We start from the raw sequence: 72089 nt of genomic DNA on the forward strand, positions 1-72089 counted from the left end.
AATTGCCCTTCCAAGCCTCGAGGAGAATCCCGAGTTATCCCTCGCAACTAGGCAGGAGTCCTGTCGTCGCTGAACAAACACGTGGCTGGAAGGGCCATCCCCGTCTTAACTCGAGAATATATCCCAGGTTCCCGCCGCAACTTGAGAAAAACCATGAGAATTCCCTCTCGCCGCGAGATGAGGCCCGATTCCCCTGCACTGCGTGCAAAGCAATTCCGTGTTGCACATCACACATGAAAGGAGCCTTGATTTCCTTGATGGCAGTCCAGAGAAACCCCAAGAACACTGTTTCAAGTCTAGAGGAATCCTGAGGTCACTGTAGCAACACGAAGAGCTCCGTGGACCAAGAATCAACTCGAGATGGGAGGTTAGTCCCTGGCTAAGACTCCAGAGGAATACCACCTTACCACAAGCACCTCAAGAGGAGGCTTCTCTCAGCTCTAGGTATGTGAGAGGGACCCTGAGTTTGCGGCCTCAATTGGAATAGACACCGCGAAGCCCTGACGCGAAATAAGGCCGGATATCCCTGCAGTGACTTGAATGCAGGCTCGTCTTGCATCTCCCAAGACAAAAGGATGTCTGAATCCCCTGTGGAGACCACAGAGAAAGATCTAGTTCCCCACCTCATCGCGACCTGAGGCCTCACATCCTTTGATAACTCCAGAGGTACGCGGAGATCAGTGCCTCCAAAGGAGACGATGCCTGACTCCTCGTGAAATTTGATAGGAGTTCCAGGATTCCTCTGGCACGTGGAAAGGGACCCTTGGTCTCCCGCCTCAGCTGGAGAGGCGTCCCAATTGCCCTGCCAAGCCTCGAGGAGAATCCCGAGTTGTCCCTCGCAACTAGGCAGGAGTCCTGACGTCGCTGAACAAACACGTGGGTAGAAGGGCCATACCGTCGTAACGCGAGAATATACCCCAGGTTCCCGCCGCAACTCGAGAAAAACCATGAGACTTCCCCCTCGCCGTGAGATAAGGCCCGATTCCCCTGCACTGTGTGCAGAGCAACTCCGTCTTGCACATCACACATGAAAGGAGCCTTGATTTCCTTGATGGCTCTCCAGAGAAACCCCAAGAACACTGTTTCAAGGCTAGAGGGATACTGAGGTCACTGTAGCCACACGAAAGAGCTCCGTGGACCAAAAATCAACTCGAGATGAGAGGTTCGTCCCTGGCTTCGACACCAGAGGAATACCACCTTACCACAAGCACCTCAAGAGGAGGCTTCTCTCAGCTCTAGGTATGTGAGAGGGACCCTGAGTTTGTGGCCTCAAGTGGAATGGACACCACGATGCCCTGACTCGAAATAAGGCCGCATATCCCTGCAGTGACTTGAATGCAGGCCAGTCTTGCATCTCCCAAGACGAAAGGATGTCTGAATCCCCTGTGGAGACCACAGAGAAAGACCTAGTTCCCCACCTCATCGCGACCGGAGGCCTCACATCCTTTGAAAACTCCAGAGGTACGCGGAGATCAGTGCCTCCAAAGGAGACGATGCCTGACTCCTCGTGAAACTTGATAGGAGTCCCAGGATTCCTGTGGCACGTGGAAAGGGACCCTTGGTCTCCCGCCTCAGCTGGAGAGGCGTCCCAATTGCCCTGCCAAGCCTCGAGGAGAATCCCGAGTTGTCCCTCGCAACTAGGCAGGAGTCCTGACGTCGCTGAAGAAACACGTGTGTGGAAGGGCCATCCCCGTCGTAACTCGAGAATATACCCCAGGTTCCCGCCGCAACTCGAGAAAAACTATGAGACTTCCCCCTCGCCGCGAGATGAGGCCTGATTCCCCTGCACTGCGTGCAGAGCAATTCCGTGTTGCACATCACACATGAAAGGAGCCTTGATTTCCTTGATGGCACTCCAGAGAAACCCCAAGAACACTGTTTCAAGGCTAGAGGGATCCTGAGGTCACTGTAGCAACACGAAAGAGCTCCGTGTACCAAAAATCAACTCGAGATGAGAGGTTAGTCCCTGGCTTCGACTCCAGAGGAATACCACCTTACCACAAGCACCTCAAGAGGAGGCTTCTCTCAGCTCTAGGTATGTGAGAGAGACCCTGAGTTTCCGTCCTCAAGTGGAATGGACACCACGATGCCCTGACTCGAAATAAGGCCGGATATCCCTGCAGTGACTTGAATGCAGGCTCGTCTTGCATCTCCCAAGACGAAAGGATGTTGAAACACCTGTGTAGACCACAGAGAAAGACCTAGTTCCCCATCTCATCGCGACCGGAGGCCTCATATCCTTTGAAACCTCCAGAGGTACGCGGAGATCAGTGCCTCCAAAGGAGACGATGCCTGACTCCTCGTGAAACTTGATAGGAGTCCCAGGATTCCTGTGGCACGTGGAAAGGGACCCTTGGTCTCCCGCCTCAGCTGGAGAGGCATCCCAATGGCCCTGTCAAGCCTCTAGGAGAATCCCGAGTTGTCCCTCGCAACTAGGCAGGAGTCCTGACGTCGCTGAACAAACACGTGTGTGGAAGGGCCATCCCCATCGTAACTCGAGAATATACCCCAGGTTCCCGACCCAACTCGAAAAAAACCATGAGACTTCCCCCTCGCCGCGAGATGAGGCCTGATTCCCCTGCACTGCGTGGAGACCAATTCCGTGTTGCACATCACACATGAAAGGAGCCTTGATTTCCTTGATGGCACTCCAGAGAAACCCCAAGAACACTGTTTCAAGGCTAGAGGGATCCTGAGGTCACTGGAGCAACACGAAAGAGCTCCGTCGACCACAAATCAACTAGAGATGAGAGGTTAGTCCCTGGCTTCGACTCCAGAGGAATACCACCTTACCACAAGCACCTCAAGAGGAGGCTTCTCTCAGCTCTAGTTATGTGAGAGGGACCCTGAGTATGCGGCCTCAAGTGGAATGGACACCGCGATGCCCTGACTCGAAATAAGGCCAGATATCCCTGCAGTGACTTGAATGCAGGCTCGTCTTGCATCTCCCAAGACGAAAGGATGTCTGAATCCCCTGTTTTGACCACAGAGAAAGACCTAGTTCCCCACCTCATGGCGACCGGAGGCCTCACATTCTTTCAAAACTCCAGAGGTACGCAGAGATCAGTGCCGCCAAAGGAGACGATGCCTGACTCCTCGTGAAACTTGCTAGGAGTCCCAGGATTCCTGTGGCACGTGGAAAGGGACCCTTGGTCTCCCTCCTCAGCTGGAGAGGCGTCCCAATTGCCCTGTTAAGCCTCGAGGAGAATCCCGAGTTGTCCCTCGCAACTAGGCAGGAGTCCTGACGTCGCTGAACAAACACGTGGGTGGAAGAGCCATCTCCGTCGTAACTCGAGAATATACCCCAGGTTCCCGCCGCAACTCGAGAAAAACCATGAGACTTCCCCCTCACCTCGAGATGAGGCCCGATTCCCCTGCACTGCGTGCAGAGCAATGCCGTGTTGTACATCACATATGAAAGGAGCCTTGATTTCCTTGATGGCACTCCAGAGAAACCCCAAGAACACTGTTTCAAGGCTAGAGGGAACCTGAGGTCACTGTAGCAACACGAAAGAGCTCCGTGGACCAAGAATCAACCTGAAATGAGAGGTTAGTCCCTAACTTCGACTCCAGAGGAATACCACCTTAAAACAAGCACCTCAAGAGGAGGCTTCTCTCAGCTCTAGGTATGTGAGAGGGACCCTGAGTTTGCGGCCTCAAGTGGAATGGACACTGCGATGCCCTGACGCGAAATAAGGCCGGATATCCCTGCAGTGACTTGAATGCAGGCTCGTCTTGCATCTCCCAAGATGAAAGGATGTCTGAATCCCCTGTGGAAACCACAGAGAAAGACCTAGTTCCCCACCTTATGGCGACCGGAGGCCTCACATCCTTTGAAAACTCCAGAGGTACGCGGAGATCAGTGCCTCCAAAGGAGACGATGCCTGACTCCTCGTGAAACTTGATACGAGTCCCAGGATTCCTGTGGCACGTGGAAAGGGACCCTTGGTCTCCCTCCTCGGCTGGAGTGGCGTCCCAATTTCCCTGCCAAGCCTCGAGGAGAATCCCGAGTTGTCCCTCGCAACTAGGCAGGAGTCCTGCCATCGCTGAACAAACACGTGTGTAGAAGGGCCATACCCGTCGTAACTCGAGAATATACCCCAGGTTCCCGCCGCAACTGGAGAAAAACCATGAGACTTCCCCCTCGCCGCGGGATGAGGCCTGATTCCCCTGCACTGCGTGCAGAGCAATTCCGTGTTGCACATCACACATGAAAGGAGCCTTGATTTCCTTGATGGCACTCCAGAGAAACCCCAAGAACACTGTTTCAAGGCTAGAGGAATCCTGAGGTCAGTGGAGCAACACGAAAGAGCTCCGTGGACCAACAATCAACTCGAGATGAGAGGTTAGTCCCTGGCTTCGACTCCAGAGGAATACCACCTTACCACAAGCACCTCAAGAGGACGCTTCTCTCAGCTCTAGCTAAGTGAGAGGGACCCTGAGTTTCCGGCCTCAAGTGGAATGAAAACCGCGATGCCCTGACTCGAAATAAGGCCGGATATCCCTGCAGTGACTTGAATGCCGGCTCGTCTTGCATCTCCCAAGACGAAAGGATGTCTGAATCCCCTGTGGAGACCACAGAGAAAGACCTAGTTCCCCACCTCATGGCGACCGGAGGCCTCACATCCTTTGAAAACTCCAGAGGTACGCGGAGATCAGTGCCTCCAAAGGAGACGATGCCTGACTCCTCGTGAAACTTGATAGGAGTCCCAGGATTCCTGTGGCACGTGGAAAGGGACCCTTGGTCTCCCGCCTCAGCTGGAGAGGCGTCCCAATTGCCCTGCCAAGCCTCGAAGAGAATCCCGAGTTGTCCCTCGCAACTAGGCAGGAGTCCTGACGTCGCTGAACAAACACGTGTGTGGAAGGGCCATCCCCGTCGTAACTCGAGAATATACCCCAGGTTCGCGCCGCAACTCGAGAAAAACCATGAGACTTCCCCCGCGCCGCTAGATGAGGCCCGATTCCCCTGCACTGCGTGCAGAGCAGTTCCGTGTTGCACATCACACATGAAAGGAGCCTTGATTTCCTTGATGGCACTCCAGAGAAACCCCAAGAACACTGTTTCAAGGCTAGAGGGATCCTGAGGTCACTGGAGCAACACGAAAGAGCTCCGTGGACCAAAAATCAACTCGAGATGAGAGGTTAGTCCCTGGCTTCGACTCCAGAGGAATATCACCTTACCACAAGCACCTCAAGAGGAGGCTTCTCTCAGCTCTAGGTATGTGAGAGGGACCCAGAGTATGCGGCCTCAAGTGGAATGGACACCGCGATGCCCTGACTTGAAATAAGGCCGGATATCCCTGCAGTGACTTGAATGCAGGCTCGTCTTGCATCTCCCAAGATGAAAGGATGTCTGAATCCCCTGTGGAGACCACAGAGAAAGACCTAGTTTCCCATCTCATCGCGATCGGAGGCCTCACAACCTTTGAAAACCCCAGAGGAACGCGGAGATCAGTGCCTCCAAAGAAACGATGCCTGACTCCTCATGAAACTTGATAGGATTCCCAGGATTCCAGTGGCACGTGGAAAGGGACCCTTGGTCTCCCGCCTCAGCTGGAGAGGCGTCCCAATTGCCCTGCCAAGCCTCGAGGAGAATCCCGAGTTGTCCCTCGCAACAAGGCAGGAGTCCTGACGTCGCTGAACAAACACGTGGTTGGAAGGGCCATCCCCGTTGTAACTCGAGATTATACCCCTGGTTCCCGCCGCAACTCGAGAAAAACCATGAGACTTCCCCCTCGCCGCGGGATGAGGCCCGATTCCCCTGCACTGCGTGCAGAGCAATTCCGTGTTTCACATCACACATGAAAGGAGCCTTGATTTCCTTGATCGCACTCCAGTGAAAACCCAAGAACACTGTTTCAAGGCTAGAGGGATCCTGAGGTCACTGTAGCAACACGAAAGAGCTCCGTGGACCAAAAATCAGCTCCAGATGAGAGGTTAGTCCCTGGCTTCGAATCCAGAGGAATACCACCTTACCACAAGCACCTCAAGTGGAGGCTTCTCTCAGCTCTTGGTATGTGAGAGGGACCCTGATTTTGCGGCCTCAAGTGGAATGGAAACCGCGATGCACTGACGTGAAATAAGGCCAGATATCTCTGCAGGGACTTGAATGCAGGCTCGTCGTGCATCTCCCAATATGAAAGGATGTCTGAATCCCCTGTGGAGACCACAGAGAAAGACCTAGTTCCCCACCTCATCGCGACCGGAGGCCTCACATCCTTTGAAAACTCCAGAGGTACGCGGAGATCAGTGCCTCCAAAGGAGACGATGCCTGACTCCTCGTGAAACTTGATTGGAGTCCCAGGATTCCTGTGGCACATGGAAAGGGACCCTTGGTCTCCCGCCTCAGCTGGAGAGGCGTCCCAATTGCCCTGCCAAGCCTCGAGGAGAATCCCAAGTTGTCCCTCGCAACTAGCCAGAAGTACTGACGTCGCTGAACAAACACGTGTGTGGAAGGGCCATCCCCGTCGTAACTCGAGAATATACCCCAGGTTCTCCCCGCAACTCGAGAAAAACCATGAGACTTCCCCCTCGCCGCGAGATGAGGCCCGATTCCCCTGCACTTCGTGCAGAGCAATTCCGTGTTGCACATCACACATGAAAGGAGCCTTGATTTCCATGGTGGCACTCCAGAGAAACCCCAAGAACACTGTTTCAAGGCTAGAGGGATCCTGAGGTCACTGTAGCAACACGAAAGAGCTCCGTGGACCAAAAATCAACTCGAGATGAGAGGTTAGTCCCTGGCTTCGACTCCAGAGGAATACCACCTAACCACAAGCACCTCAAGAGGAGGCTTCTCTCAGCTCTAGGTATGTGAGAGGGACCCTGAGTTTGCGGCCTTAAGTGGAATGGACACCGCGATGCCCTGACTCGAAATAAGGCCGGATATCCCTGCAGTGACTTCAATGCAGGCTCGTCTTGCATCTCCGAAGACGAAAGGATGTCTGAATCCCCTGTGGAGACCACAGAGAAAGACCTAGTTCCCCACCTCATCGCGACCGGAGGCCTCACATCCTTTGAAAACTCCAGAGGTACGCGGAGATCAGTGCCTCCAAAGGAGACGATGCCTGACTCCTCGTGAAACTTGATAGGAGTCCAAGGATTCCTGTGGCACGTGGAAAGGGACACTTGGTCTCCAGCCTCAGCTGGAGAGGCGTCCCAATTGCCCTTCCAAGCCTCGAGGAGAATCCCGTGTTGTCCCTCGCAACTAGGCAGGAGTCCTGTCGTCGCTGAAGAAACACGTGGCTGGAAGGGCCATCCCCGTCTTAACTCGAGAATATATCCCAGGTTCCCGCCGCAACTTGAGAAAAACCATGAGAATTCCCTCTCGCCGCGAGATGAGGCCCGATTCCCCTGCACTGCGTGCAGAGCAATTCCGTGTTGCACATCACACATGAAAGGAGCCTTGATTTCCTTGATGGCAGTCCAGAGAAACCCCAAGAACACTGTTTCAAGTCTAGAGGAATCCTGAGGTCACTGTAGCAACACGAAGAGCTCCGTGGACCAAGAATCAACTCGAGATGGGAGGTTAGTCCCTGGCTAAGACTCCAGAGGAATACCACCTTACCACAAGCACCTCAAGAGGACGCTTCTCTCAGCTCTAGGTATGTGAGAGGGACCCTGAGTTTGTGGCCTCAAGTGGAATGGACACCACGATGCCCTGACTCGAAATAAGGCCGGATATCCCTGCAGTGACTAGAATGCAGGCTCGTCTTGCATCTCCCAAGACGAAAGGATGTCTGAATCCCCTGTGGAGACCACAGAGAAAGACCTAGTTCCCCACCTCATCGCGACCGGTGGCCTCACATCCTTTGAAAACTCCAGAGGTACGCGGAGATCAGTGCCTCCAAAGGAGACGATGCCTGACTCCTCGTGAAACTTGCTAGGAGTCCCAGGATTCCTGTGGCACGTGGAAAGGGACCCTTGGTCTCCCTCCTCAGCTGGAGAGGCGTCCCAATTGCCCTGTTAAGCCTCGAGGAGAATCCCGAGTTGTCCCTCGCAACTAGGCAGGAGTCCTGACGTCGCTGAACAAACACGTGGGTGGAAGAGCCATCTCCGTCGTAACTCGAGAATATACCCCAGGTTCCCGCCGCAACTCGAGAAAAACCATGAGACTTCCCCCTCACCTCGAGATGAGGCCCGATTCCCCTGCACTGCGTGCAGAGCAATGCCGTGTTGTACATCACATATGAAAGGAGCCTTGATTTCCTTGATGGCACTCCAGAGAAACCCCAAGAACACTGTTTCAAGGCTAGAGGGAACCTGAGGTCACTGTAGCAACACGCAAGAGCTCCGTGGACCAAGAATCAACCTGAAATGAGAGGTTAGTCCCTAACTTCGACTCCAGAGGAATACCACCTTACCACAAGCACCTCAAGAGGAGGCTTCTCTCAGCTCTAGGTATGTGAGAGGGACCCTGAGTTTGCGGCCTCAAGTGGAATGGACACTGTGATGCCCTGACGCGAAATAAGGCCGGATATCCCTGCAGTGACTTGAATGCAGGCTCGTCTTGCATCTCCCAAGATGAAAGGATGTCTGAATCCCCTGTGGAAACCACAGAGAAAGACCTAGTTCCCCACCTTATGGCGACCGGAGTCCTCACATCCTTTGAAAACTCCAGAGGTACGCGGAGATCAGTGCCTCCAAAGGAGACGATGCCTGACTCCTCGTGAAACTTGATACGAGTCCCAGGATTCCTGTGGCACGTGGAAAGGGACCCTTGGTCTCCCTCCTCGGCTGGAGTGGCGTCCCAATTTCCCTGCCAAGCCTCGAGGAGAATCCCGAGTTGTCCCTCGCAACTAGGCAGGAGTCCTGCCATCGCTGAACAAACACGTGTGTAGAAGGGCCATACCCGTCGTAACTCGAGAATATACCCCAGGTTCCCGCCGCAACTGGAGAAAAACCATGAGACTTCCCCCTCGCCGCGGGATGAGGCCTGATTCTCCTGCACTGCGTGCAGAGCAATTCCGTGTTGCACATCACACATGAAAGGAGCCTTGATTTCCTTGATGGCACTCCAGAGAAACCCCAAGAACACTGTTTCAAGGCTAGAGGAATCCTGAGGTCAGTGGAGCAACACGAAAGAGCTCCGTGGACCAAAAATCAACTCGAGATGAGAGGTTAGTCCCTGGCTTCGACTCCAGAGGAATACCACCTTACCACAAGCACCTCAAGAGGACGCTTCTCTCAGCTCTAGGTATGTGAGAGGGACCCTGAGTTTGCGGCCTCAAGTGGAATGAAGACCGCGATGCCCTGACTCGAAATAAGGCCGGATATCCCTGCAGTGACTTGAATGCCAGCTCGTCTTGCATCTCCCAAGACGAAAGGATGTCTGAATCCCCTGTGGGGACCACAGAGAAAGACCTAGTTCCCCACCTCATGGCGACCGGAGGCCTCACATCCTTTGAAAACTCCAGAGGTACGCGGAGATCAGTGCCTCCAAAGGAGACGATGCCTGACTCCTCGTGAAACTTGATAGGAGTCCCAGGATTCCTGTGGCACGTGGAAAGGGACCCTTGGTCTCCCGCCTCAGCTGGAGAGGCGTCCCAATTGCCCTGCCAAGCCTCGAGGAGAATCCCGAGTTGTCCCTCGCAACTAGGCAGGAGTCCTGACGTCGCTGAACAAACACGTGTGTGGAAGGGCCATCCCCGTCGTAACTCGAGAATATACCCCAGGTTCGCGCCGCAACTCGAGAAAAACCATGAGACTTCCCCCGCGCCGCTAGATGAGGCCCGATTCCCCTGCACTGCGTGCAGAGCAATTCCGTGTTGCACATCACACATGAAAGGAGCCTTGATTTCCTTGATGGCACTCCAGAGAAACCCCAAGAACACTGTTTCAAGGCTAGAGGGATCCTGAGGTCACTGGAGCAACACGAAAGAGCTCCGTGGACCAAAAATCAACTCGAGATGAGAGGTTAGTCCCTGGCTTCGACTCCAGAGGAATATCACCTTACCACAAGCACCTCAAGAGGAGGCTTCTCTCAGCTCTAGGTATGTGAGAGGGACCCTGAGTATGCGGCCTCAAGTGGAATGGACACCGCGATGCCCTGACTTGAAATAAGGCCGGATATCCCTGCAGTGACTTGAATGCAGGCTCGTCTTGCATCTCCCAAGATGAAAGGATGTCTGAATCCCCTGTGGAGACCACAGAGAAAGACCTAGTTTCCCATCTCATCGCGATCGGAGGCCTCACATCCTTTGAAAACCCCAGAGGAACTCGGAGATCAGTGCCTCCAAAGAAACGATGCCTGACTCCTCATGAAACTTGATAGGAGTCCCAGGATTCCAGTGGCACGTGGAAAGGGACCGTTGGTCTCCCGCCTCAGCTGGAGAGGCGTCCCAATTGCCCTGCCAAGCCTCGAGGAGAATCCCGAGTTGTCCCTCGCAACAAGGCAGGAGTCCTGACGTCGCTGAACAAACACGTGTGTGGAAGGGCCATCCCCGTTGTAACTCGAGAATATACCCCTGGTTCCCGCCGCAACTCGAGAAAAACCATGAGACTTCCCCCTCGCCGCGGGATGAGGCCCGATTCCCCTGCACTGCGTGCAGAGCAATTCCGTGTTGCACATCACACATGAAAGGAGCCTTGATTTCCTTGATCGCACTCCAGTGAAAACCCAAGAACACTGTTTCAAGGCTAGAGGGATCATGAGGTCACTGTAGCAACACGAAAGAGCTCCGTGGACCAAAAATCAGCTCCAGATGAGAGGTTAGTCCCTGGCTTCGACTCCAGAGGAATACCACCTTACCACAAGCACCTCAAGTGGAGGCTTCTCTCAGCTCTAGGTATGTGAGAGGGATCCTGATTTTGCGGCCTCAAGTGGAATGGAAACCGCGATGCACTGACGTGAAATAAGGCCAGATATCTCTGCAGGGACTTGAATGCAGGCTCGTCTTGCATCTCCCAATATGAAAGGATGTCTGAATCCCCTGTGGAGACCACAGAGAAAGACCTAGTTCCCCACCTCATCGCGACCGGAGGCCTCACATCCTTTGAAAACTCCAGAGGTACGCGGAGATCAGTGCCTCCAAAGGAGACGATGCCTGACTCCTCGTGAAACTTGATAGGAGTCCCAGGATTCCTGTGGCACATGGAAAGGGACCCTTGGTCTCCCGCCTCAGCTGGAGAGGCGTCCCAATTGCCCTGCCAAGCCTCGAGGAGAATCCCAAGTTGTCCCTCACAACTAGCCAGAAGTACTGACGTCGCTGAAGAAACACGTGTGTGGAAGGGCCATCCCCGTCGTAACTCGAAAATATACCCCAGGTTCTCCCCGCAACTCGAGAAAAACCATGAGACTTCCCCCTCGCCGCGAGATGAGGCCCGATTCCCCTGCACTGCGTGCAGAGCAATTCCGTGTTGCACATCACACATGAAAGGAGCCTTGATTTCCTTGATGGCAGTCCAGAGAAACCCCAAGAACACTGTTTCAAGTCTAGAGGAATCCTGAGGTCACTGTAGCAACACGAAGAGCTCCGTGGACCAAGAATCAACTCGAGATGGGAGGTTAGTCCCTGGCTAAGACTCCAGAGGAATACCACCTTACCACAAGCACCTCAAGAGGAGGCTTCTCTCAGCTCTAGGTATGTGAGAGGGACCCTGAGTTTGCGGCCTCAATTGGAATAGACACCGCGATGCCCTGACGCGAAATAAGGCCGGATATCCCTGCAGTGACTTGAATGCAGGCTCGTCTTGCATCTCCCAAGACAAAAGGATGTCTGAATGCCCTGTGGAGACCACAGAGAAAGACCTAGTTCCCCACCTCATCGCGACCGGAGGCCTCACATCCTTTGATAACTCCAGAGGTACGGGGAGATCAGTGCCTCCAAAGGAGACGATGCCTGACTCCTCGTGAAATTTGATAGGAGTCCCAGGATTCCTCTGGTACGTGGAAAGGGACCCTTGGTCTCCCGTCTCAGCTGGAGAGGCGTCCCAATTGCCCTGCCAAGCCTCGAGGAGAATCCCGAGTTGTCCCTCGCAACTAGGCAGGAGTCCTGACGTCGCTGAACAAACACGTGGGTAGAAGGGCCATCCCCGTCGTAACTCGAGAATATACCCCAGGTTCCCGCCGCAACTCGAGAAAAACCATGAGACTTCCCCCTCGCCGTGAGATGAGGCCCGATTCCCCTGCACTGCGTGCAGAGCAACTCCGTCTTGCACATCACACATGAAAGGAGCCTTGATTTCCTTGATGGCACTCCAGAGAAACACCAAGAACACTGGTTCAAGGCTAGAGGGATCCTGAGGTCACTGTAGCGACACGAAAGAGCTCCGTGAACCAAAAATCAACTCGACATGAGAGGTTAGTCCCTGGCTTCGACTCCAGAGGAATACCACCTTACCACAAGCACCTCAAGAGGAGGCTTCTCTCAGCTCTAGGTATGTGAGAGGGACCCTGAGTTTGCGGCCTCAAGTGGAATGGACACTGCGATGCCCTGACGCGAAATAAGGCCAGATATCTCTGCAGTGACTTGAATGCAGGCTCGTCTTGCATCTCCCAAGATGAAAGGATGTCTGAATCCCCTGTGGAGACCACAGAGAAAGACCTAGTTCCCCACCTCATCGCGACCGGAGGCCTCACATCCTTTGAAAACTCCAGAGGTACGCGGAGATCAGTGCCTCCAAAGGAGACGATGCCTGACTCCTCGTGAAACTTGATAGGAGTCCCAGGATTCCTGTGGCACATGGAAAGGGAACCTTGGTCTCCCGCCTCAGCTGGAGAGGCGTCCCAATTGCCCTGCCAAGCCTCGAGGAGAATCCCAAGTTGTCCCTCGCAACTAGCCAGAAGTACTGACGTCGCTGAAGAAACACGTGTGTGGAAGGGCCATCCCCGTCGTAACTCGAGAATATACCCCAGGTTCTCCCCGCAACTCGAGAAAAACCATGAGACTTTCCCCTCGCCGCGAGATGAGGCCCGATTCCCCTGCACTGCGTGCAGAGCAATTCCGTGTTGCACATCACACATGAAAGGAGCCTTGATTTCCATGGTGGCACTCCAGAGAAACCCCAAGAACACTGTTTCAAGGCTAGAGGAATCCTGAGGTCACTGGAGCAACACGAAAGAGCTCCGTGGACCAAAAATCAACTCGAGATGAGAGGTTAGTCCCTGGCTTCGACTCCAGAGGAATATCACCTTACCACAAGCACCTCAAGAGGAGGCTTCTCTCAGCTCTAGGTATGTGAGAGGGACCCTGAGTTTGCGGCCTCAAGTGGAATGAAGACCGCGATGCCCTGACTCGAAATAAGGCCGGATATCCCTGCAGTGACTTGAATGCCAGCTCGTCTTGCATCTCCCAAGACGAAAGGATGTCTGAATCCCCTGTGGGGACCACAGAGAAAGACCTAGTTCCCCACCTCATGGCGACCGGAGGCCTCACATCCTTTGAAAACTCCAGAGGTACGCGGAGATCAGTGCCTCCAAAGGAGACGATGCCTGACTCCTCATGAAACTTGATAGGAGTCCCAGGATTCCTGTGGCACGTGGAAAGGGACCCTTGGTCTCCCGCCTCAGCTGGAGAGGCGTCCCAATTGCCCTGCCAAGCCTCGAGGAGAATCCCGAGTTGTCCCTCGCAACTAGGCAGGAGTCCTGACGTCGCTGAACAAACACGTGTGTGGAAGGGCCATCCCCGTCGTAACTCGAGAATATACCCCAGGTTCGCGCCGCAACTCGAGAAAAACCATGAGACTTCCCCCGCGCCGCTAGATGAGGCCCGATTCCCCTGCACTGCGTGCAGAGCAATTCCGTGTTGCACATCACACATGAAAGGAGCCTTGATTTCCTTGATGGCACTCCAGAGAAACCCCAAGAACACTGTTTCAAGGCTAGAGGGATCCTGAGGTCACTGGAGCAACACGAAAGAGCTCCGTGGACCAAAAATCAACTCGAGATGAGAGGTTAGTCCCTGGCTTCGACTCCAGAGGAATATCACCTTACCACAAGCACCTCAAGAGGAGGCTTCTCTCAGCTCTAGGTATGTGAGAGGGACCCTGAGTATGCGGCCTCAAGTGGAATGGACACCGCGATGCCCTGACTTGAAATAAGGCCGGATATCCCTGCAGTGACTTGAATGCAGGCTCGTCTTGCATCTCCCAAGATGAAAGGATGTCTGAATCCCCTGTGGAGACCACAGAGAAAGACCTAGTTTCCCATCTCATCGCGATCGGAGGCCTCACATCCTTTGAAAACCCCAGAGGAACTCGGAGATCAGTGCCTCCAAAGAAACGATGCCTGACTCCTCATGAAACTTGATAGGAGTCCCAGGATTCCAGTGGCACGTGGAAAGGGACCGTTGGTCTCCCGCCTCAGCTGGAGAGGCGTCCCAATTGCCCTGCCAAGCCTCGAGGAGAATCCCGAGTTGTCCCTCGCAACAAGGCAGGAGTCCTGACGTCGCTGAACAAACACGTGTGTGGAAGGGCCATCCCCGTTGTAACTCGAGAATATACCCCTGGTTCCCGCCGCAACTCGAGAAAAACCATGAGACTTCCCCCTCGCCGCGGGATGAGGCCCGATTCCCCTGCACTGCGTGCAGAGCAATTCCGTGTTGCACATCACACATGAAAGGAGCCTTGATTTCCTTGATCGCACTCCAGTGAAAACCCAAGAACACTGTTTCAAGGCTAGAGGGATCATGAGGTCACTGTAGCAACACGAAAGAGCTCCGTGGACCAAAAATCAGCTCCAGATGAGAGGTTAGTCCCTGGCTTCGACTCCAGAGGAATACCACCTTACCACAAGCACCTCAAGTGGAGGCTTCTCTCAGCTCTAGGTATGTGAGAGGGATCCTGATTTTGCGGCCTCAAGTGGAATGGAAACCGCGATGCACTGACGTGAAATAAGGCCAGATATCTCTGCAGGGACTTGAATGCAGGCTCGTCTTGCATCTCCCAATATGAAAGGATGTCTGAATCCCCTGTGGAGACCACAGAGAAAGACCTAGTTCCCCACCTCATCGCGACCGGAGGCCTCACATCCTTTGAAAACTCCAGAGGTACGCGGAGATCAGTGCCTCCAAAGGAGACGATGCCTGACTCCTCGTGAAACTTGATAGGAGTCCCAGGATTCCTGTGGCACATGGAAAGGGACCCTTGGTCTCCCGCCTCAGCTGGAGAGGCGTCCCAATTGCCCTGCCAAGCCTCGAGGAGAATCCCAAGTTGTCCCTCACAACTAGCCAGAAGTACTGACGTCGCTGAAGAAACACGTGTGTGGAAGGGCCATCCCCGTCGTAACTCGAAAATATACCCCAGGTTCTCCCCGCAACTCGAGAAAAACCATGAGACTTCCCCCTCGCCGCGAGATGAGGCCCGATTCCCCTGCACTGCGTGCAGAGCAATTCCGTGTTGCACATCACACATGAAAGGAGCCTTGATTTCCTTGATGGCAGTCCAGAGAAACCCCAAGAACACTGTTTCAAGTCTAGAGGAATCCTGAGGTCACTGTAGCAACACGAAGAGCTCCGTGGACCAAGAATCAACTCGAGATGGGAGGTTAGTCCCTGGCTAAGACTCCAGAGGAATACCACCTTACCACAAGCACCTCAAGAGGAGGCTTCTCTCAGCTCTAGGTATGTGAGAGGGACCCTGAGTTTGCGGCCTCAATTGGAATAGACACCGCGATGCCCTGACGCGAAATAAGGCCGGATATCCCTGCAGTGACTTGAATGCAGGCTCGTCTTGCATCTCCCAAGACAAAAGGATGTCTGAATGCCCTGTGGAGACCACAGAGAAAGACCTAGTTCCCCACCTCATCGCGACCGGAGGCCTCACATCCTTTGATAACTCCAGAGGTACGGGGAGATCAGTGCCTCCAAAGGAGACGATGCCTGACTCCTCGTGAAATTTGATAGGAGTCCCAGGATTCCTCTGGTACGTGGAAAGGGACCCTTGGTCTCCCGTCTCAGCTGGAGAGGCGTCCCAATTGCCCTGCCAAGCCTCGAGGAGAATCCCGAGTTGTCCCTCGCAACTAGGCAGGAGTCCTGACGTCGCTGAACAAACACGTGGGTAGAAGGGCCATCCCCGTCGTAACTCGAGAATATACCCCAGGTTCCCGCCGCAACTCGAGAAAAACCATGAGACTTCCCCCTCGCCGTGAGATGAGGCCCGATTCCCCTGCACTGCGTGCAGAGCAACTCCGTCTTGCACATCACACATGAAAGGAGCCTTGATTTCCTTGATGGCACTCCAGAGAAACACCAAGAACACTGGTTCAAGGCTAGAGGGATCCTGAGGTCACTGTAGCGACACGAAAGAGCTCCGTGAACCAAAAATCAACTCGACATGAGAGGTTAGTCCCTGGCTTCGACTCCAGAGGAATACCACCTTACCACAAGCACCTCAAGAGGAGGCTTCTCTCAGCTCTAGGTATGTGAGAGGGACCCTGAGTTTGCGGCCTCAAGTGGAATGGACACTGCGATGCCCTGACGCGAAATAAGGCCAGATATCTCTGCAGTGACTTGAATGCAGGCTCGTCTTGCATCTCCCAAGATGAAAGGATGTCTGAATCCCCTGTGGAGACCACAGAGAAAGACCTAGTTCCCCACCTCATCGCGACCGGAGGCCTCACATCCTTTGAAAACTCCAGAGGTACGCGGAGATCAGTGCCTCCAAAGGAGACGATGCCTGACTCCTCGTGAAACTTGATAGGAGTCCCAGGATTCCTGTGGCACATGGAAAGGGAACCTTGGTCTCCCGCCTCAGCTGGAGAGGCGTCCCAATTGCCCTGCCAAGCCTCGAGGAGAATCCCGAGTTGTCCCTCGCAACTAGGCAGGAGTCCTGCCATCGCTGAACAAACACGTGTGTAGAAGGGCCATACCCGTCGTAACTCGAGAATATACCCCAGGTTCCCGCCGCAACTGGAGAAAAACCATGAGACTTCCCCCTCGCCGCGGGATGAGGCCTGATTCTCCTGCACTGCGTGCAGAGCAATTCCGTGTTGCACATCACACATGAAAGGAGCCTTGATTTCCTTGATGGCACTCCAGAGAAACCCCAAGAACACTGTTTCAAGGCTAGAGGAATCCTGAGGTCAGTGGAGCAACACGAAAGAGCTCCGTGGACCAAAAATCAACTCGAGATGAGAGGTTAGTCCCTGGCTTCGACTCCAGAGGAATACCACCTTACCACAAGCACCTCAAGAGGACGCTTCTCTCAGCTCTAGGTATGTGAGAGGGACCCTGAGTTTGCGGCCTCAAGTGGAATGAAGACCGCGATGCCCTGACTCGAAATAAGGCCGGATATCCCTGCAGTGACTTGAATGCCAGCTCGTCTTGCATCTCCCAAGACGAAAGGATGTCTGAATCCCCTGTGGGGACCACAGAGAAAGACCTAGTTCCCCACCTCATGGCGACCGGAGGCCTCACATCCTTTGAAAACTCCAGAGGTACGCGGAGATCAGTGCCTCCAAAGGAGACGATGCCTGACTCCTCGTGAAACTTGATAGGAGTCCCAGGATTCCTGTGGCACGTGGAAAGGGACCCTTGGTCTCCCGCCTCAGCTGGAGAGGCGTCCCAATTGCCCTGCCAAGCCTCGAGGAGAATCCCGAGTTGTCCCTCGCAACTAGGCAGGAGTCCTGACGTCGCTGAACAAACACGTGTGTGGAAGGGCCATCCCCGTCGTAACTCGAGAATATACCCCAGGTTCGCGCCGCAACTCGAGAAAAACCATGAGACTTCCCCCGCGCCGCTAGATGAGGCCCGATTCCCCTGCACTGCGTGCAGAGCAATTCCGTGTTGCACATCACACATGAAAGGAGCCTTGATTTCCTTGATGGCACTCCAGAGAAACCCCAAGAACACTGTTTCAAGGCTAGAGGGATCCTGAGGTCACTGGAGCAACACGAAAGAGCTCCGTGGACCAAAAATCAACTCGAGATGAGAGGTTAGTCCCTGGCTTCGACTCCAGAGGAATATCACCTTACCACAAGCACCTCAAGAGGAGGCTTCTCTCAGCTCTAGGTATGTGAGAGGGACCCTGAGTATGCGGCCTCAAGTGGAATGGACACCGCGATGCCCTGACTTGAAATAAGGCCGGATATCCCTGCAGTGACTTGAATGCAGGCTCGTCTTGCATCTCCCAAGATGAAAGGATGTCTGAATCCCCTGTGGAGACCACAGAGAAAGACCTAGTTTCCCATCTCATCGCGATCGGAGGCCTCACATCCTTTGAAAACCCCAGAGGAACTCGGAGATCAGTGCCTCCAAAGAAACGATGCCTGACTCCTCATGAAACTTGATAGGAGTCCCAGGATTCCAGTGGCACGTGGAAAGGGACCGTTGGTCTCCCGCCTCAGCTGGAGAGGCGTCCCAATTGCCCTGCCAAGCCTCGAGGAGAATCCCGAGTTGTCCCTCGCAACAAGGCAGGAGTCCTGACGTCGCTGAACAAACACGTGTGTGGAAGGGCCATCCCCGTTGTAACTCGAGAATATACCCCTGGCTCCCGCCGCAACTCGAGAAAAACCATGAGACTTCCCCCTCGCCGCGGGATGAGGCCCGATTCCCCTGCACTGCGTGCAGAGCAATTCCGTGTTGCACATCACACATGAAAGGAGCCTTGATTTCCTTGATCGCACTCCAGTGAAAACCCAAGAACACTGTTTCAAGGCTAGAGGGATCATGAGGTCACTGTAGCAACACGAAAGAGCTCCGTGGACCAAAAATCAGCTCCAGATGAGAGGTTAGTCCCTGGCTTCGACTCCAGAGGAATACCACCTTACCACAAGCACCTCAAGTGGAGGCTTCTCTCAGCTCTAGGTATGTGAGAGGGATCCTGATTTTGCGGCCTCAAGTGGAATGGAAACCGCGATGCACTGACGTGAAATAAGGCCAGATATCTCTGCAGGGACTTGAATGCAGGCTCGTCTTGCATCTCCCAATATGAAAGGATGTCTGAATCCCCTGTGGAGACCACAGAGAAAGACCTAGTTCCCCACCTCATCGCGACCGGAGGCCTCACATCCTTTGAAAACTCCAGAGGTACGCGGAGATCAGTGCCTCCAAAGGAGACGATGCCTGACTCCTCGTGAAACTTGATAGGAGTCCCAGGATTCCTGTGGCACATGGAAAGGGACCCTTGGTCTCCCGCCTCAGCTGGAGAGGCGTCCCAATTGCCCTGCCAAGCCTCGAGGAGAATCCCAAGTTGTCCCTCACAACTAGCCAGAAGTACTGACGTCGCTGAAGAAACACGTGTGTGGAAGGGCCATCCCCGTCGTAACTCGAAAATATACCCCAGGTTCTCCCCGCAACTCGAGAAAAACCATGAGACTTCCCCCTCGCCGCGAGATGAGGCCCGATTCCCCTGCACTGCGTGCAGAGCAATTCCGTGTTGCACATCACACATGAAAGGAGCCTTGATTTCCTTGATGGCAGTCCAGAGAAACCCCAAGAACACTGTTTCAAGTCTAGAGGAATCCTGAGGTCACTGTAGCAACACGAAGAGCTCCGTGGACCAAGAATCAACTCGAGATGGGAGGTTAGTCCCTGGCTAAGACTCCAGAGGAATACCACCTTACCACAAGCACCTCAAGAGGAGGCTTCTCTCAGCTCTAGGTATGTGAGAGGGACCCTGAGTTTGCGGCCTCAATTGGAATAGACACCGCGATGCCCTGACGCGAAATAAGGCCGGATATCCCTGCAGTGACTTGAATGCAGGCTCGTCTTGCATCTCCCAAGACAAAAGGATGTCTGAATGCCCTGTGGAGACCACAGAGAAAGACCTAGTTCCCCACCTCATCGCGACCGGAGGCCTCACATCCTTTGATAACTCCAGAGGTACGGGGAGATCAGTGCCTCCAAAGGAGACGATGCCTGACTCCTCGTGAAATTTGATAGGAGTCCCAGGATTCCTCTGGTACGTGGAAAGGGACCCTTGGTCTCCCGTCTCAGCTGGAGAGGCGTCCCAATTGCCCTGCCAAGCCTCGAGGAGAATCCCGAGTTGTCCCTCGCAACTAGGCAGGAGTCCTGACGTCGCTGAACAAACACGTGGGTAGAAGGGCCATCCCCGTCGTAACTCGAGAATATACCCCAGGTTCCCGCCGCAACTCGAGAAAAACCATGAGACTTCCCCCTCGCCGTGAGATGAGGCCCGATTCCCCTGCACTGCGTGCAGAGCAACTCCGTCTTGCACATCACACATGAAAGGAGCCTTGATTTCCTTGATGGCACTCCAGAGAAACACCAAGAACACTGGTTCAAGGCTAGAGGGATCCTGAGGTCACTGTAGCGACACGAAAGAGCTCCGTGAACCAAAAATCAACTCGACATGAGAGGTTAGTCCCTGGCTTCGACTCCAGAGGAATACCACCTTACCACAAGCACCTCAAGAGGAGGCTTCTCTCAGCTCTAGGTATGTGAGAGGGACCCTGAGTTTGCGGCCTCAAGTGGAATGGACACTGCGATGCCCTGACGCGAAATAAGGCCAGATATCTCTGCAGTGACTTGAATGCAGGCTCGTCTTGCATCTCCCAAGATGAAAGGATGTCTGAATCCCCTGTGGAGACCACAGAGAAAGACCTAGTTCCCCACCTCATCGCGACCGGAGGCCTCACATCCTTTGAAAACTCCAGAGGTACGCGGAGATCAGTGCCTCCAAAGGAGACGATGCCTGACTCCTCGTGAAACTTGATAGGAGTCCCAGGATTCCTGTGGCACATGGAAAGGGAACCTTGGTCTCCCGCCTCAGCTGGAGAGGCGTCCCAATTGCCCTGCCAAGCCTCGAGGAGAATCCCAAGTTGTCCCTCGCAACTAGCCAGAAGTACTGACGTCGCTGAAGAAACACGTGTGTGGAAGGGCCATCCCCGTCGTAACTCGAGAATATACCCCAGGTTCTCCCCGCAACTCGAGAAAAACCATGAGACTTTCCCCTCGCCGCGAGATGAGGCCCGATTCCCCTGCACTGCGTGCAGAGCAATTCCGTGTTGCACATCACACATGAAAGGAGCCTTGATTTCCATGGTGGCACTCCAGAGAAACCCCAAGAACACTGTTTCAAGGCTACAGGGATCCTGAGGTCACTGTAGCAACACGAAAGAGCTCCGTGGACCAAAAGTCAACTCGAGATGAGAGGTTAGTCCCTGGCTTCGACTCCAGAGGAATACCACCTAACCACAAGCACCTCAAGAGGAGGCTTCTCTCAGCTCTAGGTATGTGAGAGGGACCCTGAGTTTGCGGCCTCAAGTGGAATGGACACCGCGATGCCCTGACTCGAAATAAGGCCGGATATCCCTGCAGTGACTTGAATGCAGGCTCGTCTTGCATCTCCCAAAACGAAAGGATGTCTGAATCCCCTGTGGAGACCACAGAGAAAGACCTAGTTTCCCATCTCATCGCGATCGGAGGCCTCACATCCTTTGAAAACCCCAGAGGAACGCGGAGATCAGTGCCTCCAAAGGAAACGATGCCTGACTCCTCATGAAACTTGATAGGAGTCCCAGGATTCCTGTGGCACGTGGAAAGGGACCCTTGGTCTCCCGCCTCAGCTGGAGAGGCGTCCCAATTGCCCTGCCAAGCCTCGAGGAGAATCCCGAGTTGTCCCTCGCAATTAGGCAGGAGTCCTGACGTCGCTGAACAAACACGTGTGTGGAAGGACCATCCCCGTCGTAACTCGAGAATATATCCCAGGTTCCCGCCGCAACTGGAGAAAAACCATGAGACTTCCCCCTCGCCGCGGGATGAGGCCTGATTCCCCTGCACTGCGTGCAGAGCAATTCCGTGTTGCACATCACACATGAAAGGAGCCTTGATTTCCTTGATGGCACTCCAGAGAAACCCCAAGAACACTGTTTCAAGGCTAGAGGGATCCTGAGGTCACTGTAGCAACACGAAAGAGCTCCGTGGACCAAAAATCAACTCGAGATGAGAGGTTAGTCCCTGGCTTCGACTCCAGAGGAATACCACCTAACCACAAGCACCTCAAGAGGAGGCTTCTCTCAGCTCTAGGTATGTGAGAGAGACCCTGAGTTTGCGGCCTCAAGTGGAATGGACACTGCGATGCCCTGATGCGAAATAAGGCCGGATATCCCTGCAGTGACTTCAATGCAGGCTCGTCTTGCATCTCCGAAGACGAAAGGATGTCTGAATCCCCTGTGGAGACCACAGAGAAAGACCTAGTTCCCCACCTCATCGCGACCGGAGGCCTCACATCCTTTGAAAACTCCAGAGGTACGCGGAGATCAGTGCCTCCAAAGGAGACGATGCCTGACTCCTCGTGAAACTTGATAGGAGTCCAAGGATTCCTGTGGCACGTGGAAAGGGACACTTGGTCTCCCGCCTCAGCTGGAGAGGCGTCCCAATTGCCCTGCCAAGCCTCGAGGAGAATCCCGAGTTGTCCCTCGCAACTAGGCAGGAGTCCTGTCGTCGCTGAACAAACACGTGGCTGGAAGGGCCATCCCCGTCTTAACTCGAGAATATATCCCAGGTTCCCGCCGCAACTTGAGAAAAACCATGAGAATTCCCTCTCGCCGCGAGATGAGGCCCGATTCCCCTGCACTGCGTGCAGAGCAATTCCGTGTTGCACATCACACATGAAAGGAGCCTTGATTTCCTTGATGGCAGTCCAGAGAAACCCCAAGAACACTGTTTCAAGTCTAGAGGAATCCTGAAGTCACTGTAGCAACACGAAGAGCTCCGTGGACCAAGAATCAACTCGAGATGGGAGGTTAGTCCCTGGCTAAGACTCCAGAGGAATACCACCTTACCACAAGCACCTCAAGAGGAGGCTTCTCTCAGCTCTAGGTATGTGAGAGGGACCCTGAGTTTGCGGCCTCAATTGGAATAGACACCGCGATGCCCTGACGCGAAATAAGGCCGGATATCCCTGCAGTGACTTCAATGCAGGCTCGTCTTGCATCTCCCAAGACAAAAGGATGTCTGAATCCCCTGTGGAGACCACAGAGAAAGACCTAGTTCCCCACCTCATCGCGACCGGAGGCCTCACATCCTTTAATAACTCCAGAGGTACGCGGAGATCAGTGCCTCCAAAGGAGACGATGCCTGACTCCTCGTGAAATTTGATAGGAGTTCCAGGATTCCTCTGGCACGTGGAAAGGGACCCTTGGTCTCCCGCCTCAGCTGGAGAGGCGTCCCAATTGCCCTGCCAAGCCTCGAGGAGAATCCCGAGTTGTCCCTCGCAACTAGGCAGGAGTCCTGACGTCGCTGAACAAACACGTGGGTGGAAGGGCCATCCCCGTCGTAACTCGAGAATATACCCCAGGTTCCCGCCGCAACTCGAGAAAAACCATGAGGCTTCCCCCTCGCCGTGAGATGAGGCCCGATTCCCCTGCACTGTGTGCAGAGCAACTCCGTCTTGCACATCACACATGAAAGGAGCCTTGATTTCCTTGATGGCACTCCAGAGAAACCCCAAGAACACTGTTTCAAGGCTAGAGGGATACTGAGGTCACTGTAGCCACACGAAAGAGCTCCGTGGACCAAAAATCAACTCGAGATGAGAGGTTCGTCCCTGGCTTCGACACCAGAGGAATACCACCTTACCACAAGCACCTCAAGAGGAGGCTTCTCTCAGCTCTAGGTATGTGAGAGGGACCCTGAGTTTGTGGCCTCAAGTGGAATGGACACCACGATGCCCTGACTCGAAATAAGGCCGGATATCCCTGCAGTGACTTGAATGCAGGCCAGTCTTGCATCTCCCAAGACGAAAGGATGTCTGAATCCCCTGTGGAGACCACAGAGAAAGACCTAGTTCACCACCTCATCGCGACCGGAGGCCTCACATCCTTTGAAAACTCCAGAGGTACGCGGAGATCAGTGCCTCCAAAGGAGACGATGCCTGACTCCTCGTGAAACTTGATAGGAGTCCCAGGATTCCTGTGGCACGTGGAAAGGGACCCTTGGTCTCCCGCCTCAGCTGGAGAGGCATCCCAATGGCCCTGTCAAGCCTCGAGGAGAATCCCGAGTTGTCCCTCACAACTAGGCAGGAGTCCTGACGTCGCTGAACAAACACGTGTGTGGAAGGGCCATCCCCATCGTAACTCGAGAATATACCCCAGGTTCCCGACCCAACTCGAAAAAAACCATGAGACTTCCCCCTCGCCGCGAGATGAGGCCTGATTCCCCTGCACTGCGTGGAGACCAATTCCGTGTTGCACATCACACATGAAAGGAGCCTTGATTTCCTTGATGGCACTCCAGAGAAACCCCAAGAACACTGTTTCAAGGCTAGAGGGATCCTGAGGTCACTGGAGTAACACAAAAGAGCTCCGTCGACAACAAATCAACTAGAGATGAGAGGTTAGTCCCTGGCTTCGACTCCAGAGGAATACCACCTTACCACAAGCACCTCAAGAGGAGGCTTCTCTCAGCTCTAGTTATGTGAGAGGGACCCTGAGTATGCGGCCTCAAGTGGAATGGACACCGCGATGCCCTGACTTGAAATAAGGCCAGATATCCCTGCAGTGACTTGAATGCAGGCTCGTCTTGCATCTCCCAAGACGAAAGGATGTCTGAATCCCCTGTGGAGACCACAGAGAAAGACCTAGTTCCCCACCTCATGGCGACCGGAGGCCTCACATTCTTTCAAAACTCCAGAGGTACGCGGAGATCAGTGCCGCCAAAGGAGACGATGCCTGACTCCTCGTGAAACTTGCTAGGAGTCCCAGGATTCCTGTGGCACGTGGAAAGGGACCCTTGGTCTCCCTCCTCAGCTGGAGAGGCGTCCCAATTGCCCTGTTAAGCCTCGAGGAGAATCCCGAGTTGTCCCTCGCAACTAGGCAGGAGTCCTGACGTCGCTGAACAAACACGTGGGTGGAAGAGCCATCTCCGTCGTAACTCGAGAATATACCCCAGGTTCCCGCCGCAACTCGAGAAAAACCATGAGACTTCCCCCTCACCTCGAGATGAGGCCCGATTCCCCTGCACTGCGTGCAGAGCAATGCCGTGTTGGACATCACATATGAAAGGAGCCTTGATTTCCTTGATGGCACTCCAGAGAAACCCCAAGAACACTGTTTCAAGGCTAGAGGGAACCTGAGGTCACTGTAGCAACACGAAAGAGCTCCGTGGACCAAGAATCAACCTGAAATGAGAGGTTAGTCCCTAACTTCGACTCCAGGGGAATACCACCTTACCACAAGCACCTCAAGAGGAGGCTTCTCTCAGCTCTAGGTATGTGAGAGGGACCCTGAGTTTGCGGCCTCAAGTGGAATGGACACTGCGATGCCCTGACGCGAAATAAGGCCGGATATCCCTGCAGTGACTTGAATGCAGGCTCGTCTTGCATCTCCCAATATGAAAGGATGTCTGAATCCCCTGTGGAAACCACAGAGAAAGACCTAGTTCCCCACCTTATGGCGACCGGAGTCCTCACATCCTTTGAAAACTCCAGAGGTACGCGGAGATCAGTGCCTCCAAAGGAGACGATGCCTGACTCCTCGTGAAACTTGATACGAGTCCCAGGATTCCTGTGGCACGTGGAAAGGGACCCTTGGTCTCCCTCCTCGGCTGGAGTGGCGTCCCAATTTCCCTGCCAAGCCTCGAGGAGAATCCCGAGTTGTCCCTCGCAACTAGGCAGGAGTCCTGCCATCGCTGAACAAACACGTGTGTAGAAGGGCCATACCCGTCGTAACTCGAGAATATACCCCAGGTTCCCGCCGCAACTCGAGAAAAACCATGAGACTTCCCCCTCGCCGCGGGATGAGGCCTGATTCCCCTGCACTGCGTGCAGAGCAATTCCGTGTTGCACATCACACATGAAAGGAGCCTTGATTTCCTTGATGGCACTCCAGAGAAACCCCAAGAACACTGTTTCAAGGCTAGAGGAATCCTGAGGTCAGTGGAGCAACACGAAAGAGCTCCGTGGACCAAAAATCAACTCGAGATTAGAGGTTAGTCCCTGGCTTCGACTCCAGAGGAATACCAACTTACCACAAGCACCTCAAGAGGACGCTTCTCTCAGCTCTAGGTATGTGAGAGGGACCCTGAGTTTGCGGCCTCAAGTGGAATGAAGACCGCGATGCCCTGACTCGAAATAAGGCCGGATATCCCTGCAGTGCCTTGAATGCCGGCTCGTCTTGCATCTCCCAAGACGAAAGGATGTCTGAATCCCCTGTGGAGACCACAGAGAAAGACCTAGTTCCCCAACTCATGGCGACCGGAGGCCTCACATCCTTTGAAAACTCCAGAGGTACGCGGAGATCAGTGCCTCCAAAGGAGACGATGCCTGACTCCTCGTGAAACTTGATAGGAGTCCCAGGATTCCTGTGGCACGTGGAAAGGGACCCTTGGTCTCCCGCCTCAGCTGGAGAGGCGTCCCAATTGCCCTGCCAAGCCTCGAGGAGAATCCCGAGTTGTCCCTCGCAACTAGGCACGATTCCTGACGTCGCTGAACAAACACGTGTGTGGAAGGGCCATCCCCGTCGTAACTCGAGAATATACCCCAGGTTCGCACCGCAACTCGAGAAAAACCATGAGACTTCCCCCGCGCCGCTAGTTGAGGCCCGATTCCCCTGCACTGCGTGCAGAGCAATTACGTGTTGCACATCACACATGAAAGGAGCCTTGATTTCCTTGATGGCACTCCAGAGAAACCCCAAGAACACTGTTTCAAGGCTAGAGGGATCCTGAGGTCACTGTAGCAACACGAAAGAGCTCCGTGGACCAACACTCAACTCGAGATGAGAGGTTAGTCCCTGGCTTCGACTCCAGGGGAATACCACCTTACCACAAGCACCTCAAGAGGAGGCTTCTCTCAGCTCTAGGTATGTGAGAGGGACCCTGAGTTTGCGGCCTCAAGTGGAATGGACACTGCGATGCCCTGACGCGAAATAAGGCCGGATATCCCTGCAGTGACTTGAATGCAGGCTCGTCTTGCATCTCCCAACATGAAAGGATGTCTGAATCCCCTGTGGAGACCACAGAGAAAGACCTAGTTCCCCACCTCATTGCGACCGGAGGCCTCACATCCTTTGAAAACTCCAGAGCTATGGGGAGATCAGTGCCTCCAAAGGAGACGATGCCTGACTCCTCGTGAAACTTGATAGGAGTCCCAGGATTCCTGTGGCACGTGGAAAGGGACCCTTGGTCTCCCGCCTCAGCTTTAGAGTCGTCCCAATTGCCCTGCCAAGCCTCGAGGAGAACCCCGCGTTGTCCCTCGCAACTAGGCAGGAGTCCTGACGTCGCTGAACAAACACGTGTGTGGAAGGGCCATCCCCGTCTTAACTCGAGAATATTCCCCAGGCTCCCGCCGCAACTCGAGAAAAACCATGAGACTTCCCCCTCGCCGCGATATGAGGCCCGATTCCCCTGCACTGCGTGCAGAGCAATTCCATGTTGCACATCACACATGAAAGGAGCCTTGATTTCCTTGATGGCACTCCAGAGAAACCCCTAGAACACTGTTTCAAGGCTAGAGGGATCCTGAGGTCACTGTAGCAACACGAAAGAGCTCCGTTGACCAAAAATCAACTCGAGATGAGAGGTTAGTCCCTGGCTTCGACTCCAGAGGAATATCACCTCACCACAAGCACCTCAAGAGGAAGCTTCTCTCAGCTCTAGCTATGTGAGAGAGACCCTGAGTTTGCGGCCTCAAGTGTAATGGACACCGCGATGCCCTGACTGGAAATAAGGCCGGATATCCCTGCAGTGACTTGAATGCAGGCTCGTCTTGCATCTCCCAAGACGAAAGGATGTCTGAATCCCCTGTGGAGACCACAGAGAAAGACCTAGTTCCCCACCTCATCGCGACCGTAGGCCTCACATCCCTTGAAAACTCCAGAGGTACGCGGAGATCAGTGCCTCCAAAGGAGACGATACCTGACTCCTCGTGAAACTTGATAGGAGTCCCAGGATTCCTGTGGCACGTGGAAAGGGACCCTTGGTCTCCCGCCTCAGCTGGAGAGGCTTCCCAATTGCCCTGCCAAGCCTCGAGGAGAATCCCGAGTTTTTCCTCGAAACTAGGCAGGAGTCCTTACGTCACTGAAGAAACACGTGTGTGGAAGGGCCATCCCCGTCGTAACTCGAGAATATACCCCAGGTTCCCGCCGCAACTCGAGAAAAACCATGAGACTTCCCCATCGCCGCGAAATGAGGCCCGATCCCCCTGCATTGCATGCAGAGCAATTCCGTGTTGCACATCAAACAAGAAAGGAGCCTCGATTTCCTTGATGGCACTGCAGAGAAACCCCAAGAACACTGTTTCAAGGCTAGAGGGATCCTGAGGTCACTGTAGCAACACGAAAGAGCTCCGTGAACCAAAAATCAACTCGAGATGAGAGGTTAGTCCCTGGCTTCGACTCCAGAGGAATACCACCTTACCACAAGCACCTCAAGAGGAGGCTTCTCTCAGCTCTAGGTATGTGAGAGGGACCCTGATTTTGCGGCCTCAAGTGGAATGGAAACCGCGATGCCCTGACTCGAAATAAGGCCGAATATCCCTGCAGTGACTTGAATACAGGCTCGTCTTGCATCTCCCAAGACGAAAGGATGTCTGAATCCCCTGTGGAGACCACAGAGAAAGATCTAGTTCCCCACCTCATTGCGACCGGAGGCCTCACATCCTTTGAAAACTCCAGAGCTATGGGGAGATCAGTGCCTCCAATGGAGACGATGCCTGACTCCTCGTGTAACTTGATAGGAGTCCCAGGATTCCTGTGGCACGTGGAAAGGGACCCTTGGTCTCCCGCCTCAGCTGGAGAGGAGTCCCAATTGCCCTGCCAAGCCTCGAGGAGAACCTCGAGTTGTCCCTCGCAACTAGGCAGGAGTCCTGACGTCGCTGAACAAACACGTGTGTGGAAGGGCCATCCCCGTCTTAACTCGAGAATATTCCCCAGGTTCCCGCCGCAACTCGAGAAAAACCATGAGACTTCCCCCTCGCCGCGAGATGAGGCCCGATTCCCCTGCACTGCGTGCAGAGCAATTCCATGTTGCACATCACACATGAAAGGAGCCTTGATTTCCTTGATGGCACTCCAGAGAAACCCCTAGAACACTGTTTCAAGGCTAGAGGGATCCTGAGGTCACTGTAGCAACACGAAAAAGCTCCGTTGACCAAAAATCAACTCGAGATGAGAGGTTAGTCCCTGTCTTCGACTCCAGAGGAATACCACCTCACCACAAGCACCTCAAGAGGAGGCTTCTCTCAGCTCTAGCTATGTGAGAGAGACCCTGAGTTTGCGGCCTCAAGTGTAATGGACACCGCGATGCCCTGACTGGAAATAAGGCCGGATATCCCTGCAGTGACTTGAATGCAGGCTCGTCCTGCATCTCCCAAGACGAAAGGATGTCTGAATCCCCTGTGGAGACCACAGAGAAAGACCTAGTTCCCCAACTCATGGCGACCGGAGGCCTCACATCCTTTGAAAACTCCAGAGGTATGCGGAGATCAGTGCCTCCAAAGGAGACGATGCCTGACTCCTCGTGAAACTTGATAGGATTCCCAGGATTCCTGTGGCACGTGGAAAGGGACCCTTGGTCTCCCGCCTCAGCTGGAGAGGCGTCCCAATTGCCCTGCCAAGCCTCGAGGAGAATCCCCAGTTGTCCCTCGCAACTAGGCAGGAGTCCTGATGGCGCTGAACAAACACGTGTGTGGAAGGGCCAAACCCTCGAAACTCGAGAATATTCCCCAGGTTCCCGCCGCAACTCGAGAAAAACCATGAGACTTCCCCCTCGTCGCGAGATGAGGCGCGATTCCCCTGCACTGCGTGCAGAGCAATTCCGTGTTGTACATCACACATGAAAGGAGCCTTGATTTCCTTGATGGCACTCCAGAGAAACCCCAAGAACACTGTTTCAAGGCTAGAGGGATCCTGAGGTCACTGTAGCAACACGAAAGAGCTCCGTTGACCAAAAATCAACTCGAGATGAGAGGTTAGTCCCTGGCTTCGACTCCAGAGGAATACCACCTCACCACAAGCACCTCAAGAGGAGGCTTCTCTCATTTCTAAGTATGTGAGAGGGACCCTGAGTTTGTGGCCTCAAGTGGAATGGACACCGCGATGCCCTGACTCGAAATAAGGCCGGATATCCCTGCAGTGACTTGAATGCAGGCTCGTCTTGCATCTCCCAAGACGAAAGGATGTCTGAATCCCCTGTGGAGACCACAGAGAAAGACCTAGTTCCCCACATCTTCGCGACCGGAGGCCTCACATCCTTTGAAAACTCCAGAGGTACGCGGAGATCAGTGCCTCCAAAGGAGACGATGCCTGACTCCTCGTGAAACTTGATAGGATTCCCAGGATTCCTGTGGCACGTGGAAAGGGACCCTTGGTATCCCGCCTCAGCTGGAGAGGCCTCTCAATTGCCCTGCCAAGCCTCGAGGAGAATCCCGAGTTGTCCCTCGCAACTAGGCAGGAGTCGTGACGTCGCTGAACAAACACGTGTGTGGAAGGGCCATCCCCGTCATAACTCGAAAATATTCCCCAGGATCCCGCCACAACTCGAGAAAAACCATGAGACTTCCCCTTCGCCGCGAGATGAGGCCCGATTCCCCTGCACTGCGTGCAGAGCAATTCCGTGTTGCACATCACACAAGAAAGGAGCCTTGATTTCCATGATGGCACTCCAGAGTAACCCCAAGAACACTCTTTCAAGGCTACAGGGATCCTGAGGTCACTGTAGTAACACGAAAGAGCTCCGTGGACCAAAAATCAACTCGAGATGAGAGGTTAGTCCCTGGCTTCGACTCCAGAGGAATACCACCTTACCACAAGCACCTCAAGAGGAGGCTTCTCTCAGCTCTAGGTATGTGAGAGGGACCCTGATTTTGCGGCCTCTAGTGGAATGGACACTGCAATGCCCTGACGCGAAATAAGGCCGGATATCCCTGCAGTGACTTGAATGCAGGCTCGTCTTGCATCTCCCAAGATGAAAGGATGTCTGAATCCCCTGTGGAGACCACAGAGAAAGACCTAGTTCCCCACCTCATCGCGACCGGAGGCCTCACATCCTTTGAAAACTCCAGAGGTACGCGGAGATCAGTGCCTCCAAAGGAGACGATGCCTGACTCCTCGTGAAACTTGATAGGAGTCCCAGGATTCCTGTGGCACGTGGAAAGCGACCCTTAGTCTCCCGCCTCAGCTGGAGAGGCGTCCCAATTGCCTTGCCAAGCCTCCAGGAGAATCCCGAGTTGTCCCTCGCAACTAGGCAGGAGTCCTGACGTCGCTGAACAAACACGTGTGTGGAAGGGCCATTCCCGTTGTAACTCGAGAATATACCCCAGGTTCCCGCCGCAACTCGAGAAAAACCATGAGACTTCCCCCTCGCCCCGAGATGAGGCCCGATTCCCCTGCACTGCGTGCAGAGCAATTCCGTGTTGCACATCACACATGAAAGGAGCCTTGATTTCCTTGATGGCACTCCAGAGAAACCCCAAGAACACTGTTTCAAGGCTAGAGGGATCCTGAGGTCACTGTAGCAACACGAAAGTGCTCCGTGGACCAAAAATCAACTCGAGATGAGAGGTTAGTCCCTGGCTTCGACTCCAGAGGAATACCACCTTGAACAAGCACCTCAAGAGGAGGCTTCTCTCAGCTCTAGGTATGTGAGAGGGACCCTGAGTTTGCGGCCTCAAATGGAATGGACACCGCGATGCCCTGACGTGAAATAAGGCCGGATATCCCTGCAGTGACTTGAATGCAGGCTCGTCTTGCATCTTCCAAGACGAAAGGATGTCTGAATCCCCTGTGGAGACCACAGAGAAAGACCTAGTTCCCCACCTCATCGTGACCGGAGGCCTCACATCCTTTGAAAACTCCAGAGGTACACGGAGATCAGTACCTCCAAAGGAGACGAAGCCTGACTCCTCGTGAAACTTGATAGGAGTCCCAGGATTCCTGTGGCACGTGGAAAGGGACCCTTGGTCTCCCGCCTCAGCTGGAGAGGCGTCCCAATTGCACTGCCAAGCCTCGAGGAGAATCCCGAGTTGTCCCTCGCAACTAGGCAGGAGTCCTGACATCGCTGAAGAAACACGTGTGTGGAAGGGCCATCCCCGTCGTAACTCGAGAATATACCCCAGGTTCTCGCCGCAACTCGAGAAAAAACATTAGACTTCCCCCTCGCCGCGAGATGAGGCCCGATTCCCCTGCACTGCGTGCAGAGCATTTCCGTGTTGCACATCACACATGAAAGGAGCCTTGATTTCCTTGATGGCACTCCAGAGAAACCCCAAGAACACTGTTTCAAGGCTAGAGGGATCCTGACGTCACTGTAGCAACACTAAAGAGCTCCGTGGACCAAAAATCAACTCGAGATGAGAGGTTAGTCCCTGGCTTCGACTCCAGAGGAATACCACCTTACCACAAGCACCTCAAGAGGAGGCTTATCTCAGCTCTAGGTATGTGAGAGGGAACCTGAGTTTGCGGCCTCAAGTGGAATGGACACTGCGATGCCCTGTCGCGAAATAAGGCCGGTTATCCCTGCAGTGACTTGAATGCAGGCTCGTCTTGCATCTTCCAAGACGAAAGGATGTCTGAATCCCCTGTGGAGACCACACAGAAAGACCTAGTTCCCCACCTCATCGCGACCAGAGGCCTCACATCCTTTGAAAACTCCAGAGGTACGCGGAGATCAGTGCCTCCAAAGGAGACGAAGCCTGACTCCTCGTGAAACTTGATAGGAGTCCCAGGATTTCTGTGGCACGTGGAAAGGGACCCTTGGTCTCCCGCCTCAGCTGGAGAGGCGTCCCAATTGCCCTGCCAAGCCTCGAGGAGTATCCCGAGTTGTCCCTCGCAAATAGGCAGGAGTTTTGACGTCGCTGAAGATACAAGTGTGTGGAAGGGCCATCCCCGTCGTAACTCGAGAATATACCCCAGGTTCCCGCCGCAACTCGAGAAAAACCATGAGACTTCCCCCTCGCCGCGAGATGACGCCCGATTCCCCTGCACTGCGTGCAGAGCAATTCCGTGTTGCACAATACACATGAAAAGAGCCTTGATTTCCTTGATGGCACTCCAGAGAAACCCCAAGAACACTGTTTCAAGGCTAGAAGGATCCTGAGGTCACTGTAGCAACACGAAAGATCTCCGTGGACCAAAAATCAACTCGAGACGAGAGGTTAGTCCATGGCTTCGACTCGAGGAATACCACCTTACCACAAGCACCTCAAGAGGAGGCTTCTCTCAGCTCTAGGTATGTGAGAGGGACCCTGAGATTACGGCCTCAAGTGGAATGGACACCGCGATGCCCTGACTCGAAATAAGGCCAGATATCCCTGCAGTGACTTGAAGGCAGGCTCGTCTTGCATCTCCCAAGACGAAAGGATGTCTGAATCCCCTGTGGAGACCACAGAGAAAGACCTAGTTCCCCACCTCATCGCAACCGGAGGCCTCACATCCTTTGAAAACTCCAGAGGTACGCAGAGATCAGTGCCTCCAAAGGAGACAATGCCTGACTCCTCGTGAAGCTTGATAGGAGTCCCAGGATTCCTGTGGCACATGGAAAGGGACCCTTGGTCTCCCGCCTCAGCTGGAGAGGCGTCCCAATTGCCGTGCCAAGCCTCGAGGAGTATCCTGAGTTGTCCCTCGCAACTAGGCAGGACTTCTGACATCGCTGAAGAGACACGTGTGTGGAAGGGCCATCCCCGTCGTAAGTCGAGAATATACCCCAGGTTCCCGCCGCAACTCGAGAAAAACCAGGAGACTTCCCCCTCGCCGCGAGATGAGGCCCAATTCCCCTGCACTGCGTGCAGAGCAATTCCGTGTTGCACATCACACATGAAAGGAGCCTTGATTTCCTTGATGGCACTCCAGAGAAACCCCAAGAACACTGTTTCAAGGCTAGAGGGATCCTGAGGTCACTGTAGCAACACGAAAGAGCTCCGTGGACCAAAAATCAACTCGAGATGAGAGGTTAGCCCCTGGCTTCGACTCCAGAGAAATACCACCTTACCACAAGCACCTCAAGAGGAGGCTTCTCTCATCTCTAGGTATGAGAGAGGGATCCTGAGTTTGCGGCCTCAAGTGGAATGGACACCGCGATGCCCTGACTCGAAATAATGCCGAATATCCCTGCAGTGACTTGAATGCAGGCTCGTCTTGCATCTCCCAAGACGAAAGGATATCTGAAACCCCTGTGGAGACCACAGAGAAAACCTACTTCCCCACCTCATCGCGACCGGAGTCCTCACATCCTTTGAAAACTCCAGAGGTACGCGGAAATCAGTGCCTCCAAAGGAGACGATGCCTGACTCCTCGTGAAACTTGATAGGAGTCCCAGGATTCCTGTGGCACGTGGAAAGGGACCCTTGGTCTCCCGTCTCAGCTGGAGAGACATCCCAATTGCCCTGCCAAGCCTCGAGGAGAATCCCGACTTGTCCATCGCAACTAGGCAGGGGTCTTGACGTCGCTGAACAAACACGTGGGTGGAAGGGCCATCCCCGTCGTAACTCGAGAATATACCCCAGGTACCCGCCGCAACTCGAGAAAAAGCATGAGACTTCCCCCTCGCCGCAAAATGAGGCCCGATTCCCCTGCACTGCGTGCAGAGCAATTCCGTGTTGCACATCACACATGAAAGGAGCCTTGATTTCCTTGATGGCACTCCAGAGAAACCCCAAGAACACTGTTTCAAGGCTAGAGGGATCCTGAGATCACTGTAGCCACACGAAAGAGCTCCGTGGACCAAAAATCAACTCGAGATGAGAGGTTAGTCCCTGGATTCGACTCCAGAGGAATACCACCTTACCACAAGCACCTCAAGAGGAGGCTTATCTCAGCTCTAGGTATGTGAGAGGGACCCTGAGATTGCGGCCTCAAGTGGAATGGACACCGCGATGCCCTGACTCGAAATAAGGCCGAATATCCCTGCTGGGACTTGAATGCAGGCTCGTCTTGCATCTCCCAAGACGAAAGAATGTCTGAGTCCCCTGTGCAGACGACAAGGAAACCTAACTCCCCACCTCAACGCGACCGGAGGCCTCACATCCTTTGAAAACTCCAGAGGTACACGGAGATCAGTGCCTCCAAAGGAGACGATGCCTGACTCCTCGTGAAACTTGATAGAAGTGCCAGGATTCCTGTGGCACATGGAAAGGGACCCTTGGTCTCCCGCTTCAGCTGGAGAGGCGTCCCAATTGCCCTGCCAAGCCTCGAGGAGTATCCCGAGTTGTCCCTCGCAACTAGGCAGGAGTTCTGACGTCGCTGAAGAGACACGTGTGTGGAAGGGCCATCCCCGTCGTAACTCGAGAATATACCCCAGGTTCCCGCCGCAACTCGAGAAAAACCATGAGACTTCCCCCTCGCCGCGTGATGAGGCCCGATTCCCCTGCACTGCATGCAGAGCAATTCCGTGTTGCACATCACACATGAAAGGAGCCTTGATTTCCTTGATGGCACTCCAGAGAAACCCCAAGAACACTGTTTCAAGGCCAGAGGGATCCTGAGGTCACTGTACCAACACGAAAGAGCTCCGTGGACCAGAAATCAACTCGAGATGAGAGGTTAGCCCCTGGCTTCGACTCCAGAGGAATACCACCTTACCACAAGCACCTCAAGAGGAGGCTTCTCTCAGCTCTAGGTATGTGAGAGGGACCCTGAGTTTGCGGCCTCAAGTGGAATGGACACTGGGAAGCCCTGACTCGAAATAAGGGCGGATATCCCTGCAGTGACTTGAATGCAGGCTCCTCTTACATCTCCCAAGACGAAAGGATGTCTGAATCCCCTGTGTAGACCACAGAGAAAGACCTAGTTCCCCACCTCATCGCGACCGAAGACCTCACATCCTTTGAAAACTCCAGAGGTACGCGGAGATCAGTGCCTCTAAAGGAGACGATGCCTGACTCCTCGTGAAACTTGATAGGAGTCCCAGGATTCCTATGGCACGTGGAAAGGGACCCTTGGTCTCCTGCCTCAGCTGGAGAGGCGTCCCAATTGCCCTGCCAAGCCTCGAGGAGAATCCCGAGTTGTCCCCCGCAACTAGGCAGGAGTCCTGACGTCACTGAACAAACACGTGTGTGGAAGGGCCATCCCCGTCGTAACTCGAGAATATACCCCAGGTTCCCGCCGCAACTCGAGAAAAACCATGAGACTTCCCCCTCGCCGCGAGATGAGGCCCGATTCCCCTGCACTGCGTGCAGAGCAATTCCGTGTTGCACATCACACATGAAAGGAGCTTTGATTTCCTTGATGGCACTCCAGAGAAACCCCAAGAACACTGTTTCAAGGCTAGAGGAATCCTGAGGTCACTGTAGCAACACGAAAGAGCTCAGTGGACTAAAAATCAACTCGAGATGAGAGGTTAGTCCCTGGCTTCGACTCCAGAGGAATACCACCTTACCACAAGCACCTCAAGAGGAGGCTTCTCTCAGCTCTAGGTATGTGAGAGGGACCCTGAGTTTGCGGCCTCAAGTGGAATGGACACTGCGATGCCCTGACGCGAAATAAGGCCGGATTTCCCTGCAGTGACTTGAATGCAGGCTCGTCTTGCATCTCCCAAGACGAAAGGATGTCTGAATCCCCTGTGGAGACCACAGAGAAAGACCTAGTTCCCCACCTCATCGCGACCGGACGCCTCACATTCTTTGACAACTCCAGAGGTACACGGAGATAAGTGCCTCCAAAGGAGACGATGCCTGACTCCTCGTGAAACTTGATTGGAGTCCCAGGATTCCTGTGGCACTGGAAAGGGACCCTTGGTCTCCAACCTCAGCTGGAGAGGCGTCCCAATTGCCCTACCAAGCCTCGAGGAGAATCCCGAGTTGTCCCTCGCAACTAGGCAGGAGTCCTGACGTCGCTGAACAAACACGTGGGTGGAAGTGCCATCCCCGTCGTAACTCGAGAATATACCCCAGGTTCCCGCCGCAACTCGAGAAAAACCATGAGACTTCCCCCTCGCCGCGAGATGAGGCCCGATTCCCCTGCACTGCATGCAGAGCAATTCCGTGTTGCACATCACACATGAAAGGAGCCTTGATTTCCTTGATGGCACTCCAGAGAAACCCCAAGAACACTGTTTCAAGGCCAGAGGGATCCTGAGGTCACTGTACCAACACGAAAGAGCTCCGTGGACCAAAAATCAACTCGAGATGAGAGGTTAGCCCCAGGCTTCGACTCCAGAGAAATACCACCTTACCACAAGCACCTCAAGAGGAGGCTTCTCTCAGCTCTAGGTATGTGAGAGGGACCCTGAGTTTGCGGCCTCAAGTGGAATGGACACTGCGATGCCCTGACTCGAAATAAGGCCGGATATCCCTGCAGTGACTTGAATGCAGGCTCGTCTTGCATCTCCCAAGACGAAAGGATGTCTGAATCCCCTGTGGAGACCACAGAGAAAGACCTAGTTCCCCACCTCATCGCGACCGAAGACATCACATCCTTTGAAAACTCCAGAGGTACGCGGAGATCAGTGCCTCCAAAGGAAACGATGCCTCACTCCTCGTGAAACTTCTTAGGAATCCCAGGATTCCTGTGGCACGTGGAAAGGGACCCTTGGTCTCCCGCCTCAGCTGGAGAGGCGTCCCAATTGCCCTGCCAAGCCTCGAGGAGAATCCCGAGTTGTCCCTCGCAACTAGGCAGGAGTCCTGACGTCGCTGAAGAAACACGTGGGTGGAAGGGCCATCCCCGTCGAAACTCGAGAATATATCCCAGGTTCCCGCCGCAACTCGAGAAAAACCATGAGACTTCCCCCTCGCCGCGAAATGAGGCCCGATTCCCCTGCACTGCGTGCAGATCAATTCCGTGTTGCACATCACACATGAAAGGAGCCTTGATTTCCTTGATGGCACACCAGAGAAACCCCAAGAACACTGTTTCAAGGATAAAGGGATCCTGAGGTCACTGTAGCAACAGGAAAGACCTCCGTGGACCAAGAATCAACTCGAGATGAGAGGTTAGTCCCTGTCTTCGACTCCAGAGGAATACCACCTTACCACAAGCACCTCAAGAGGAGGCTTCTCTCAGCTCTAGGTATGTGAGAGGGACCCTGAGTTTGCGGCCTCAACTGGAATGGACACCGCGATGCCCTGACTCGAAATAAGGCCGAATATCCCTGCAGTGACTTGAATGCAGGCTCGTCTTGCATCTCCCAAGACGAAAGGATGTCTGAATCCCCTGTGGAGACCACAGAGAAAGACCTAGTTGCCCACCTCATCGCGACCGGAGGCCTCACATCCTTTGAAAACTCCAGAGGTACGCGGAGATCAGTGCCTCCAAAGAAGACGATGCCTGACTCCTCGTGAAACTTGATAGGAGTCCCAGGATTCCTGTGGCACGTGGAAAGGGACCCTTGGTCTCCCGCCTCAGCTGGAGAGGCATCCCTATTGCCCTGCCAAGCCTCGAGGAGAATCCCGAGTTTTCCCTGGCAACTAGGCAAGAGTCCTGACGTCGCTGAACAAACACGTGGGTGGAAGGGCCCTCCCCGTCGGAACTCGAGAATATACCCCAGGTTCCCGCCGCAACTCGAGAAAAACCATGAGACTTCCCCTGCGCCGCGAGATGAGGCCCGATTCCCCTGCACTGCGTGAGGAGCAATTCCGTGTTACACATCACACATGAAAGGAGCCTTGATTTCCTTGATGGCACTCCAGTGAAACCCCAAGAACACTGTTTCAAGGCTAGAGGGATCCTGAGGTCACTGTAGCAACACGAAAGAGTTCCGTGGACCAAAAATCAACTCGAGATGACAGGTTAGTCCCTGGCTTCGACTCCAGAGGAATACCACCTTACCACAAGCACCTCAAGAGGAGGCTTCTCTCAGCTCTAGGTATGTGAGAGGGACCCTGAGTTTGCGGCCTCAAGTGGAATGGACACCACGATGCCCTGACTCGAAATAAGGCCGGATATCCCTGCAGTGACTTGAATGCAGGCTCGTCTTGCATCGCCGAAGACGAAATGATGTCTGAATCCCCTGTGGAGACCACAGAGAAAGACCTAGTTCCCCACCTCATCGTGACCAGAGGCCTCACATCCTTTGAAAACTCCAGAGGTACGCGGAGATCAGTGCCTCCAAAGGAGACGATGCCTGACTCCTCGTGAAACTTGATAGGAGTCCCAGGATTCCTGTGGCACGTGGAAAGGGACACTTGGTCTCCCGCCTCAGCTGGAGAGGCGTCCCAATTGCCTTGCCAAGCCTCGAGGAGAATCCCGAGTTGTCCCTCGCAACTAGGCAGGAGTCCTGCCATCGCTGAACAAACACGTGTGTGGAAGGGCCATCCCCGTCGTAAGTCGAGAATATACCCCAGGTTCCCGCCGCAACTCGAGAAAAACCATGAGACTTCCCCCTCGCCGCGACATGAGGCCCGATTTCCCTGCACTGCGTGCAGAGCAATTCCGTGTTGCACATCACACATGAAAGGAGACTTGATTTCCTTGATGGCACTCCAGAGAAACCCCAAGAAAACTATTTCAAGGCTAGAGGGATCCTGAGGTCACTGTAGCAACACGAAAGAGCTCCGTGGACCACAAATCAACTGGAGATTAGAGGTTAGTCCCTGGCTTCGACTCCAGAGGAATACCACCTTACCACAAGCACCTCAAGAGGAGGCTTCTCTCAGCTCTAGGTATGTGAGAGGGACCCTGAGTTTGCGGCCACAAGTGGAATGGCACCGCGATGCCCTGACTCGTAATAAGGCCGGATATCCCTGCAGTGACTTGAATGCAGGCTCGTCTTGCATCTCTGAAGACGAAAGGATGTCTGAATCCCCTGTGGAGACCACAGAGAAAGGCCTAGTTCCCCACCTCATCGTGACCGGAGGCCTCACATCCTTTGAAAACTCCAGAGGTACGCGAAGATCAGTGCCTCCAAAGGAGACGATGCCTGACTCCTCGTGAAACTTGATAGGAGTCCCAGGATTCCTGTGGCACGTGGAAAGGGACACTTGGTCTCCCGCCTCAGCTGGAGAGGCATCCCAATTGCCCTGCCAAGCCTGGAGGAGAATCCCGAGTTGTCCCTCGCAACTAGGCAGGAGTCCTGACGTCGCTGAACAAACACGTGGGTGGAAGGGCCATCCCCGTCGTAACTCGAGAATATACCCCAGGTTCCCGCCGCAACTCGAGAAAAACCATGAGACTTCCCCCTCGCCGCGAGATGAGGCCCGATTCCCCTGCACTGCGAGCAGAGCAATTCCGTGTTGCACATCACACATGAAAGGAGCCTTGATTTCCTTGATGGCACTCCAGAGAAACCCCAAGAACACTGTTTCAAGGCTAGAGGGATCCTGAGGTCACTGTAGCAACACGAAAGAGCTCCGTGGACTAAAAATCAACTCGAGATGAGAGGTTAGTCCCTGGCTTCGACTCCAGAGGAATACCACCTTACCACAAGCACCTCAAGAGGAGGCTTCTCTCTGCTCTAGCTATGTGAGAGGGACCCTGATTTTGCGTTCTCAAGTGGAATGGACACTGCGATGCCCTAATGGGAAATAAGGGCGGATATCCCTGCAGTGACTTGAATGCAGGCTCGTCTTGCATCTCCCAAGATGAAAGGATGTCTGAATCCCCTGTGGAGACCACAGAGAAAGACCTAGTTCCCCACCTCATGGCGACCGGAGGCCTCACATCCTTTGAAAACTCCAGAGGTACGCGGAGATCAGTGCTTCCAAAGGAGACGATGCCTGACTCCTCGTGAAACTTTATAGGAGTCCCAGGATTCCTGTGGCACGTGGAAAGGGACCCTTGGTCTCCCCCTTCAGCTGGAGAGGCGTCCCAGTTGCCCTGCCAAGCCTCGAGGAGAATCCCGAATTGTCCCTCGCAACTAGGCAGGAGTTCTACCGTCGCTGAAGAAACACGTGTGTGGAAGGGCCATCCCCGTCGTAACTCGAGAATATACCCCAGGTTCCCGCCGCAACTCGAGAAAAACCATGAGACTTCCCCCTCGCCGCGAGATGAGGCCCGATTCCCCTGCACTGCGTGCAGAGCAATTCCGTGTTGCACATCACACATGAAAGGAGCCTTGATTTCCTTGGTGGCACTCCAGAGAAACCCCAAGAACACTGTTTCAAGGCTAGAGGCATCCTGAGGTCACTGTAGCAACACGAAAGAGCTCCGTGGACCAAAAATCAACTCGAGATGAGAGGTTATTCCCTGGCTTCGACTCCAGAGGAATACCACCTAACGACAAGCACCTCAAGAGGAGGCTTCTCTCAGCTCTAGGTATGTGAGAGGGACCCTGAGTTTGCGGCCTCAAGTGAATGGACACCGCGATGCCCTGACTCGAAATAAGGCCGGATATCCTTGCAGTGACTTCAATGCAGGCTCGTCTTGCATCTCCCAAGATGAAAGGATGTCTGAATCCCCTGTGGAGACCACAGAGAAAGACCTAGTTCCCCACCTCATGGCGACCGGAGGCCTCACATCCTTTGAAAACTCCAGAGGGACGCGGAGATCAGTGCCTCCAAAGGAGACGATGCCTGACTCCTCGTGAAACTTGATAGGAGTCCCAGGATTCCTGTGGCACTTGTAAAGGGACCCTTAGTCTCCCGCCTCAGCTGGAGAGGCATCCCAAATGCCCTGCCAAGCCTCGAGGAGAATCCCGAGTTGTCCCTCGCAACTAGGCAGGAGTCCTGACGTCGCTGAAGAAACACGTGTGTGGAAGGGCCATCCCCGTCGTAACTCGAGAATATACCCCAGGTTCCCGCCGCAACTCGAGAAAAACCATGAGACGTCCCGCTCGCCGCGAGATGAGGCCCGATTCCCCTGCACTGGGTGCAGAGCAATTCCGTGTTGCACATCACATATGAAAGGAACCTTGATTTCCTTGATGGCACTCCAGAGAAACCCCAAGAACACTGTTTCCAGGCTAGAGGGATCCTGAGGTCACTGTAGCAACACGAAAGAGCTCCGTGGACGAAAAATCAACTCGAGATGAGAGGTTAGTCCCTGGCTTCGACTCCAGAGGAATACCACGTAACCACAAGCACCTCAAGAGGAGGCTTCTCTCAGCTCTAGGTATGTGAGAGGGACCCTGAGTTTGCGGCCTCAAGTGAATGGACACCGCGATGCCCTGACTCGAAATAAGGCCGGATATCCCTGCAGTGACTTGAATGCAGGCTCGTCTTGCATCTCCCAAGATGAAAGGATGTCTGAATCCCCTGTGGAGACCACAGAGAAAAACCTAGTTCCCCACCTCATCGCGACCGGGGCCTCACATCCTTTGAAAACTCCAGAGGTACGCGGAGATCAGTGCCTCCAAAGAAGACGATGCCTGACTCCTCGTGAAACTTGATAGGAGTCCCAGGATTCCTGTGGCACGTGGAAAGGGACCCTTGGTCTCCCGCCTCAGCTGGAGAGGCGTCCCAATTGCCCTGCCAAGCCTCGAGGAGAATCCCGAGTTGTCCCTCGCAACTAGGCACGATTCCTGACGTCGCTGAACAAACACGTGGGTGGAAGGGCCATCCCCGTCATAACTCGAGAATATACCCCAGGTTCCCGCCGCAACTCGAGAAATACCATGAGACTTCCCCCTCGCCGTGAGATGAGGCTCGATTTCCCTGCGCTGCATGCAGAGCAATTCCGTGTTGCACATCAAACATGAAAGGAGCCTTGATTTCCTTGATGGCACTCCAGAGAAACCCCAAGAACACTGTTTCAAGGCTAGAGGGATCCTGAAGTCACTGTAGTAACAAGAAAGAGCTCCGTGGACCAAAAATCAACTCGAGATGAGAGGTTAGTCCCTGGCTTCGACTCCAGAGGAATTCCACCTTACCACAAGCACCTCAAGAGGAGGCTTCTCTCAGCTCTAGGTATGTGAGAGGGACCCTGAGTTTGCGGCCCCAAGTGGAATGGACACCGCGATGCCCTGACTCGAACTAAGGCCGGATATCCCTGCAGTGACTTGAATGCAGGCTCGTCTTGCATCTCCCAAGATGAACGGATGTCTGAATCCCCTGTGGAGACCACAGAGAAAGACCTAGTTTACCACCTCATCGCGACCGGAGGCCTCACATCCTTTGAATACTTCAGAGGTATGCGGAGATCAGTGCCTCCAAAGGAGACGATGAATGACTCCTCGTGAAACTTGATAGGGGTCCCAGGATTCCTGTGGCACGTGGAAAGGGACACTTGGTCTCCCGCCTCAGCTGGAGAGGCGTCCCAATTGCCCTGCCAAGCCTCGAGGAGAATCCCGAGTTGTCCCTCGCAACTAGGCAGGAGTCCTGACGTCGCTGAACAAACACGTGGGTGGAAGGGCCATCCCCGTCGTAACTCGAGAATATACCCCAGGTTCCCGCCGCAACTCGAGAAAAACCATGAGACTTCCCCCTCACCACGAGATGAGGCCCGATCCCCCTGCACTGCGTGCAGAGCAATTCCGTGTTGCACATCACACATGAAAGGAGCCTTGATTTCCTTGATGGCACTCCAGAGAAACCCCAAGAACACTGTTTCAAGGCCAGAGGGATCCTGAGCTGACTTTAGCAACACGAAAGAGCTCCGTGGACCAAAAAGCAACTCGAGATGAGAGGGTAGTCCCTGGCTTCGACTCCAGAGGAATACCACCTTACCACAAGCCCCTCAAGAGGAGGCTTCTCTCAGCTCTAGGTATGTGAGAGGGACCCTGAGTTTGCGGCCTCAAGTGGAATGGACACCGCGATGCCCTGGCTCGAAATAAGGCTGGATATCCCTGCAGTGACTTGAATGCAGGCTCGTCTTGCATCTCCCAAGACGAAAGGATGTCTGAATCCACTGTGGAGACCACAGAGAAAGACCTAGTTCCGCACCTCATCGCGACCGGAGGCCTCACATCCTTTGAAAACTCCAAAGGTACACGGGGATCAGTGCCTCCAAAGGAGATGATGCCTGACTCCTCGTGAAACTTGATAGGAGTCCCAGGATTCCTGTGGACGTGGATAGGGACTCTTGGTCTCCCGCCTCGGCTGCAGAGGCGTCCCAATTGCCCTGCCAAGCCTCGAGGAGAATCCCGAGTTGTCCCTCGCAACTAGGCAGGAGTCCTGACGTCGCTGAAGAAACACGTGGGTGGAAGGGCCATCCCCGTCGTAACTCGAGAATATACCCCAGGTTCCCGCCGCAACTCGAGAAAAACCATTAGACTTCCCCCTCGCCGCGAGATGAGGCCCGATTCCCCTGCACTGGGTGCAGAGCAATTCTGTGTTGCACATCACACATGAAAGGAGCCTTGATTTCCTTGATGGCACTCCAGAGAAACCCCAAGAACACTGTTTCAAGGCTAGAGGGATCCTGAGGTCAATGTAGCATCACGAAAGAGCTCCGTGGCCCAAAAATCAACTCGAGAAGAGAGGTTAGTCCCTGGCTTCGACTCCACAGGAATACCACCTTACCACAAGCACCTCAAGAGGAGGCTTCTCTCAGCTCTAGGTATGTGAGAGGGACCCTGAGTTTGCGGCCCCAAGTGGAATGGACACCGCGATGCCCTGACTCGAAATAAGGCCGGATATCCCTGCAGTGACTTGAATGCAGGCTCGTCTTGCATCTCCCAAGATGAACGGATGTCTGAATCCCCTGTGGAGACCACAGAGAAAGACCTAGTTTACCACCTCATCGCGACCGGAGGCCTCACATCCTTTGAATACTTCAGAGGTACGCGGAGATCAGTGCCTCCAAAGGAGACGATGAATGACCCCTCGTGAAACTTGATAGGGGTCCCAGGATTCCTGTGGCACGTGGAAAGGGACACTTGGTCTCCCGCCTCAGCTGGAGAGGCGTCCCAATTGCCCTGCCAAGCCTCGAGGAGAATCCCGAGTTGTCCCTCGCAACTAGGCAGGAGTCCTGACGTCGCTGAACAAACACGTGGGTGGAAGGGCCATCCCCGTCGTAACTCGAGAATATGCCCCAGGTTCCTCCGGCATCTCGAGAAAAACCATGAGACGTTCCCCTCACCGCGAGATGAGGCCCGATTCCCCTGCACTGTGTGCAGAGCAATTCCGTGTTGCACATCACACATGAAAGGAGCCTTGATTTCCTTGATGGCACTCCAGAGAAACCCCAAGAACACTGTTTCAAGGCCAGAGGGATCCTGAGGTCACTGTAGTAACACGAAAGAGCTCTGTGGACCAAAAATCAACTAGAGATGAGAGGTTTGTCCCTGGCTTCAACTCCACAGAAATACCACCTTACCACAAGCACCTCAAGAGGAGGCTTCTCTCAGCTCTAGGTATGTGAGAGGGACCCTGAGTTTGCGGCCCCAAGTGGAATGGACACCGCGATGCCCTGACTCGAAATAAGGCCGGATATCCCTGCAGTGACTTGAATGCAGGCTCGTCTTGCATCTCCCAAGATGAACGGATGTCTGAATCCCCTGTGGAGACCACAGAGAAAGACCTAGTTTACCACCTCATCCCGACCGGAGGCCTCACATCCTTTGAATACTTCAGAGGTACGCGGAGATCAGTGCCTCCAAAGGAGAGGATGAATGACCCCTCGTGAAACTTGATAGGGGTCCCAGGATTCCTGTGGCACGTGGAAAGGGACACTTGGTCTCCCGCCTCAGCTGGAGAGGCGTCCCAATTGCCCTGCCAAGCCTCGAGGAGAATCCCGAGTTGTCCCTCGCAACTAGGCAGGAGTCCTGACGTCGCTGAACAAACACGTGGGTGGAAGGGCCATCCCCGTCGTAACTCGAGAATATACCCCAGGTTCCCGCCGCAACTCGAGAAAAACCATGAGACTTCCCCCTCACCACGAGATGAGGCCCGATTCCCCTGCACTGCGTGCAGAGCAATTCCGTGTTGCACATCACACATGAAAGGAGCCTTGATTTCCTTGATGGCACTCCAGAGAAACCCCAAGAACACTGTTTCAAGGCTAGAGGGATCCTGAGGTCAATGTAGCATCACGAAAGAGCTCCGTGGACCAGAAATCAACTCGAGATGAGAGGTTAGTCCCTGGCTTCGACTCCAGAGGAATACCACCTTACCACAAGCACCTCAAGAGGAGGCTTCTCTCAGCTCTAGGTATGTGAGAGGGACCCTGAGTTTGCGGCCTCAACTGGAATGGACACCGCGATGCCCTGACTCGAAATAAGGCCGAATATCCCTGCAGTGACTTGAATGCAGGCTCGTCTTGCATCTCCCAATACGAAAGGATGTCTGAATCCCCTGTGGAGACCACAGAGAAAGACCTAGTTGCCCACCTCATCGCGACCGGAGGCCTCACATCCTTTGAAAACTCCAGAGGTACGCGGAGATCAGTGCCTCCAAAGAAGACGATGCCTGACTCCTCGTGAAACTTGATAGGAGTCCCAGGATTCCTGTGGCACGTGGAAAGGGACCCTTGGTCTCCCGCCTCAGCTGGAGAGGCATCCCTATTGCCCTGCCAAGCCTCGAGGAGAATCCCGAGTTTTCCCTGGCAACTAGGCAAGAGTCCTGACGTCGCTGAACAAACACGTGGGTGGAAGGGCCCTCCCCGTCGGAACTCGAGAATATACCCCAGGTTCCCGCCGCAACTCGAGAAAAACCATGAGACTTCCCCCGCGCCGCGAGATGAGGCCCGATTCCCCTGCACTGCGTGAGGAGCAATTCCGTGTTACACATCACACATGAAAGGAGCCTTGATTTCCTTGATGGCACTCCAGTGAAACCCCAAGAACACTGTTTCAAGGCTAGAGGGATCCTGAGGTCACTGTAGCAACACGAAAGAGTTCCGTGGACCAAAAATCAACTCGAGATGACAGGTTAGTCCCTGGCTTCGACTCCAGAGGAATACCACCTTACCACAAGCACCTCAAGAGGAGGCTTCTCTCAGCTCTAGGTATGTGAGAGGGACCCTGAGTTTGCGGCCTCAAGTGGAATGGACACCACGATGCCCTGACTCGAAATAAGGCCGGATATCCCTGCAGTGACTTGAATGCAGGCTCGTCTTGCATCGCCGAAGACGAAATGATGTCTGAATCCCCTGTGGAGACCACAGAGAAAGACCTAGTTCCCCACCTCATCGTGACCAGAGGCCTCACATCCTTTGAAAACTCCAGAGGTACGCGGAGATCAGTGCCTCCAAAGGAGACGATGCCTGACTCCTCGTGAAACTTGATAGGAGTCCCAGGATTCCTGTGGCACGTGGAAAGGGACACTTGGTCTCCCGCCTCAGCTGGAGAGGCGTCCCAATTGCCTTGCCAAGCCTCGAGGAGAATCCCGAGTTGTCCCTCGCAACTAGGCAGGAGTCCTGCCATCGCTGAACAAACACGTGTGTGGAAGGGCCATCCCCGTCGTAAGTCGAGAATATACCCCAGGTTCCCGCCGCAACTCGAGAAAAACCATGAGACTTCCCCCTCGCCGCGACATGAGGCCCGATTTCCCTGCACTGCGTGCAGAGCAATTCCGTGTTGCACATCACACATGAAAGGAGCCTTGATTTCCTTGATGGCACTCCAGAGAAACCCCAAGAAAACTATTTCAAGGCTAGAGGGATCCTGAGGTCACTGTAGCAACACGAAAGAGCTCCGTGGACCACAAATCAACTGGAGATTAGAGGTTAGTCCCTGGCTTCGACTCCAGAGGAATACCACCTTACCACAAGCACCTCAAGAGGAGGCTTCTCTCAGCTCTAGGTATGTGAGAGGGACCCTGAGTTTGCGGCCACAAGTGGAATGGCATCGCGATGCCCTGACTCGTAATAAGGCCGGATATCCCTGCAGTGACTTGAATGCAGGCTCGTCTTGCATCTCTGAAGACGAAAGGATGTCTGAATCCCCTGTGGAGACCACAGAGAAAGGCCTAGTTCCCCACCTCATCGTGACCGGAGGCCTCACATCCTTTGAAAACTCCAGAGGTACGCGAAGATCAGTGCCTCCAAAGGAGACGATGCCTGACTCCTCGTGAAACTTGATAGGAGTCCCAGGATTCCTGTGGCACGTGGAAAGGGACACTTGGTCTCCCGCCTCAGCTGGAGAGGCATCCCAATTGCCCTGCCAAGCCTGGAGGAGAATCCCGAGTTGTCCCTCGCAACTAGGCAGGAGTCCTGACGTCGCTGAACAAACACGTGGGTGGAAGGGCCATCCCCGTCGTAACTCGAGAATATACCCCAGGTTCCCGCCGCAACTCGAGAAAAACCATGAGACTTCCCCCTCGCCGCGAGATGAGGCCCGATTCCCCTGCACTGCGAGCAGAGCAATTCCGTGTTGCACATCACACATGAAAGGAGCCTTGATTTCCTTGATGGCACTCCAGAGAAACCCCAAGAACACTGTTTCAAGGCTAGAGGGATCCTGAGGTCACTGTAGCAACACGAAAGAGCTCCGTGGACTAAAAATCAACTCGAGATGAGAGGTTAGTCCCTGGCTTCGACTCCAGAGGAATACCACCTTACCACAAGCACCTCAAGAGGAGGCTTCTCTCTGCTCTAGCTATGTGAGAGGGACCCTGATTTTGCGGTCTCAAGTGGAATGGACACTGCGATGCCCTAATGGGAAATAAGGGCGGATATCCCTGCAGTGACTTGAATGCAGGCTCGTCTTGCATCTCCCAAGATGAAAGGATGTCTGAATCCCCTGTGGAGACCACAGAGAAAGACCTAGTTCCCCACCTCATGGCGACCGGAGGCCTAACATCCTTTGAAAACTCCAGAGGTACGCGGAGATCAGTGCTTCCAAAGGAGACGATGCCTGACTCCTCGTGAAACTTTATAGGAGTCCCAGGATTCCTGTGGCACGTGGAAAGGGACCCTTGGTCTCCCCCTTCAGCTGGAGAGGCGTCCCAATTGCCCTGCCAAGCCTCGAGGAGAATCCCGAATTGTCCCTCGCAACTAGGCAGGAGTTCTACCGTCGCTGAAGAAACACGTGTGTGGAAGGGCCATCCCCGTCGTAACTCGAGAATATACCCCAGGTTCCCGCCGCAACTCGAGAAAAACCATGAGACTTCCCCCTCGCCGCGAGATGAGGCCCGATTCCCCTGCACTGCGTGCAGAGCAATTCCGTGTTGCACATCACACATGAAAGGAGCCTTGATTTCCTTGGTGGCACTCCAGAGAAACCCCAAGAACACTGTTTCAAGGCTAGAGGCATCCTGAGGTCACTGTAGCAACACGAAAGAGCTCTGTGGACCAAAAATCAACTCGAGATGAGAGGTTATTCCCTGGCTTCGACTCCAGAGGAATACCACCTAACGACAAGCACCTCAAGAGGAGGCTTCTCTCAGCTCTAGGTATGTGAGAGGGACCCTGAGTTTGCGGCCTCAAGTGAATGGACACCGCGATGCCCTGACTCGAAATAAGGCCGGATATCCTTGCAGTGACTTCAATGCAGGCTCGTCTTGCATCTCCCAAGATGAAAGGATGTCTGAATCCCCTGTGGAGACCACAGAGAAAGACCTAGTTCCCCACCTCATGGCGACCGGAGGCCTCACATCCTTTGAAAACTCCAGAGGGACGCGGAGATCAGTGCCTCCAAAGGAGACGATGCCTGACTCCTCGTGAAACTTGATAGGAGTCCCAGGATTCCTGTGGCACTTGTAAAGGGACCCTTAGTCTCCCGCCTCAGCTGGAGAGGCATCCCAAATGCCCTGCCAAGCCTCGAGGAGAATCCCGAGTTGTCCCTCGCAACTAGGCAGGAGTCCTGACGTCGCTGAAGAAACACGTGTGTGGAAGGGCCATCCCCGTCGTAACTCGAGAATATACCCCAGGTTCCCGCCGCAACTCGAGAAAAACCATGAGACGTCCCGCTCGCCGCGAGATGAGGCCCGATTCCCCTGCACTGGGTGCAGAGCAATTCCGTGTTGCACATCACATATGAAAGGAACCTTGATTTCCTTGATGGCACTCCAGAGAAACCCCAAGAACACTGTTTCCAGGCTAGAGGGATCCTGAGGTCACTGTAGCAACACGAAAGAGCTCCGTGGACCAAAAATCAACTCGAGATGAGAGGTTAGTCCCTGGCTTCGACTCCAGAGGAATACCACGTAACCACAAGCACCTCAAGAGGAGGCTTCTCTCAGCTCTAGGTATGTGAGAGGGACCCTGAGTTTGCGGCCTCAAGTGAATGGACACCGCGATGCCCTGACTCGAAATAAGGCCGGATATCCCTGCAGTGACTTGAATGCAGGCTCGTCTTGCATCTCCCAATATGAAAGGATGTCTGAATTCCCTGTGGAGACCACAGAGAAAGACCTAGTTCCCCACCTCATCGCGACCGGAGGCCTCACTTCGTTTGAAAACTCCAGAGGTACGCGGAGATCAGTGCCTCCAAAGGAGACGACGCCTGACTCCTCGTGAAATTTCACAGGAGTCCCAGGATTCCTGTGGCACGTGGAAAGGGACCCTTGGTCTCCCGCCTCAGCTGGAGAGGCGTCCCAATTGCCCTGCCAAGCCTCGAGGAGAATCCCGAGTTGTCCCTCGCAAGTAGGCAGGAGTCCTGCCGTCGCTGAACAAGCACGTGTGTGGAAGGGCCATCCCCGTCGTAACTCGAGAATATACCCCAGGTTCCCGCCGCAACTCGAGAAAAACCATGAGACTTCCCCCTCGCCGCGAGATGAGGCCCGATTCCCCTGCACTGCGTGCAGAGCAATTCCGTGTTGCACATCACACATGAAAGGAGCCTTGATTTCCTTGATGGCACTCCAGAGAAACCCCAAGAACACTGTTTCAAGGCTAGAGGGATCCTGAGGTCACTGCAGCAACACGAAAGAGCTCCGTGGACCACAAATCAACTGGAGATGAGAGGTTAGTCCCTGGCTTCGACTCCAGAGGAATACCACCTTACCACAAGCACCTCAAGAGGAGGCTTCTCTCAGCTCTAGGTATGTGAGAGGGACCCTGAGTTTGTGGCCTCAAGTGGAATGGACACCGCGACGCCCTGACTCGAAATAAGGCCGGATATCCCTGCAGTGACTTGAATGCAGGCTCGTCTTGCATCTCCCAAGATGAAAGGATGTCTGAATCCCCTGTGGAGACCACAGAGAAAAACCTAGTTCTCCACCTCATCGCGACCGGGGCCTCACATCCTTTGAAAACTCCAGAGGTACGCAGAGATCAGTGCCTCCAAAGAAGACGATGCCTGACTCCTCGTGAAACTTGATAGGAGTCCCAGGATTCCTGTGGCACGTGGAAAGGGACCCTTGGTCTCCCGCCTCAGCTGGAGAGGCGTCCCAATTGCCCTGCCAAGCCTCGAGGAGAATCCCGAGTTGTCCCTCGCAACTAGGCACGATTCCTGACGTCGCTGAACAAACACGTGGGTGGAAGGGCCATCCCCGTCATAACTCGAGAATATACCCCAGGTTCCCGCCGCAACTCGAGAAATACCATGAGACTTCCCCCTCGCCGTGAGATGAGGCTCGATTTCCCTGCGCTGCATGCAGAGCAATTCCGTGTTGCACATCAAACATGAAAGGAGCCTTGATTTCCTTGATGGCACTCCAGAGAAACCCCAAGAACACTGTTTCAAGGCTAGAGGGATCCTGAAGTCACTGTAGTAACAAGAAAGAGCTCCGTGGACCAAAAATCAACTCGAGATGAGAGGTTAGTCCCTGGCTTCGACTCCAGAGGAATTCCACCTTACCACAAGCACCTCAAGAGGAGGCTTCTCTCAGCTCTAGCTATGTGAGAGGACCCTGATTTTGCGGTCTCAAGTGGAATGGACACTGCGATGCCCTAATGGGAAATAAGGGCGGATATCCCTGCAGTGACTTGAATGCAGGCTCGTCTTGCATCTCCCACGATGAAAGGATGTCTGAATCCCCTGTGGAGACCACAGAGAAAGACCTAGTTCCCCACCTCATGGCGACCGGAGGCCTCACATCCTTTGAAAACTCCAGAGGGACGCGGAGATCAGTGCCTCCAAAGGAGACGATGCCTGACTCCTCGTGAAACTTGATAGGAGTCCCAGGATTCCTGTGGCACGTGGAAAGGGACCCTTGGTCTCCCCCTTCAGCTGGAGAGGCGTCCCAACTGCCCTGCCAAGCCTCGAGGAGAATCCCGAATTGTCCCTCGCAACTAGGCAGGAGTCCTGCCGTCGCTGAACAAACACGTGTGTGGAAGGGCCATCCCCGTCGTAACTCGAGAATATACCCCAGGTTCCCGCCGCAACTCGAGAAAAACCATGAGACTTCCCCCTCGCCGCGAGATGAGGCCCGATTCCCCTGCACTGCGTGCACAGCAATTCCGTGTTCCACATCACACATGAAAGGAGCCTTGATTTCCTTGGTGGCACTCCAGAGAAACCCCAAGAAAACTGTTTCAAGGCTAGAGGCATCCTGAGGTCACTGTAGCAACACGAAAGAGCTCCGTGGACCAAAAATCAACTCGAGATGAGAGGTTATTCCCTGGCTTCGACTCCAGAGGAATACCACCTAACGACAAGCACCTCAAGAGGAGGCTTCTCTCAGCTCTAGGTATGTGAGAGGGACCCTGAGTTTGCGGCCTCAAGTGAATGGACACCGCGATGCCCTGACTCGAAATAAGGCCGGATATCCTTGCAGTGACTTGAATGCAGGCTCGTCTTGCATCTCCCAAGATGAAAGGATGTCTGAATCCCCTGTGGAGACCACAGAGAAAGACCTAGTTCCCCACCTCATGGCGACCGGAGGCCTCACATCCTTTGAAAACTCCAGAGATACGCGGAGATCAGTGCCTCCAAAGGAGACGATGCCTGACTCCTCGTGAAACTTGATAGGAGTCCCAGGATTCCTGTGGCACGTGGAAAGGGAACCTTGGTCTCCCGCCTCAGCTGGAGAGGCATCCCAAATGCCCTGCCAAGCCTCGAGGAGAATCCCGAGTTGTCCCTCGCAACTAGGCAGGAGTCCTGACGTCGCTGAAGAAACACGTGTGTGGAAGGGCCATCCCCGTCGTAACTCGAGAATATACCCCAGGTTCCCGCCGCAACTCGAGAAAAACCATGAGACGTCCCCCTCGCCGCGAGATGAGGCCCGATTCCCCTGCACTGCGTGTAGAGCAATTCCGTGTTGCACATCACATATGAAAGGAGCCTTGATTTCCTTGATGGCACTCCAGAGAAACCCCAAGAACACTGTTTCAAGGCTAGAGGGATCCTGAGGTCACTGTAGCAACACGAAAGAGCTCCGTGGACCAAAAATCAACTCGAGATGAGAGGTTAGTCCCTGGCTTCGACTCCAGAGGAATACCACCTAACCACAAGCACCTCAAGAGGAGGCTTCTCTCAGCTCTAGGTATGTGAGAGGGACCCTGAGTTTGCGGCCTCAAGTGAATGGACACCGCGATGCCCTGACTCGAAATAAGGCCGGATATCCCTGCAGTGACTTGAATGCAGGCACGTCTTGCATCTCCCAAGACGAAAGGATGTCTGAATCCCCTGTGGAGACCACAGAGAAAGACCTAGTTCCCCACCTCATCGCGACCGGATGCCTCACATCGTTTGAAAACTCCAGAGGTACGCGGAGGTCAGTGCCTCCAAAGGAGACGATGCCTGACTCCTCGTGAAACTTGATAGGAGTCCCAGGATTCCTGTGGCACGTGGAAAGGGAACCTTGGTCTCCCGCCTCAGAAGAAGAGGCATCCCAAATGCCCTGCTAAGCCTCGAGGAGAATCCCGAGTTGTCCATCGCAACTAGGCAGGAGTCCTGACGTCGCTGAACAAAGACATGTTTGGAAGGGCCATCCCCGTCGTAACTCGAGAATATACCCCAGGTTTCCGTCGCAACTCGAGAAAAACCATGAGACTTCCCCCTCGCCGCGAGATGAGGCCCGATTCCCCTGCACTGCGTGCAGAGCAATTCCGTCTTGCACATCACACATGAAAGGAGCCTTGATTTCCTTTATGGCACTCCAGAGAAACCCCAAGAACACTGTTTCCAGGCTAGAGGGATCCTGAGGTCACTGTAGCAACACGAAAGAGCTCCGTGGACCAAAAATCAACTCGAGATGAGAGGTTAGTCCCTGGCTTCAACTCCAGAGGAATACCACCTAACCACAAGCACCTCAAGAGGAGGCTTCTCTCAGCTCTAGGTATGTGAGAGGGACCCTGAGTTTGCGGCCTCAAGTGCAATGGACACCGCGATGCCCTGACTCGAAATAAGGCCGGATATCCCTGCAGTGACTTGAATGCAGGCTCGTCTTGCATCTCCCAAGACGAAAGGATGTCTGAATCCCCTGTGGAGACCACAGAGAAAGACCTAGTTCCCCACCTCATCGCGACTGGAGGCCTCACATCCTTTGAAAACTCCAGAGGGACGCGGAGATCAGTGCCTCCAAAGGAGACGATGCCTGACTCCTCGCGAAACTTGATATGAGTCCCAGGATTCCTGTGGCACGTGGAAAGGGACACTTGGTCTCCCGCCTCAGCTGGAGAGGCGTCCCAATTGCCCTGCCAAGCCTCGAGGAGAATCCCGAGTTGTCCCTCGCAACTAGGCAGGAGTCCTGACGTCGCTGAACAAACACGTGGGTGGAAGGGCCATCCCCGTCGTAACTCGAGAATATGCCCCAGGTTCCTCCCGCATCTCGAGAAAAACCATGAGACGTTCCCCTCGCCGCGAGATGAGGCCCGATTCCCCTGCACTGTGTGCAGAGCAATTCCGTGTTGCACATCACACATGAAAGGAGCCTTGATTTCCTTGATGGCACTCCAGAGAAACCCCAAGAACACTGTTTCAAGGCCAGAGGGATCCTGAGGTCACTGTAGCAACACGAAAGAGCTCTGTGGACCAAAAATCAACTAGAGATGAGAGGTTTGTCCCTGGCTTCAACTCCACAGGAATACCACCTTACCACAAGCACCTCAAGAGGAGGCTTCTGTCAGCTCTAGGTATGTGAGAGGGACCCTGAGTTTGCGGCCCCAAGTGGAATGGACACCGCGATGCCCTGACTCGAACTAAGGCCGGATATCCCTGCAGTGACTTGAATGCAGGCTCGTCTTGCATCTCCCAAGATGAACGGATGTCTGAATCCCCTGTGGAGACCACAGAGAAAGACCTAGTTTACCACCTCATCGCGACCGGAGGCCTCACATCCTTTGAATACTTCAGAGGTATGCGGAGATCAGTGCCTCCAAAGGAGACGATGAATGACTCCTCGTGAAACTTGATAGGGGTCCCAGGATTCCTGTGGCACGTGGAAAGGGACACTTGGTCTCCCGCCTCAGCTGGAGAGGCGTCCCAATTGCCCTGCCAAGCCTCGAGGAGAATCCCGAGTTGTCCCTCGCAACTAGGCAGGAGTCCTGCCGTCGCTGAACAAACACGTGGGTGGAAGGGCCATCCCCGTCGTAACTCGAGAATATACCCCAGGTTCCCGCCGCAACTCGAGAAAAACCATGAGACTTCCCCCTCACCACGAGATGAGGCCCGATCCCCCTGCACTGCGTGCAGAGCAATTCCGTGTTGCACATCACACATGAAAGGAGCCTTGATTTCCTTGATGGCACTCCAGAGAAACCCCAAGAACACTGTTTCAAGGCCAGAGGGATCCTGAGCTGACTTTAGCAACACGAAAGAGCTCCGTGGACCAAAAAGCAACTCGAGATGAGAGGGTAGTCCCTGGCTTCGACTCCAGAGGAATACCACCTTACCACAAGCCCCTCAAGAGGAGGCTTCTCTCAGCTCTAGGTATGTGAGAGGGACCCTGAGTTTGCGGCCTCAAGTGGAATGGACACCGCGATGCCCTGGCTCGAAATAAGGCTGGATATCCCTGCAGTGACTTGAATGCAGGCTCGTCTTGCATCTCCCAAGACGAAAGGATGTCTGAATCCACTGTGGAGACCACAGAGAAAGACCTAGTTCCGCACCTCATCGCGACCGGAGGCCTCACATCCTTTGAAAACTCCAAAGGTACACGGGGATCAGTGCCTCCAAAGGAGATGATGCCTGACTCCTCGTGAAACTTGATAGGAGTCCCAGGATTCCTGTGGACGTGGATAGGGACTCTTGGTCTCCCGCCTCAGCTGGAGAGGCGTCCCAATTGCCCTGCCAAGCCTCGAGGAGAATCCCGAGTTGTCCCTCGCAACTAGGCAGGAGTCCTGACGTCGCTGAAGAAACACGTGGGTGGAAGGGCCATCCCCGTCGTAACTCGAGAATATACCCCAGGTTCCCGCCGCAACTCGAGAAAAACCATTAGACTTCCCCCTCGCCGCGAGATGAGGCCCGATTCCCCTGCACTGGGTGCAGAGCAATTCTGTGTTGCACATCACACATGAAAGGAGCCTTGATTTCCTTGATGGCACTCCAGAGAAACCCCAAGAACACTGTTTCAAGGCTAGAGGGATCCTGAGGTCAATGTAGCATCACGAAAGAGCTCCGTGGCCCAAAAATCAACTCGAGAAGAGAGGTTAGTCCCTGGCTTCGACTCCACAGGAATACCACCTTACCACAAGCACCTCAAGAGGAGGCTTCTCTCAGCTCTAGGTATGTGAGAGGGACCCTGAGTTTGCGGCCCCAAGTGGAATGGACACCGCGATGCCCTGACTCGAAATAAGGCCGGATATCCCTGCAGTGACTTGAATGCAGGCTCGTCTTGCATCTCCCAAGATGAACGGATGTCTGAATCCCCTGTGGAGACCACAGAGAAAGACCTAGTTTACCACCTCATCGCGACCGGAGGCCTCACATCCTTTGAATACTTCAGAGGTACGCGGAGATCAGTGCCTCCAAAGGAGACGATGAATGACCCCTCGTGAAACTTGATAGGGGTCCCAGGATTCCTGTGGCACGTGGAAAGGGACACTTGGTCTCCCGCCTCAGCTGGAGAGGCGTCCCAATTGCCCTGCCAAGCCTCGAGGAGAATCCCGAGTTGTCCCTCGCAACTAGGCAGGAGTCCTGACGTCGCTGAACAAACACGTGGGTGGAAGGGCCATCCCCGTCGTAACTCGAGAATATGCCCCAGGTTCCTCCGGCATCTCGAGAAAAACCATGAGACGTTCCCCTCACCGCGAGATGAGGCCCGATTCCCCTGCACTGTGTGCAGAGCAATTCCGTGTTGCACATCACACATGAAAGGAGCCTTGATTTCCTTGATGGCACTCCAGAGAAACCCCAAGAACACTGTTTCAAGGCCAGAGGGATCCTGAGGTCACTGTAGTAACACGAAAGAGCTCTGTGGACCAAAAATCAACTCGAGATGAGAGGTTTGTCCCTGGCTTCAACTCCACAGAAATACCACCTTACCACAAGCACCTCAAGAGGAGGCTTCTGTCAGCTCTAGGTATGTGAGAGGGACCCTGAGTTTGCGGCCCCAAGTGGAATGGACACCGCGATGCCCTGACTCGAAATAAGGCCAGATATCCCTGCAGTGACTTGAATGCAGGCTCGTCTTGCATCTCCCAAGATGAACGGATGTCTGAATCCCCTGTGGAGACCACAGAGAAAGACCTAGTTTACCACCTCATCGCGACCGGAGGCCTCACATCCTTTGAATACTTCAGAGGTACGCGGAGATCAGTGCCTCCAAAGGAGACGATGAATGACCCCTCGTGAAACTTGATAGGGGTCCCAGGATTCCTGTGGCACGTGGAAAGGGACACTTGGTCTCCCGCCTCAGCTGGAGAGGCGTCCCAATTGCCCTGCCAAGCCTCGAGGAGAATCCCGAGTTGTCCCTCGCAACTAGGCAGGAGTCCTGACGTCGCTGAACAAACACGTGGGTGGAAGGGCCATCCCCGTCGTAACTCGAGAATATACCCCAGGTTCCCGCCGCAACTCGAGAAAAACCATGAGACTTCCCCCTCACCACGAGATGAGGCCCGATTCCCCTGCACTGCGTGCAGAGCAATTCCGTGTTGCACATCACACATGAAAGGAGCCTTGATTTCCTTGATGGCACTCCAGAGAAACCCCAAGAACACTGTTTCAAGGCTAGAGGGATCCTGAGGTCAATGTAGCATCACGAAAGAGCTCCGTGGACCAGAAATCAACTCGAGATGAGAGGTTAGTCCCTGGCTTCGACTCCAGAGGAATACCACCTTACCACAAGCACCTCAAGAGGAGGCTTCTCTCAGCTCTAGGTATGTGAGAGGGACCCTGAGTTTGCGGCCTCAAGTGGAATAGACACCGCGATGCCCTGACTCGAAATAAGGCCGGATATCCCTGCAGTGACTTGAATGCAGGCTCGTCTTGCATCTCCCAAGACGAAAGGATGTCTGAATCCCCTGTGGAGACCACAGAGAAAGACCTAGTTCCCCACCTCATCGCGACCGGAGGCCTCACATCCTTTGAAAACTCCAGAGGTACGCGGAGATCAGTGCCTCCAAAGGAGACGATGCCTGACTCCTCGTGAAACTTGATAGGAGTCCCAGGATTCCTGTGCACGTGGATAGGGACACTTGGTCTCCCGCCTCAGCTGGAGAGGCTTCCCAATTGCCCTGCCAAGCCTCGAGGAGAATCCCGAGTTGTCCCTCACAACTAGGCAGGAGTCCTGACGTCGCTGAACAAACACGTGGTTGAAAGGGCCATCCCCGTTGTAACTCGAGAATATACCCCAGGTTCCCGCCGCAACTCGAGAAAAACCATGAGACTTTCCCCTCGCCGCGATATGAGGCCCGATTCCCCTGGACTGCGTGCAGAGCAATTCCGTGTTGCACATCACACAGGAAAGGAGCCTTGATTTGCTTGGTGGGACTCCAGAGAAACACCAAGAACACTGTTTCAAGGCTACATGGATCCTGAGGTCACTGTAGCAACACGAAAGAGCTCCGTGGACCAAAAATCAACTCGAGATGAGAGGTTATTCCCTGGCTTCGACTCCAGAGGAATACCACCTTACCACAAGCACCTCAAGAGGAGGCTTTTCTCAGCTCTAGGTATGTGAGAGGGACCCTGAGTTTGCGGCCGGAAGTGGAATGGACACCGCGATGCCCTGGCTTGAATAAGGCCGGATATCCCTGCAGTGACTAGAATGCAGGCTCGTCTTGCATCTCCCAAGACGAAAGGATGTCTGAATCCCCTGTGGAGACCACAGAGAAAGACCTAGTTCCCCACCTCATCGCGACCGGAGGCCTTACATCCTTTGAAAACTCCAGAGGTACGCGGAAATCAGTGCCTCCAAAGGTGACGATGCCTGACTCCTCGTGAAAATTGATAGGAGTCCCAGGATTCCTGTGGCAGATGGAAAGGGACTCTTGGTCTCCCGCTTCAGCTGGAGATTCGTCCCCATTGCCCTGCCAAGCCTCGAGGAGAATCCCGAGTTGTCCGTCGCAATTAGGCAGGAGTCCTGCCGTCGCTGAACAAACACGTGTGTGGAAGGGCCATCCCCGTCGTAACTCGAGAATATACCCCAGGTTCCCGCCGCAACTCGAGAAAAACCATGAGACTTCCCCCTCGCCGCGAGATGAGGCCCGATTGCCATGCACTGCGTGCAGAGCAATGCCGTGTTGCACATCACACAGGAAAGGAGCCTTGATTTCCTTGATGGCACTCCAGAGAAACCCCAAGAACACTGTTTCAAGGCTAGAGGGATCCTGAGGTCACTGTAGCAACACGAAAGACCTCCGTGGACCAGAAATCAACTCGAGATGAGAGGTTAGTCCCTGGCTTCGACTCCACAGAAATACCACCTTACCACAAGCACCTCAAGTGGAGGCTTCTCTCAGCTCTAGGTATGTGAGAGGGACCCTGAGTTTGCGGCCTCAAGTGTAATGGACACCGCGATGCCCTGACTCGAAATAAGGCCGGATATCCCTGCAGTGACTTGAATGCAGGCTCGTCTTGCATCTCCCAAGACGAAAGGATGTCTGAATCACCTGTGGAGACCACAGAGAAAGACCTAGTTCCCGACCTCATCGCGACCGGGGGCCTCACATCCTTTGAAAACTCCAGAGGTACACGGAGATCAGTGCCTCCAAAGGAGACGATGCCTGACTCCTCGTGAAACTTGATATGAGTCCCAGGATTCCTGTGCACGTGGATAGGGACCCTTGGTCTCCCGCCTCAGCTGGAGAGGCGTCCCAATTGCCCTGCCAAGCCTCGAGGAGAATCCCGAGTTGTCCCTCGAAACTAGGCAGGAGTCCTGACGTCGCTGAACTAACACGTGGTTGAAAGGGCCATCCCCGTTGTAACTCGAGAATATACCCCAGGTTCCCGCCGCAACTCGAAAAAAACCATGAGACTTTCCCCTCGCCGCGATATGAGGCCCGATTCCCCTGGACTGCGTGCAGAGCAATTCCGTGTTGCACATCACACAGGAAAGGAGCCTTGATTTCCTTGGTGGCACTCCAGAGAAACCCCAAGAACACTGTTTCAAGGCTAGAGGGATCCTGAGGTCACTGTAGCAACACGAAAGAGCTCCGTGGACCAAAAATCAACTCGAGATGAGAGGTTATTCCCTGGCTTCAACTCCAGAGGAATACCACCTTACTACAAGCACCTCAAGAGGAGGCTTCTCTCAGCTCTAGGTATGTGAGAGGGACCCTGAGTTTGCGGCCTCAAGTGGAATGGACACCGCGATGCCCTGACTCGAAATAAGGCCGGATATCCCTGCAGTGATTTGAATGTAGGCTCGTCTTGTATCTCCCAAGACGAAAGGATGTCTGAATCCCCTGTGTAGATCACAGAGAAAGACCTAGTTCCCCACCTCATCGCGACCGGAGGCCTCACATCCTTTGAAAACTCCAGAGGTACGCGGAGATCAGTGCCTCCAAAGGAGACGATGCCTGACTCCTCGTGAAACTTGATAGGAGTCCCAGGATTCCTGTGGCACGTGGAAAGGGACCCTTGGTCTCCCGCCTCAGCTGGAGAGGCGTCCCAATTGCCCTGCCAAGCCTCGAGGAGAATCCCGAGTTGTCCCTCGCAACTAGGCAGGAGTCCTGACGACGCTGAACAAACACGTGGGTGGAAGGGCCATCCCCATCGTAACTCAAGAATATACCCCAGGTTCCCGCCGCAATTCGAGAAAAACCATGAGACTTCCCCCTCGCTGCGAGATGAGGCCCGATTCCCCTGAACTGCGTGCAGAGCAATTCCGTGTTGCACATCACACATGAAAGGAGCCTTAATTTCCTTGATGGCACTCCAGAGAAACCCCAAGAACACTGTTTCCAGGCTAGCGGTATCCTGAGGTCACTGTAGCAACACGAAAGAACTCCGTGGACCAAAAATCAACTCGAGATGAGAGGTTAGTCCCTGGCTTCGACTCCAGAGGAATACCACCTTACCACAAGCACCTCAAGAGGAGGCTTCTCTCAGCTCTAGGTATGTGAGAGGGACCCTGAGTTTGCGGCCTCAAGTGCAATGGACACCGCGATGCCCTGACTCGAAATAAGGCGGGATATCCCTGCAGTGACTTGAATGCAGGCTCGTCTTGCATCTCCAAGACGAAAGGATGTCTGAATCCCCTGTGGAGACCACAGAGAAAGACCTAGTTCCCCACCTCATCGCGACCGGAGGCCTTACATCCTTTGAAAACTCCAGAGGTACGCGAAAATCAGTGCCTCCAAAGGAGACGATACCTGATTCTTCGTGAAACTTGATAGGAGTCCCAGGATTCCTGTGGCACGTGGAAAGGGACCCTTCGTCTCCCGCCTCAGCTGGAGAGGCGTCCCAATTGCCCTGCCAAGCCTCGAGGAGAATCCCGAGTTGTCCCTCGCAACTAGGCAGGAGTCCTGACTTCGCTGAAGAAACACGTCGGTGGAAGGGCCATCCCCGTCGTAACTCGAGAATATACCCCAGGTTCCCGCCGCAACTCGAGAAAAACCATTAGACTTCCCCCTCGTCGCGAGATGAGGCCCGATTCCCTTGCACTGCGTGCAGAGCAATTCTGTGTTGCACATCACACATGAAAGGAGCCTTGATTTCCTTGATGGCACTCCAGAGAAACCCCAAGAACACTGTTTCAAGGCTAGAGGGATCCTGAGGTCAATGTAGCATCACGAAAGAGCTCCGTGGCCCAAAAATCAACTCGAGAAGAGAGGTTAGTCCCTGGCTTCGACTCCAGAGGAATACCACGTAACCACAAGCACCTCAAGAGGAGGCTTCTCTCAGCTCTAGGTATGTGAGAGGGACCCTGAGTTTGCGGCCTCAAGTGGAATGGACTCCGCGATGCCCTGACTCGAAATAAGGCCGGATATCCCTGCAGTGACTTGAATGCAGGCTCGTCTTGCATCTCCCAAGACGAAAGGATGTCTGAATCCCCTGTGGAGACCACAGAGAAAGACCTAGTTCCCCACCTCATCGCGACTGGAGGCCTCACATCCATTGAAAACTCCAGAGGTACGCGGAGATCAGTGCCTCCAAAGGAGACGATGCCTGACTCCTCGTTAAACTTGATATGAGTCCCAGGTTTCCTGTGGCACGTGGAAAGGGACCCTTGGTCTCCCGCCTCAGCTAGAGAGGCGTCCCAATTGCCCTGCCAAGCCTCGAGGAGAATCCCGAGTTGTCCCTCGCAACTAGGCAGGAGTCCTGACGTCGCTGAACAAACACGTGTGTGGAAGGGCCATCCCCGTCGTAACTCGAGAATATACCCCAGGTTCCCGCCGCAACTCGAGAAAAACCATGAGACTTCCCCCTCACCACGAGATGTGGCCCGATCCCCCTGCACTGTGTGCAGAGCAATTCCGTGCTTCACATCACACATGAAAGGAGCCTTGATTTCCTTGATGGCACTCCAGAGAAACCCCAAGAACACTGTTTCAAGGCCAGAGGGATCCTGAGCTCACTTTAGCAACACGAAAGAGCTCCGTGGACCAAAAAGCAACTCGAGATGAGAGGGTAGTCCCTGGCTTCGACTCCAGAGGAATACCACCTTACCACAAGCCCCTCAAGAGGAGGCTTCTCTCAGCTCTAGGTATGTGAGAGGGACCCTGAGTTTGCGGCCTCAAGTGGAATGAACACCGCGATGCCCTGGCTCGAAATAAGGCCGGATATCCCTGCAGTGACTTGAATGCAGGCTCGTCTTGCATCTCCGAAGACGAAAGGATGTCTGAATCCCCTGTGGAGACCACAGAGAAAGACCTAGTTCCCCACCTCATCGCGACCGGAGGCCTCACATCCTTTGAAAACTCCAGAGGTACGAGGAAATCAGTGCCTCCAAAGGAGACGATGCCTGACTCCTCGTGAAACTTGATAGGAGTCCCAGGATTCCTGTGGCACGTGGAAAGGGACCCTTGATCTCCCGCCTCAGCTGGAGAGGCGTCCCAATTGCCCTGCCAAGCCTCGAGGAGAATCCCGAGTTGTCCCTCGCAACTAGGCAGGAGTCCTGACGTCGCTGAAGAAACACGTCGGTGGAAGGGACATCCCCGTCGTAACTCGAGAATATACCCCAGGTTCCCGCCGCAACTCGAGAAAAACCATGAGACTTCCCCCTCGCCGCGAGATGAGGCCCGATTCCCCTGCACTGGGTACAGAGCAATTCTGTGTTGCACATCACACATGAAAGGAGCCTTGATTTCCTTGATGGCACTCCAGAGAAACCCCAAGAACACTGTTTTAAGGCTAGAGGGATCCTGAGGTCAATGTAGCATCACGAAAGAGCTCCGTGGCCCAAAAATCAACTCGAGAAGAGAGGTTAGTCCCTGGCTTCGACTCCACAGGAATACCACCTTACCACAAGCACCTCAAGAGGAGGCTTCTCTCAGCTCTAGGTATGTGAGAGGGACCCTGAGTTTGCGGCCTCAAGTGGAATGGACACCGCGATGCCCTGACTCGAAATAAGGCCAGATATTCCTGCAGTGACTTGAATGCAGGCTCGTCTTGCATCTCCCAAGACGAAAGGATGTCTGAATCCCCTGTGGAGACTACAGAGAAAGACCTAGTTCCCCACCTCATCGCGACTGGAGGCCTCACATCCTTTGAAAACTCCAGAGGTACACGGAGATCAGTGCCTCCAAAGGAGACGATGCCTGACTCCTTGAGAAACTTGATATGAGTCCCAGGATTCCTGTGGCACGTGGAAAGGGACACTTGGTCTCCCGCCTCAGCTGGAGAGGCGTCCCAATTGCCCTGCCAAGCCTCGAGGAGAATCCCGAGTTGTCCCTCGCAACTAGGCAGGAGTCCTGACGTCACTGAACAAACACGTGGGTGGAAGGGCCATCCCCGTCGTAACTCGAGAATATGCCCCAGGTTCCTCCCGCATCTCGAGAAAAACCATGAGACGTTCCCCTCGCCGCGAGATGAAGCCCGATTCCCCTGCACTGTGTGCAGAGCAATTCCGTGTTGCACATCACACATGAAAGGAGCCTTGATTTCCTTGATGGCACTCCAGAGAAACCCCAAGAACACTGTTTCAAGGCCAGAGGGATCCTGAGGTCACTGTAGCAACACGAAAGAGCTCTGTGGACCAAAAATCAACTAGAGATGAGAGGTTAGTCCCTGGCTTCAACTCCACAGGAATACCACCTTACCACAAGCACTTCAAGAGGAGGCTTCTCTCAGCTCTAGGTATGTGAGAGGGACCCTGAGTTTGCGGCCTCAAGTGGAATGGACACCGCGATGCCCTGACTCGAAATAAGGCCGGATATCCCTGCAGTGACTTGAATGCAGGCTCGTCTTGTATCTCCCAAGATGAACGGATGTCTGAATCCCCTGTGGAGACCACAGAGAAAGACCTAGTTTCCCACCTCATCGCGACCGGAGGCCTCACATCCTTTGAATACTTCAGAGGTACGCGGAGATCAGTGCCTCCAAAGGAGACGATGAATGACTCCTCGTGAAACTTGATAGGGGTCCCAGGATTCCTGTGGCACGTGGAAAGGGACACTTGGTCTCCCGCCTCAGCTGAAGAGGCGTCCCAATTGCCCTGCCAAGCCTCGAGGAGAATCCCGAGTTGTCCCTCGCAATTAGGCAGGAGTCCTGCCGTCGCTGAACAAACACGTGTGTGGAAGGGCCATCCCCGTCGTAACTCGAGAATATACCCCAGGTTCCCGCCGCAACTCGAGAAAAACCATGAGACTTCCCCCTCGCCGCGAGATGAGGCCCGATTGCCATGCACTGCGTGCAGAGCAATGCCGTGTTGCACATCACACAGGAAAGGAGCCTTGATTTCCTTGATGGCACTCCAGAGAATCCCCAAGAACACTGTTTCAAGGCTAGAGGGATCCTGAGGTCACTGTAGCAACAAGAAAGACCTCCGAGGACCAAAAATCAACTCGAGATGAGAGGTTAGTCCCTGGCTTCGACTCCAGAGGAATACCACCTTACCAGAAGCACCTCAAGGGGAGGCTTCTTTAGCTCTAGGTATGTGAGAGGGACCCTGAGTTTGTGGCCTCAAGTGCAATGGACCCCGCGATGCCCTGACTCGAAATAAGCCTGGATATCCCTGCAGAGACTTAAATGCAGGCTCGTCTTGCATCTCCCAAGACGAAAGGATGTCTGAATCCGCTGTGTATACCACAGAGAAAGACCTAGTTCCCCACCTCAGGCGACCGAAGGCCTCACATCATTTGAAAACTCCAGAGGGACGCGGAGATCAGTGCCTCCAAAGGAGACGATGCCTGACTCCTCGTGAAACTTGATATGAGTCCCAGGATTCCTGTGCACGTGGATAGGGACCCTTGGTCTCCCGCCTCAGCTGGAGAGGCGTCCCAATTGCCCTGCCAAGCCTCGAGGAGAATCCCGAGTTGTCCCTCGAAACTAGGCAGGAGTCCTGACGTCGCTGAACTAACACGTGGTTGAAAGGGCCATCCCCGTTGTAACTCGAGAATATACCCCAGGTTCCCGCCGCAACTCGAAAAAAACCATGAGACTTTCCCCTCGCCGCGATATGAGGCCCGATTCCCCTGGACTGCGTGCAGAGCAATTCCGTGTTGCACATCACACAGGAAAGGAGCCTTGATTTCCTTGGTGGCACTCCAGAGAAACCCCAAGAACACTGTTTCAAGGCTAGAGGGATCCTGAGGTCACTGTAGCAACACGAAAGAGCTCCGTGGACCAAAAATCAACTCGAGATGAGAGGTTATTCCCTGGCTTCAACTCCAGAGGAATACCACCTTACTACAAGCACCTCAAGAGGAGGCTTCTCTCAGCTCTAGGTATGTGAGAGGAACCCTGAGTTTGCGGCCTCAAGTGGAATGGACACCGCGATGCCCTGACTCGAAATAAGGCCGGATATCCCTGCAGTGATTTGAATGTAGGCTCGTCTTGTATCTCCCAAGACGAAAGGATGTCTGAATCCCCTGTGTAGATCACAGAGAAAGACCTAGTTCCCCACCTCATCGCGACCGGAGGCCTCACATCCTTTGAAAACTCCAGAGGTACGCGGAGATCAGTGCCTCCAAAGGAGACGATGCCTGACTCCTCGTGAAACTTGATAGGAGTCCCAGGATTCCTGTGGCACGTGGAAAGGGACCCTTGGTCTCCCGCCTCAGCTGGAGAGGCGTCCCAATTGCCCTGCCAAGCCTCGAGGAGAATCCCGAGTTGTCCCTCGCAACTAGGCAGGAGTCCTGTCGACGCTGAACAAACACGTTGGTGGAAGGGCCATCCCCATCGTAACTCAAGAATATACCCCAGGTTCCCGCCGCAATTCGAGAAAAACCATGAGACTTCCCCCTCGCTGCGAGATGAGGCCCGATTCCCCTGAACTGCGTGCAGAGCAATTCCGTGTTGCACATCACACATGAAAGGAGCCTTAATTTCCTTGATGGCACTCCAGAGAAACCCCAAGAACACTGTTTCAAGGCTAGCGGTATCCTGAGGTCACTGTAGCAACACGAAAGAACTCCGTGGACCAAAAATCAACTCGAGATGAGAGGTTAGTCCCTGGCTTCGACTCCAGAGGAATACCACCTTACCACAAGCACCTCAAGAGGAGGCTTCTCTCAGCTCTAGGTATGTGAGAGGGACCCTGAGTTTGCGGCCTCAAGTGCAATGGACACCGCGATGCCCTGACTCGAAATAAGGCGGGATATCCCTGCAGTGACTTGAATGCAGGCTCGTCTTGCATCTCCAAGACGAAAGGATGTCTGAATACCCTGTGGAGACCACAGAGAAAGACCTAGTTCCCCACCTCATCGCGACCGGAGGCCTTACATCCTTTGAAAACTCCAGAGGTACGCGAAAATCAGTGCCTCCAAAGGAGACGATACCTGATTCTTCGTGAAACTTGATAGGAGTCCCAGGATTCCTGTGGCACGTGGAAAGGTACCCTTGGTCTCCCGCCTCAGCTGGAGAGGCGTCCCAATTGCCCTGCCAAGCCTCGAGGAGAATCCCGAGTTGTCCCTCGCAACTAGGCAGGAGTCCTGCCGTCGCTGAACAAACACGTGTGTGGAAGGGCCATCCCCGTCGTAACTCGAGAATATACCCCAGGTTCCCGCCGCAACTCGAGAAAAACCATTAGACTTCCCCCTCGTCGCGAGATGAGGCCCGATTCCCTTGCACTGCGTGCAGAGCAATTCTGTGTTGCACATCACACATGAAAGGAGCCTTGATTTCCTTGATGGCACTCCAGAGAAACCCCAAGAACACTGTTTCAAGGCTAGAGGTATCCTGAGGTCAATGTAGCATCACGAAAGAGCTCCGTGGCCCAAAAATCAACTCGAGAAGAGAGGTTAGTCCCTGGCTTCGACTCCAGAGGAATACCACCTTACCACAAGCACCTCAAGAGGAGGCTTCTCTCAGCTCTAGGTATGTGAGAGGGACCCTGAGTTTGCGGCCTCAAGTGGAATGGACTCCGCGATGCCCTGACTCGAAATAAGGCCGGATATCCCTGCAGTGACTTGAATGCAGGCTCGTCTTGCATCTCCCAAGACGAAAGGATGTCTGAATCCCCTGTGGAGACCACAGAGAAAGACCTAGTTCCCCACCTCATCGCGACTGGAGGCCTCACATCCATTGAAAACTCCAGAGGTACGCGGAGATCAGTGCCTCCAAAGGAGACGATGCCTGACTCCTCGTTAAACTTGATATGAGTCCCAGGTTTCCTGTGGCACGTGGAAAGGGACCCTTGGTCTCCCGCCTCAGCTAGAGAGGCGTCCCAATTGCCCTGCCAAGCCTCGAGGAGAATCCCGAGTTGTCCCTCGCAACTAGGCAGGAGTCCTGAAGTCGCTGAACAAACACGTGTGTGGAAGGGCCATCCCCGTCGTAACTCGAGAATATACCCCAGGTTCCCGCCGCAACTCGAGAAAAACCATGAGACTTCCCCCTCACCACGAGATGTGGCCCGATCCCCCTGCACTGTGTGCAGAGCAATTCCGTGCTGCACATCACACATGAAAGGAGCCTTGATTTCCTTGATGGCACTCCAGAGAAACCCCAAGAACACTGTTTCAAGGCCAGAGGGATCCTGAGCTCACTTTAGCAACACGAAAGAGCTCCGTGGACCAAAAAGCAACTCGAGATGAGAGGGTAGTCCCTGGCTTCGACTCCAGAGGAATACCACCTTACCACAAGCCCCTCAAGAGGAGGCTTCTCTCAGCTCTAGGTATGTGAGAGGGACCCTGAGTTTGCGGCCTCAAGTGGAATGAACACCGCGATGCCCTGGCTCGAAATAAGGCCGGATATCCCTGCAGTGACTTGAATGCAGGCTCGTCTTGCATCTCCCAAGACGAAAGGATGTCTGAATCCCCTGTGGAGACCACAGAGAAAGACCTAGTTCCCCACCTCATCGCGACCGGAGGCCTCACATCCTTTGAAAACTCCAGAGGTACGAGGAAATCAGTGCCTCCAAAGGAGACGATGCCTGACTCCTCGTGAAACTTGATAGGAGTCCCAGGATTCCTGTGGCACGTGGAAAGGGACCCTTGATCTCCCGCCTCAGCTGGAGAGGCGTCCCAATTGCCCTGCCAAGCCTCGAGGAGAATCCCGAGTTGTCCCTCGCAACTAGGCAGGAGTCCTGACGTCGCTGAAGAAACACGTCGGTGGAAGGGACATCCCCGTCGTAACTCGAGAATATACCCCAGGTTCCCGCCGCAACTCGAGAAAAACCATGAGACTTCCCCCTCGCCGCGAGATGAGGCCCGATTCCCCTGCACTGGGTACAGAGCAATTCTGTGTTGCACATCACACATGAAAGGAGCCTTGATTTCCTTGATGGCACTCCAGAGAAACCCCAAGAACACTGTTTTAAGGCTAGAGGGATCCTGAGGTCAATGTAGCATCACGAAAGAGCTCCGTGGCCCAAAAATCAACTCGAGAAGAGAGGTTAGTCCCTGGCTTCGACTCCACAGGAATACCACCTTACCACAAGCACCTCAAGAGGAGGCTTCTCTCAGCTCTAGGTATGTGAGAGGGACCCTGAGTTTGCGGCCTCAAGTGGAATGGACACCGCGATGCCCTGACTCGAAATAAGGCCGGATATTCCTGCAGTGACTTGAATGCAGGCTCGTCTTGCATCTCCCAAGACGAAAGGATGTCTGAATCCCCTGTGGAGACTACAGAGAAAGACCTAGTTCCCCACCTCATCGCGACTGGAGGCCTCACATCCTTTGAAAACTCCAGAGGTACGCGGAGATCAGTGCCTCCAAAGGAGACGATGCCTGACTCCTCGCGAAACTTGATATGAGTCCCAGGATTCCTGTGGCACGTGGAAAGGGACACTTGGTCTCCCGCCTCAGCTGGAGAGGCGTCCCAATTGCCCTGCCAAGCCTCGAGGAGAATCCCGAGTTGTCCCTCGCAACTAGGCAGGAGTCCTGACGTCGCTGAACAAACACGTGGGTGGAAGGGCCATCCCCGTCGTAACTCGAGAATATACCCCAGGTTCCCGCCGCAACTCGAGAAAAACCATGAGACTTCCCCCTCACCACGAGATGAGGCCTGATTACCCTGCACTGCGTGCAGAGCAATTCCGTGTTGCACATCACACATGAAAGGAGCCTTGATTTCCTTGATGGCACTCCAGAGAAACCCCAAGAACACTGTTTCAAGGCCAGAGGGATCCTGAGCTCACTTTAGCAACACGAAAGAGCTCCGTGGACCAAAAAGCAACTCGAGATGAGAGGGTAGTCCCTGGCTTCGACTCCAGAGGAATACCACCTTACCACAAGCCCCTCAAGAGGAGGCTTCTCTCAGCTCTAGGTATGTGAGAGGGACCCTGAGTTTGCGGCCTCAAGTGGAATGGACACCGCGATGCCCTGGCTCGAAATAAGGCTGGATATCCCTGCAGTGACTTGAATGCAGGCTCGTCTTGCATCTCCCAAGACGAAAGGATGTCTGAATCCACTGGGGAGACCACAGAGAAAGACCTAGTTCCGCACCTCATCGCGACCGGAGGCCTCACATCCTTTGAAAACTCCAGAGGTACGAGGAAATCAGTGCCTCCAAAGGAGACGATGCCTGACTCCTCGTGAAACTTGATAGGAGTCCCAGGTTTCCTGTGGCACATGGAAAGGGACCCTTCGTCTCCCGCCTCAGCTGGAGAGGCATCCCAATTGCCCTGCCAAGCCTCGAGGAGAATCCCGAGTTGTCCCTCGCAACTAGGCAGGAGTCCTGACGTCGCTGAAGAAACACGTCGGTGGAAGGGCCATCCCCGTCGTAACTCGAGAATATACCCCAGGTTCCCGCCGCAACTCGAGAAAAACCATTAGACTTCCCCCTCGCCGCGAGATGAGGACCGATTCCCCTGCACTGCGTGCAGAGCAATTCTGTGTTGCACATCACACATGAAAGGAGCCTTGATTTCCTTGATGGCACTCCAGAGAAACCCCAAGAACACTGTTTCAAGGCTAGAGGGATCCTGAGGTCAATGTAGCATCACGAAAGAGCTCCGTGGCCCAAAAATCAACTCGAGAAGAGAGGTTAGTCCCTGGCTTCGACTCCAGAGGAATACCACCTTACCACAAGCACCTCAAGAGGAGGCTTCTCTCAGCTCTAGGTATGTGAGAGGGACCCTGAGTTTGCGGCCTCAAGTGGAATGGACACCGCGATGCCCTGACTCGAAATAAGGCCGGATATCCCTGCAGTGACTTGAATGCAGGCTCGTCTTGCATCTCCCAAGATGAACGGATGTCTGAATCCCCTGTGTAGACCACAGAGAAAGACCTAGTTTACCACCTCATCGCGACCGGAGGCCTCACATCCTTTGAAAACTTCAGAGGTACGCGGAGATCAGTGCCTCCAAAGGAGACGATGAATGACTCCTCGTGAAACTTGATAGGGGTCCCAGGATTCCTGTGGCACGTGGAAAGGGACACTAGGTCTCCCGCCTCAGCTGGAGAGGCGTCCCAATTGCCCTGCCAAGCCTCGAGGAGAATCCCGAATTGTGCCTCGCAACTAGGCAGGAGTCCTGACGTCGCTGAACAAACACGTGGGTGGAAGGGCCATCCCCGTCGTAACTCGAGAATATACCCCAGGTTCCCGCCGCAACTCCAGAAAAACCATGAGACTTCCCCCTCACCACGAGATGAGGCCCGATCCCCCTGCACTGCGTGCAGAGCAATTCCGTGTTGCACATCACACATGAAAGGAGCCTTGATTTCCTTGATGGCACTCCAGAGAAACCCCAAGAACACTGTTTCAAGGCCAGAGGGATCCTGAGCTCACTTTAGCAACACGAAAGAGCTCCGTGGACCAAAAAGTAACTCGAGATGAGAGGGTAGTCCCTGGCTTTGACTCCAGAGGAATACCACCTTACCACAAGCCCCTCAAGAGGAGGCTTCTCTCAGCTCTAGGTATGTGAGAGGGAACCTGAGTTTGCGGCCTCAAGTGGAATGGACACCGCGATGCCCTGGCTCGAAATAAGGCTGGATATCCCTGCAGTGACTTGAATGCAGGCTCGTCTTGCATCTCCCAAGACGAAAGGATGTCTGAATCCACTGTGGAGACCACAGAGAAAGACCTAGTTCCGCACCTCATCGCGACCGGAGGCCTCACATCCTTTGAAAACTCCAGAGGTACGAGGAAATCAGTGCCTCCAAAGGAGACGATGCCTGACTCCTCGTGAAACTTGATAGGAGTCCCAGGATTCCTGTGGCACATGGAAAGGGACCCTTCGTCTCCCGCCTCAGCTGGAGAGGCGTCCCAATTGCCCTGCCAAGCCTCGAGGAGAATCCCGAGTTGTCCCTCGCAACTAGGCAGGAGTCCTGACGTCGCTGAAGAAACACGTGGGTGGAAGGGCCATCCCCGTCGTAACTCGAGAATATACCCCAGGTTTACGCCGCAACTCGAGAAAAACCATTAGACTTCCCCCTCGCCGCGAGATGAGGCCCGATTCCCCTGCACTGGGTGCAGAGCAATTCTGTGTTGCACATCACACATGAAAGGAGCCTTGATTTCCTTGATGGCACTCCAGAGAAACCCCAAGAACACTGTTTCAAGGCTAGAGGGATCCTGAGGTCAATGTAGCATCACGAAAGAGCTCCGTGGCCCAAAAATCAACTCGAGAATAGAGGTTAGTCCCTGGCTTCGACTCCAGAGGAATACCACCTTACGACAAGCACCTCAAGAGGAGGCTTCTCTCAGCTCTAGGTATGTGAGAGGGACCCTGAGTTTGCGGCCTCAAGTGGAATAGAC

The sequence above is a fragment of the Cervus elaphus genome, chromosome 22 (genome assembly GCF_910594005.1).
Source record: "Cervus elaphus chromosome 22, mCerEla1.1, whole genome shotgun sequence".
Lineage (NCBI taxonomy): Eukaryota > Metazoa > Chordata > Mammalia > Artiodactyla > Cervidae > Cervus > Cervus elaphus.